The sequence below is a fragment of the Zalophus californianus genome, chromosome 2 (genome assembly GCF_009762305.2).
Source record: "Zalophus californianus isolate mZalCal1 chromosome 2, mZalCal1.pri.v2, whole genome shotgun sequence".
Classification (NCBI taxonomy): Eukaryota; Metazoa; Chordata; class Mammalia; order Carnivora; family Otariidae; genus Zalophus; species Zalophus californianus.
Window position 1 is genome coordinate 163,934,103 of NC_045596.1, and position 71,860 is coordinate 164,005,962.

Sequence of the window (71,860 nt, forward strand, 5' to 3'; positions counted from 1 at the left end):
GTAAACATAGGGCTGTCCAGGTGGCATCCTGTGTTCAGTACTCATCCCTCTGGTTCTCAGACAGCTAATCTCTGGCCCTGGATGGTGACTGCTGAGCTCAGAAAGACAAGACACCAGAAGCCCTGGAGTCAGATGAAACCAGATGAGTGCTGCTCGAGGCCACACTTATTAAGACAGGAAAGGAAACTCCTATTTTAGGAAGTTTTCTAATGACAAGGCTAAGCCTTGATAAACCAGAGAACTCAGTGAATCAGAACACACTGTCTGGCACCCAGCATCTGCTTCCCTTGGACTTGGGGCTCAGTCAGAGGGTGTTTCTTCCCCCCAAGGAGGACTGCTGAGACTGTGCTATGGAAAGCTTGAAGCCAGGCGATGTTTTCCATCCTCCGTCGGTCCTGCCTGCCCAGTGTTCCCTCGCTGCTTCTCTTCACTGGTCTCGCACGAAGAGAGATCTAGGGTGACAGGAAAGTGATTACTCAGCTGACATCAGATTGAGTCCTTTTTATTTGCCCTTTTGCTGGCCTCAGGCTCTGATATTGGGAACATCCGTATTGCGCTTGTGAATGTTTTTATTGCACCGAAGAAACACGTGGATTGCAGTGGGACTCTGATGATTTAAAGGTCTGATGCATGTGGCTGTCTGGTAGCTCTGTTTTCTACAGTCCTTTGACTAGAAAAAGAAATCAAAGTGTGTTTTAGTCATGCTGAGCAGCAAGGGCCAGGGACTCCTTCCCTTTGCTTTGTGTCTCTGGTTGTATATATTCATGCCTTGCTTGAAAGGTAGGTTTTATTTCTGCTTTATCTCATATCCTCTTTCCAGCTACATGTGTTTGCTCTTCTTTTCTAGTTGTGCTTGATTGAGCAGAGATGAGATATTCAATGTCTGAATATGCAGAGGGTCTGCAGAGGAATTACTGCAGTTATAACTGCTAATTAATCTATTTCTTACTGGGTAGGTTTAACATGTAACATGAGATTTAGGGGCTGGGGTGGGGAGGACAATGAAACCTTGTAAACCATACCTTATTTTCTTGTCCCACTAAAAATATGGTGATAATAATGATGCAGTTTTCTATCCATCTCTGCCATGGGTATATTCACCTGATTTATTTGTATTTGTATTTAATATATATATATATTTTACTTGTGATTTGTTTGTTAGCTGATACTATGACTTAGTCCGTGAACCCTTCCATTTTGAAGGTAATCATCATTGTTTTGGGAAGCATGTCATATTACTGTGCTGGAATGTGTCCTAAGAGTGAGATTATTCATTTTAAAGTTAAGCCTTGGAAACAGACAGCTGCTATTCTGTGGAAGAAAACCACATTTCCACGTGCTGTTGGCTTTGCAGGGGCTTGCTCTTCAAGACTCATGGAGGGCTTATCTACAGCGTCTGGGGGGGATGGGAATAGGGTAATGGAGAGAATTGTTTCTTGTCTGTTTTATGTAGAAATATTTCTACCATTATTGATTATAGTGGCAAGAGTGCTGTTTTACATTTAAAATTGTTCTTTCCTGCTGAAAGCTCAGAGTTTCAGTGGTTCCAAGTGCATTTGTCAAACTACTCTTTATTTAGTGATACAACAGCTATTCTTTTGTTCATTTTTGCGGAATGAGTTTTCAGTCCCTTTAATTTTCTTTCTTTCAGGGTATAAATCCCTCTGGGAAATTTGTAGAACAGTATGTCAGATGTCAAATTTGGCTTCTATAAGGGAAAATATAGAGGGGTATTAATGAAGTGAATTATGTCAAATGAAGGCAAGTAACCTACTTTTAATGCATTCTTGGAAAAATACAGACATACACATTAAGCTATTTAAAATTTAGTGACGAAAATGCTGTTATTTAAGAACTAATTTTGAATTCTTTTAAAACTATTTAAATAAGTTCGCCTCAAAAACCTTGCACTTACACAAATCTCCAAAATAATTGAATTCAAAGCTGACTTTAAAAAGGAGTATGGCTTGTTAAGATCTTAATAAGATTACTGGTTATTTCAGTTTGCTTCGTGAAGTTTCCCCAGCTAAGCACCTCACTGGTTGTAGAAACAGGTAGTTGGATCAGCGTTTTGACAAGAAAGGGCAGGACTCTTCCTTAATAACCAGAGCAGTGAGATCATGAGCTATCCTCAGTGACGTAAGCAAGAATTGGAGTTCATGCTATCCCCTTACGTGTGTGGGGCATTAGACTTTTAAAAGAGCTCTTGCCAATATTATTTTATTTGATATCACAGTAGTTCTGGGACATAGGCATTCCTCTTTTTATCTTCAGGGCAGAGGTGACCAACCGAGGCTCAGAGAGGCAAGGGACAATGGGTACAGGGGCAGTCTGTACGGGTGGACAGAACACAGGGGCAGGAGGGCTCCGTTGGCTTGGACACCCCACTGCCTGTGTCACCTGGTGATGGAAGCTGCCAGAACCTCCCCATCTGCGAGCACCCTGTCTGCTTCTCTAACTCTTCCCTCTGTTTGGCCATGCAGGCTCTGCAGCCTGTGCATCTGAAGAGAGACTCTTCCGCGAATTGTTTTCTCATTATAACCAGCTCATCAGGCCTGTAGAAAACGTGTCTGATCCCGTCACAGTGCGTTTTGAAGTGGCCATCACACAGCTGACCAATGTGGTAAGTGCCGCCGGGTCACCGCTCTTTCTCAAAGAAACCCTGACTCTGCGGTGGGGGTGGGGGTTGGGGTGGGGAGCAGAGCAATTCTCGACATTGTCCCAGTTACTGTATAGGGTAAATAGAGAAATTTTAAAAACACGAACAAACACACATCTACATGAGCGCAGGCCCTGCAAAGCCCTCAGGTTGGGAAGAAGACACTTCCCCATTGATGCTGTAATTACTCACATCAAGGCAGTGTCTTTCTGGAAGTGCTTTCAGAGCGAGTTTATGAAACAAAGAGGCGAAGGGGAAGTTGAAGGGAGAATACAGAGGGAGCTAACTTCATTGTGCACCTATTATGCACCAGTCACTGTGTCTACACTTAGTGGCTGTCATCTGCATTTTATAGCTGGAGGGAATCTCAGTTAAGCAAACTTCTTAAGGTCCTAGACTAAAACATGGTGGAACTGAGATCTTAATCAAACCTGTCTGACTCCAAAGCTTATGTTTTTTTCACTCCATAAAAAAAGAATGGCTTTAAGCCTTCTACATTATGCAAGAAAGGAAAAAAAATCACCTTCTTTCATACAGAATTCCATCCAGCCCTGAAAAAACAGATGGGAATTTGGAGTTCTTACTTTAATTTATTGCTACTATGTTCAAGGGCAAGTAGGACTGCAGTTCTTTTTGTTTTAAGATTTTATTTATTTATTTGACAGAGAGAGAGACAGCAAGAGCAGGAACACAAGCAGGGGGAGTGGGAGAGGGAGAAGCAGGCTTCCTGTGGAGCAGGGAGCCTGATGTGGGACTCGATCCTAGGACCCTGGGATCATGACCTGAGCCCAAGGCAGACGCTTAACTACTGAGCCACCCAGGCACCCGACTGCAGTTCATTTTGAATAATCTTCATGCCCTAGTTGGCAGAAGAGGAGGTAGTGAGACCTGATACTATAACCTAGAGCAGAGTTCTGGCTCCAAGGTATAGGATGGGGCTGAGCTGTCTTGGACCAAATTCCAGGAATAGGCAGGCTTAGGAAGTAGGGGGAGTGTAAGCATCTGCAGAGAGACAAGAGTGCACAACAAAGGGAGCCCCTTTCATCAGTCCCAGCCAATGGATAAGGAAGGAGCCCTCCGTCCTCCTAGGCTTTGCCCCTTGGGAAACAGTGGTGGCTCTCAAGGTTCACTGCGGAAAGATCTTCATTACAGATGTGAAGTCAGGGCCCGTGATATTTCTCCAGTCCATGCTTCCTGGTGGACGAGGCTGACCCTGGCCTGGTCCTCTGGCTTCTGGCCCAAGTTGGAAATATGTATATACTGGTACATATTGGTTTAAAAAAAGTCACATGTTTTCTTTTGCTTAGATGGGATCCACTCATTCATTTAAAAAATATTTATTTGGTACCTATTCTGATCCTCTCTACCCCCAAATAGTGTTACACTGGTTACTGGCCTCCTACTGGGCTGGGAGCCATAATTTGCTGTGGATTGGGTTGTTACAAAGTAAGTTTCACCTAAAGTCAGTACTTCAAATTCATGGTTGATATACCCTTTCAGGACATTGTTCTGAAGATGGTGGGTGGGGATGGCAGAATACAGATTTTGACATTTGCATTTGGCTGCTATCAGAGGTTTTAAAACATAACACAGCTTAAATAAAACAAGTTTATTTCTTTCTTATGTAACAGAAATCTAAAGGTTAACAGTTTAGGAGGTTAACACCAGGTGGCTTCATGGTGTTAGTGATTGCACCACTGTGTTCGGTTGCTCAGGTTAGGCACTGCACAACATCCAGGGGATGCCAGTCACATGGACCATGATGCTTAAAGCATAAACCGTGCATGGTGACAGTGAGCAAGGTTCCCATCTTTCTATTTCATCATGTGCTTTCTTTCCTCAGTGTTGCCAAGGTAACTGCTGATTTCACTCATCATATTCACACCCTTGGTAATAAGCAGGAGGAAGGGAGAAGGGCACATAACAGACATCTGTGACTTCCTTGAGTTTTCTTAGAAGTCCTACTAACATCCTTGGCTTCCTATCTCACTGACAACCTCTAGCTGTAAGGGAGGCTTGGGAAATTTAGTTTTTTAAGTTGAATTTTATTTACTGAAATAATTGTAGATTCATATGCAGTTGTAAGAAATAATAGAAAGAGGGCGCCTGGGTGGCTCGGATGGTTAGACGTCTGCTTTCGGCTCAGGTCATGATCCCAGGGTCCTGGGATCGAGTTCCGCATCGGGCTCCTTGCTCAGCGGGGAGTCTGCTTCTCCCTCTCCCTCTGCCTCTCCCCCTGCTTGTTCTCTCTCTGTCTCCCTCGCAAGTGAATAAATAAAATCTTAAAAAAAAAAAGAAAGAATAGAAAGATCCCTTGTACACTTTGCCCAGTTTTCCCAGTGGCACCCACTAATATGTCTTCCATTTCTAAAATTTTGTCATTTCGAGAAAGTTATATAAAAATGGAATAATATATTATGTAATCTTGTGGGATTGGTTTTTCCACTCAGTATAATTTTCTGGACACTCGTCCCAGTTGTTGATTGTATCAGTAGTCCATTTCTTCTTGGTGTGGAGTCTTCCGTGGTATTTATGCACTGCAGTTTATTTCACTTTTCGTTGGTTGAAGAACATTTGGGTTGATTCCAGTTTCGTTCTATTACAAATAAAAGTGCTATGTACATTCGGGTTAGGTTTTTGTGTGAATGTAAATCTTTATTTCTCTGGGATAAACCTCCAGGTGTGCAGTTGCTGGGTCATGTGGTAGTTGCATGTTTAGTTTTTTAAGAAACTGCCAAAATGCTTTCCAGAGTGGATCTATCCTTTTTCATTCCTACCAGCAATATATAAGTGATCCAGTTTATCCACATCTTCACCAATATTTGGTGTTGTCACTAATTTTTATTTTAACCATTCTAATAGGTATGTAATAATATCTCATTGTAGTTTTAATATGCATTTTCCTAATGACTAATGATATAGAACATCTTTTCTTGTGCTTATTTTCCATCTGTATATCCTCTTTGGTGAAATGTTTGTTCATGGTTTTTTGCCCATTTTCTAATTGGATTGTTTGACTTTTTTTTAACTCTTCAGTGTTGAGAGTTCTTGCTATATTCTAGATACTAATGCTTTGTCAGATATGTGGTTTGTAAATACAGTTGACCTTTGAATAATGCAGGGGTTAGGGGCGCCAGCCCCTACCATAGTCAAAATTCTTCATATAACTTTTGACTCCTCCAAAACCTAACTAGTAATGGTCTACTGTTGACCTGAAGCCTTACTGATTACATAAACACTTGATTAACACATATTTTATATGTTATGTGTGTTATATTCTGTATTCTTACAATAAAGGAAGAGAAAATAAAATCTTATTAAATCATAAAGAAGAGAAAACACATTTACAGCACTGTGCCATGCAAATTCTACGTGTAAGTGGGCCTGCACAGTTCAAACCTGTGTATTCAAGGGTCAGCTATATTTTACCCTAGTTTGTAGCTTCTCTTTTCATCTTTTTCATGTGGGCTTTCACTCAAACTTTTCCATTTTGATGAGGTCCAATTTATGAATTTTTCCTTTTATGTGTTGTGCTTTTGGTGTTAAGCCTAAGAATTCTTTGCCTTATTGCAGATCCAGAGATTTTCTTTTATTTTTTTCTTAAAGCTTTATTTATGTTTTACATTTAAGACTGTTATCCATTTTGAGTTAATTTTTAATTTTTGTATAAAATGTGAGGCTTGATTTTTTTGGGCAGGGGGTGGTCTGTGGTGTCTAATTGCTCCAGAATCATTTGTTGAAAAAGCTATCCCTTTTTCCATTGAGTTGGCTTTGCACCTTTGTGAAAAATCAGTTGAGTGTATTTGTGTGGGTCTATTGCAGGGTACTCTGTTCCATCCCATTGATTTCTGTGACTAGCCCTCCACCAATACCACCCAGTCTTGATTACTGTAGCTGTATAGTAAGTCTTTTTTTTATTTTTAAAAGATTTATTTATTTATTTGAGAGAAAGAGAGAGAGAGAGAGAGAGAGAGCAGAAGCATGGAGAGGGGCAGAGGGAGAGAGGGAGGCAGACTCCCCATTGAGAAGGGAGGCTGTGGAGGGCTTGATCCCAGGACCTGAGCTAATGGCTGACATTTACCAGCTAAGCCACCCAGGCACCCAGTAAGTCTTAATATTGGCTAGAGGGATCCCTGCCACCTTATTCTTCTTTGTTAAAATCATATTAGCTATTCTGGGGCCTAAGCCTTGGAATAAGCTGCCTATATATACAAAAAACCTTGCTGGGATTTTGAAAGGAATTGCATTACATCTATAGATTAATTTGGGGAGAAGTGACATTTTCACTGTTGTATAATCTTCCAACCCATGAATGCAAGATATTTCTCCATTTATTTAGCTCTTTTTTTCATCAGCATTCTGTAATTTTCAGCATACAGATCCTGTTTATGCATTATTATGTGTATATGTAAGTATTTTGTTTTATTTGAAGCAATTGAAAATAATGTGCTTTTAATTTTGGTTTCTCCATGTTCATTGTTAGTATATGGAAATTAAATTGATTTTTGTATATTGATCTTGTATCCTGAGATCTTGCTGAACTCACTTATTAGTTTCAGTATTTTTATAGATTCCATGGATTTTCTATGTAGGCAACCATGTCATATGCAAATAGAGATAGTTTTATTTCTTCCTTTTCAATCTGTGCCTTTTTTTCCCCCCTTTTTCTTGCCTTATTGCACTGACTAGAATTTCTAGTACTGTGTTGAATAAAAGTGGTGAGAGTGGACATCTTTGCCTTGTTCTCAATCTTAAGGAAAAAGCATTCAGTCCTTCACCATTTAGTATAATGATAGCTGTAGGCGTTGTATAGAGGTTTTCATTAAGTTGAGGAAGTTCTTTATTCCCAGTTTTCGGAGAGTTTTTATCATGAATTTATGTTGAATTTTTGTTAAATGCTTTTTCTGCATCAATGGATATGGTCACATAATTTTTCTTCTTTACTTTGTTGATATGGTAAATTACATTGATTGATTTTTGAATGTTGAACCAGTCTTACATCTCATCTAATCATGGTGTATAACTTTTTATATATTGTTGGATTCAGTTTGCTAATACTTTATTGATAGGTTCATGACAGATATTGATCTGTAGTTTTCTTTTTTTGTATTGTCTTTGGGTTTTGTGTCAGGATAATACTTCATAAAAAATATTTGGAATTGTTCCATCCTCTTCTATGTTCTGGAAGAGATTGTATAAAATTGATATTAGTTCTTCTTTACATAGTTGGTAGAATTCTCCAGGGGGAACTTACTAGGTCTAGAGGTTTCTTTTCCAGGAGTTTTTAACTATAAATTCAATTTTTAAAAATAGCTATAGGCTATTCAGACTATCAATTTCATCTTCTTTGAATTTGGATAATTTGTGGCTTTTGAGGTTTTAATCCACTTCTTTTAAATTTTCGAATGTATGATAAAGTTGTTTATAGTATTGTCTATTCTTTGTAATGGCTACAGGATCTGTGGTGCTCCTATTTCATTTCTGATGTTGGTGAGTTGTGTCTTTGTTTTTATTTTTGTCAATCTTGCTCAAGGTCATCAATTTTGTTTTTTTTCCCCCAAAGAATCAGCTTTTGTTTCACTGATTTTTCTCTATTGTTTTCCTTTTCAATTTTATTGATTTCTACTCTTTTTTTTAAAGTTTATGTATTTATTTAAGTAATCTCTACATCCACCTTGGAGCTTGAACTCACAACCCCAAGATCAAGACTTGCATGGTCCAATGATTGAGCCAGCCAGGTACCCCATAATTTCTACCCTTACCTTTATTTTTCCTTCCTTCAGCTAGCTTTGGGTTCATTTTGTGCTTCTTTTTCCAATTTCTGGAAGTAGAAACTTGGATTATTGATTTGAGACCTTTCCTTATTTATAATGTAAGCATATAATGTGACAATTTTATTTTCAGCACTGTTTTTTAGCTATGTCCTTCATGTTTTGATATGTTGTTCTAATTTTCATTTAGTTCTATGTATTTTTAAAAATCTCCTTTGCAGGGCACCTGGGCGGCTCAGTCGGTTAAGCATCTGACTCTTGATTTTGGTTCAAGTCATGATCTCAGGGTTGTAAAATCAAACCCTGCATGGGACTCCATGCTCAGTGCAGTCTGCTTGGGATTCTCTTTTTCCATCTCTTTCTGCCCCTTCCCCTGCTCATGTGCACGCACGTGTTCTTTCTCTCTCAAATAAATAAATAAAATCTTAAAAAAAAATCTCCTTTGAGACATCCTCTTTGACCCATGGATTATTTAGAAGAGTATTGTTTAGTTCCTGTGGGTTTAGAGATGTTCCTGTTGTCTTTTTGTTATTGATTTCTAGTTTGATTCCATTATGGTCAGAAAACACACTGTATGTTTTCAATTCTTTTATATTTTATGAGGTTTATTTTATGGCCCATGATAAAAATGTGGTTTATTATCTTGGTTAATATTCCATGCATGCTTGAAAAGTATGTGTATTCTGCCGTTTGAGTGAAGTGTTCTATATATGTCAGTTAGATACTGTTGATTGATTATGTTCTTCAGATCTTCTCTATTTTTGCTGATTTTCTGTCTAGTGGTTCTATTGGGTGCTGAGGGAGGTGGAATTGAAGTCTCCAACTATAAAAGGGGGTTTGTTTCTTCTTTCAGCTTTATCAATTTTTGTTTCATGTAATTGAAGACTATAGTTTGGTGTGTATACAGTTAGGATCATTGTCTTCCTGGTGAATTGATCCTTCTAGCATTATGTAATGTCCCTCTTTGCCTATACTAACTGTTTTTTCTGAAGTCTACTTTGTCAGATATTAATGTAGCCATTCTCATTGGTGTATTAGAGGCCACCTGTTCTCAGGTGGGGCACCAGAAGTTCCTGTGGATCATATTCATTGTTGTCCTTGAGCCATGGTGAGCTCTGGGGATGGCTCTGTGATGCAGGACAGCCAGGATGCACAACTACCAACTCCCTTCTCAAAGTCTCTAGGCCTCTTGCTGCTCTACTTAGAAGTGTTTTTGCTGCCATACAGAATGACTCTGGCCACAGAGTTTTCTGGGTGGATGATCTTTCAGTGTTAGAGCACATCTGCTATCCCCCCAACAGCGATTCAAGACAAAGCCCTTGTCTAGTGTTTTGATGGCCTCCCATATCTGAAATGACAAACTTAAAGGCCTTTAAAGTGTAGTCCACCTGGCCTTTCTGATCTCAGTCTCCGCTGCTCCGGAAGCTAATTAATTTGAAATTGTAACTCCAATCCTTTGATGCAGGCAGGGTTCCAACTAATTTATTTTCCCAAGAAAGAGATACAGGGCAATGGTCCCAGGAATGTGGAATGGTATTGTGGGTTTCTGGCCTCCTCCAGCTGGGCAGTCTGATGGTAGTGCCCATGACTATCATTGTGGTTTGGAATTGGGTGGAGAACAAGACTTGCCAGAACAAGTCCTGATCCATAAAGTTGGCTGACGCCCCTGAGGAGGTCCATACCACACGGAGCCTCACCAGCCTGCGGACGTGTTGGTGGGGAGACAAGGATATTGTTGGGATGATATTGCCAACAGATTTGAATGATTTGAACACAGTGTACTAGTTCACAGTGTACACTAGTTCTATCAACACAGTATACTAGTGTACAGAGAGGATGCAGTCTTTGGAAGATGTTTATGACATTTACCCCTGAGACCTTTCTGGACTGCATAGTTAGTCCATTCCTGATTGGCAGCCAATGGATTTATTGACATGGCCTCTGCTGGAATCTATAGGTCACAACATGACCTTCTTATAAGCAGAAGGCATCAGCCTTAGGCTTGGGTGATTATAAAGCCATGGGCTGCTTGGTCAAGGGATAAGTATAGCCTCTTTTTTTTTTTTTTCTTTTCCTGGCTAATAGGAAACCATGAATGTAACTCCTTTTGTTGACCTTTTAAAACCCTGGGGCTTACTATGACTTGACACAAACTCATGTGAAGGAGGAAGCTTGGCAGGGGCGTTTGTGAAGTACAGAGTAGCTCAGTGAAAAAGAGCAGGTTGGTGTCTGAGTCCTGGCCACAGCTCTGTCAACTACAGTTGAATTCATTTACTCTGAGGGTGTCCATGTGTCTTGTAAAGCAAGATTGGTAAGTTTTTTTTTAATTTTATTTATTTATTTGAGAGAGAGAACAAGAGGGAGAACACAAACGATGGGGAGGGACAGAGGGAGAAGGAGAAGGAGACTGCCCACTGAGCAGGGAGCCCAACATGGGGCTCGATCCCAGGACCCCGAGATCACGACCTGAGCCAAAGGCAGACACTTAACAACTGAGTCACCCAAGTGCCCCAGTTGGTAAGTTTTAGGAATGCACTGCTGGCCAATGGGAATACCCAATATCTTCCAAGCTGTTGTGCTGTAAGGTTGTTAAAAGTTCTGGATATGTCTTCAGTTTTCCCACTGAAGGCTGGTAGCTGCTTAGGAACACATTATATTTGGGATTTTGGCCTGAAATGTTTTCTTCCTGATAGCTCCATGACTCTTTTCAGGCCATTTAGGTACCGGCTTAAACTACCTCCTCAGAGAAGACTTCTTTGACCATTCTGTCTAAAACAGATGTGTGTGCATATATGTATGCACATATGTAAGCACACATACACACATGCACACACACACCACTCCATCCCTCTCTATTTTTCTTCACAGGACTTATAACTACCATACATTATATTATATATCTATTATTGATTTTTTTGTCTCCCCAATTAACAGTTTAGACACATGAAGGTAGGGAATTTTTCTACCTGTTTACTGCTGCAGTCCCAGCATTTATAGAGCACATGGTAGGTACTCAATAAATATTCAAGTAATGAATGATTGAAACAATCAGCATGGCTTGGATGAGAATTGGGATGTGTTGCAATGGAGTGGTAGGTCCCAGCTGGAAAACTCCATGGTGACCTGAAGCTGACTTTTCAAGGGGCAATTGGGCTCAGGACTCAGAGTCTAGAGAGTGCCGAGCACAGTTGAGGAAGGGAGGTTTTCAAGGACTGGGGACGAAGATGGTAAAATCAATGAACCAGGGTCTGATACCCATCACCATCTGCAGTTCCTCCTTCCCTCCTTCCCACTGCCCCTTCTCTTCCTCCTTTCATGGAATCAGAAACCTTTACAGGCTGTGGTGATCAGAAAGGCTTCACAAGGGGTGCTGGGTGGTTCAGTCAGTTAAGCAGCTGCCTTCAGCTCAGATCATGATCCTGGAGTCCCGGGATTGGGATTAAGCCCCTTGTCGGGCTCCCTGCTCAGCAGGGAGTCTGCTTCTCCCTCTCACTCTGCTCCTCCCCCTGCTCCTCCCCCTGTTTGTGCTCTCTCTCACTCTCTCTCAAATAAATAAATACAATCTTTAAAAAAAAAGAAAAAAGGAAGGTTTCACAGACAAGGTGAGACTTAAATCAGATTTAAAAGACAGTCTTTAAGCCACATTTTCTCTCAAAGTCAACAGGGTTGGAACCAGATGTGAAAATATCACATTTCTGGTTGTATTTTATAAGTTGCTTTTTTAGTCCTCTTTGTTTTTCTCTCTTAGTATAAATAACTCAAATTTGGCTCTCTCTTATTGTAATTCTTGTTCTAAGATCCACCTTAATTAGCAAGTACATTTAAGGCTAAAAAATATTATTTCTTTTTCCCAGGATGAAGTAAACCAGATCATGGAAACCAATCTGTGGCTACGTCACGTATGTGTCCTTCCTTTGGATGTGTCTTACTCATGTGCCAGGCTAACAATGTCTAATGGATAAATTTCACTAGCATTCCCTCTTTCCATCTCCAAATTATGACAGAGCATAAAATATTATCTGTCTCCAAACCCTAAAATTCAGCTCCGGTAACAGCTGCTTGATGCAAACTTCACAGGTGCAGAAACATGGTGATAAAGTTCTCTGGGATATAGAGACCTGTCCCTTCTGGTTTCTGCCCTCAAGTCTCCTATTTTTATCTGTAACTTGAACCCCAGAGTCAGATGCTTGCCCACTCTTTGATCCTGTTGCATCAGGCCTAGGGAAGTCAGGAACTGAGTATGAGAGTAACTGGGTTAGATTCCCACTAGTGGATTTTATCAGTTATACCATCTCATGCTTCCTTCTTGCCTTAATCTTTTACACAGACTTTGTAACAAACTCATCATTGTACACTTGAACTATCTTTTTAATATTAGAAATGAGTTGCTATTCCAGTGTGAATATAGTCTATGGAACATAGAAGTTGAGTTTATAAACTTGGCCCACTAATTAATAATCAATAGTTAATTATCTAAGTCATATTTGCCAAAATCAGCTCAGCTACCTAGCCCCCTATTCCACATGGATTTACTCTCTCAACTTTTGATAGAAACCAATGTATTCTTGGGCGCCTGGGTGTCTCAGTTGTTTAAACTTCTGCTCAGGTCATGATCCCAGGGTTGAGGGATCAAGTCGGCATTGCTCCCTGTTCAGCGAGGAGTCTGCCCTCTGCCCGTTCCCCTGTTTGTTCTCCCCTTCCCTCCCTCTCTCTCTCTTTCACACAAAAAAAGAAAGAAAGAAACTAATGTACTCTTTATTTACTTTTTTAAGTAGGCTCCGTGCCCAGTGTGGGGCTTGAACTCATGACCCTGAGATCAAGAGTTGCATGCTCTACTAACTGAGCCAGCCAGGTGCCCCTCTAATGTACTCTTTAAATCAGAACTTACTTTTTCCAAAAAACCCTGCTAAACCAACATAGAATTAACATTGGAAGAAAGTTACTAAGAATTTTTTATTGAACTGACTTCTTCTGCCTTTAGATCTGGAATGATTATAAATTGCGCTGGGACCCAGTGGAATATGATGGCATTGAGACTCTACGTGTTCCTGCAGATAAGATCTGGAAGCCTGACATTGTTCTCTACAACAAGTATGGGCTTTTGGCAGCAGTCGTCTCTTTCCAAAGTTGCCTTCGGTACAGCAAAGGGGGTGTTACTAATGGTGTCTAGTTTATTTTGCAGTGCTGTTGGCGATTTTCGAGTCGAAGGCAAGACAAAAGCTCTTCTTAAATATGATGGCATGATAACCTGGACTCCTCCAGCTATTTTCAAGAGTTCCTGTCCTATGGATATCACTTTTTTCCCTTTCGATCATCAAAATTGTTCCCTGAAATTTGGTTCCTGGACATATGACAAAGCTGAAATTGATCTTCTAATCATTGGATCTAAAGTGGATATGAATGATTTTTGGGAAAACAGTGAATGGGAAATTGTTGATGCTTCTGGCTATAAGCATGACATAAAATACAACTGTTGTGAGGAGATATATACAGATATAACCTATTCTTTTTACATTAGAAGATTGCCAATGTTTTATACCATTAATCTGATCATCCCCTGTCTCTTTATTTCATTTCTAACCGTGCTGGTCTTTTACCTTCCTTCTGATTGTGGAGAAAAAGTGACACTTTGTATTTCAGTTCTGCTTTCTCTGACTGTGTTTTTGCTGGTAATCACGGAAACCATTCCGTCCACGTCTCTTGTGATCCCACTGGTGGGTGAGTACCTACTGTTCACCATGATCTTTGTCACCCTGTCCATTGCGGTGACTGTGTTCGTGTTGAACATACATTATCGCACCCCAGCAACACACACCATGCCCAAGTGGGTGAAGACGGTTTTCCTCCAGCTGTTACCCCAGATCCTGATGATGAGGAGGCCTCTGGACAAGATGAGGGAGACAAGTTCTAATAAAAACTCCAAAGGCATTTCCAGTAGGTCCACCAAAATCAGTTTTGATCATTGCAGAGAGACCAAACTTCCTAAAGCATGCTGCCGCTGTCGTAAATCAAGTGAGCTTGCCGCCAGCAAGAGAAGATTAAGTCATCAGCCTTTACAATGGATGACTGAGAATTCAGAGCGCTCGCCTGATGTCGAAGATGTAATTAATAGTGTTCAATTCATAGCAGAAAACATGAAGAACCAAAATGAAACAAAGGAGGTAGGTATGTGGCTCCTCTGGCCTGTCCACCCGTAGCAGGCTTAGAGGCACTTTAGAGAGCAGGGCGGATCTTCAGCATGAGTTCTGTTTCTAAGGGAGCATTACTCTAAGACCGAGCTTGGTTATTATGCAGTTATGGGTGAAGTGGCCTGGGGGTTGGGTGGAGTAAACCATAGTCTCACTGCAAACCTCCACCTCTGGAAATGTTAACTCCAGTGAAATCTGGTTAAAATAAACATTCAGGACATCCTTGGTTAATGAAAGTGTTTCTTAAAAACAGTGGCAGAGGGAAGGGTGAATGGGGAGATCTGCCCCGACGAGCAGCCTGCAGTCTGAGAGTACTGGGGGAGGGGACTGAGTCCCCTCTTCTCAACCCCACTTCTTCTACTGGAGAGGGATTTAGGTGCGGATTGGATGAGCCTCAGGGATATTTTTAGCATCAACATAGTCTGCTTTTGTTGTCCAGAATAGCAGCAAGGACCTCCCCGAGCCTCCAAAGAGAGAGCTCAAGAAAATCATGCCAGTTTTCCATTTCATCAGGATGACTAGCTGAGGGCATCTGAAAACCTGTGTCAGGTGTCTGGGTTTGACCTCATACTGCAGCTGCCAGTATCCGTATCTCCTAGAGAAAGGATGTCTTGAGACCTGAAGTCTGCCCCATTGGTGCAGGGGACAATACTGTGATTGCGAGTCACAAGGCAGGGGTGGGGGATGTATCATGGGACAGGTGAGCCTAGACCTGTACCTTCATGGTGACAACTTCATAAAATGGTGGAGGGAAGAGTAGTTGACTTAAACACCATGGGGTAGGGCCCTCAAGACACCACCTGAGACGTAGGCCTCAGGCATAATTTGGAGGCATGATCAATTGGAAGCCAGAATCCGGAAGCGTTACAGGATTTTTTTCCTCCATCGGTGCCGGCGGTTCTTGGTCGCGTTGCTGTTCTAATCTGATTGACCATCCCCGTGCCTGTCATCCAATCAGGTTTCTGTCACATGGGAAAGGGTGGAGGGCTCCTTCCAGGGTGGGGTAAAATCCTTTTAAGGGTGGTTCCTTTTAGGGCGAAGCGGGGGGCTGGTCCCCGCCTGCCTGCCTTCCAACTATACTTCATCAGAAGGACATGAGAAATGCAATGAACTCCCCACAACCAGCATGACTTTGCAGCCTAGATGGCTGCCTATTCCCGAGAAGGGGGCCCTCCATCATTCCTCACGTCCTGCACCCCCTGCCCCAAACCCATTTCCCAGACTAGCCAAGAAGTCAAAATATCCAGTGGTGCCAATGGCAAAAGTTGAGCTATCTGAGCAAAAGTTGAGCTATCTCGGGAATGCTTTTTGCAGGAAAAGACCTTTGTGCTCACTCGGTAGCCATCTGCATGAGGCATGGAAGGGCGTATCCATGCTCTTCAGACAAAGTTCTGTGAGCTATACAGGCGACATGGCTTAACCAGGTTAAAACCAATATTTGCTTTAAAAATTGCCAGGGAAGTCTTCTTTGAAAAGGAAGCAGCTTATTTATGAGACAAAGCACATTTTCTATGGTTTCAATATATTTTTTAAATTTTTTTACTTTTTGTTTGCCTTTCAGGTAGAAGACGACTGGAAATACGTGGCCATGGTGGTGGACAGGGTATTTCTTTGGGTGTTTATAATCGTCTGTGTGTTTGGAACTGCGGGGCTATTTCTACAACCGCTGCTAGGGAACACAGGAAAGTCTTAAGGATGTATTTTCCTTTTAGCTTTTGAAACTTACAGATGCTGTATTTGTTCTTTGTTCCCAACCACCAGGAAAGGGACATAAAGCTTTCCATCCAACTCCCGCATATACTGAAGCTGATGGCTAGATGGAAAAAGAGGACTTTATTGCAAATCAGGAGGCTGAATGCCCTCCTTTGTAGCACGGAGGAGTACTTTAAGATGTTTTATAACACTGGAGCCCAGAGTTGGCAGCACCCACAAGCTTCTCTTCTCTGTACATGTCTGACTTCCAGGGACACGAATGACCCATAATACAGTGAACCATGTAATCAACATCAGGCCATGCTAAAAAGGGGTACCCTTGTACCTCCAGTTTCCACTGCTTATCATCCAGACAGGAAACTCCAGCTTGCACCTTGCAGCAGCGCTTGGGAACTATTACACGCTGGCTTTCTTAGGCATGCCTCTGGGCTGTAGTCAGACACGTCAGCATTATTTTATATATTAACTGGCAAAAAGTAATAGCAGGTCATCAGGGTGTATCTCAGCAGGCTGCGTCTAATTAGCATTCATCGGGCAAGAAACTGGAGTGGTAGCCCAGCACTGTGCTGGGCATTGTGAAGGCAACAAAATAGGTCCTGTCCCCAAGTGCTTGCAGCTTTTTAAGAAAAGTCATTAACACCAAGATCTCCAGGACCAGGTAGGGCGTGGGGAACGTGACTAGAACAGCTGGAGTAGGAAAGCTCGACGTGCTGTGGCCACGCAAACGTGAAGCAACTTCTACCGTGGGTGAAAGAGCTGGCTGTTCTTGTCAGCTGTTTCCATTTGTTCGTTGTAGCTGAGACTCCAGATAAAGTTATTTTTTCTGTAAGAAATTGTGTTCTGGTACCTTTTGGAGCAATACCTTTTCTGAGAGGGACACTTTGGGAATTCTGTTTCAGTCCACTCTAATTTATCTTCGTATTTGTTATATTTAAAAAATGTATTCCAAAGCAGAAAAAAATAAATCTACTTAACAAAGGCACTCCTTTTGTTCTTGCCTCTCCTCATCTTGTCCTCTTCTGGGCACGCACATTATTTTACACTTCAATTTTACCTTTCAACTTTGTATTTTGATGTTTTCTCAAAACATGTCAGCAGTATTTCTCCGTGATGTTACATAGGCTTGAATGTGGGGTGTCCCTCTCGCGTGGGGGCCGGCGGCGCATGGTGAGAGAATTCAAGGGAGGCAGAACAAGGGAGGTGGCAGTTTATTGAATACACCTCAAGGCAGCTGAGGGCAGGACAGCAGAGAGAGACTGTCTGCCATGAGGCGGTGCCGAGGGGCTCTAGGTATAGGGCGGAATGAGGGAGGCATGGAAACGAATAGGATTTTCCCTGTTTTGGTAACTGTGCCTGGGTGTAAGTAGCCCATTGGTCAACTAGGGCCTACGGCCATTTCGAGGTGGGTGGCTTCCCGAGCCTGCTTGCACTCAGCCCCGTGGTCACCGGGGGCCCTTGGGCCTTGCTCGGGTTTCCGTTGCTCAAGCCTGTGGCCTACCAGCGGCCTCTACACTGACCTATACTTTTTATGATTGCACAATCTCCGTTGTGTTGATACACCGAACTATTACCTCATGCTCTTTCTTCCTTGTCTATCTCAACCAGGAGCCTCAAGGCACTCTGTGGCACACCGGGCAGAGGTCATGAACTTGAATTTCTCTGTTTTGAAGTATTTTTACTGCCTTTCATATTTGTGATCATATCTTTATTTTTTATCTTTCTTATAATGGTTTGGTTTACTTGATACCTTTTTTTTTTTACTATTAAGCCAAATTGATATTTCATATTATTATTTAAAAAGTTTTATTTATTTTTTAAAAGACTTTATTTATTTGAGAGAGAGAGTACCAGCAGGGGAAGGGGTAGAGGGACAAATGGACTCCGCGCTGAGCACAGAGCCCAATGCAATGCAGCACAGAGCCCTGAGCTTCAACCCAGTGTAACAGGATTTTTTTCTCCATTGGTGCCCGCGGTTCTTGGTCACGCTGCTTTGAAGAATGAAAACGTAGACCAGACAGAGTGGTGAGCAGCAAAGTGAGGTTTATTGAGCGATAGAAAAGTGATAGTACAGAGCTCCAGAGGAGGGAGGGGACCCAAGAGGGTGGCCACCGGAATTTCTAGGTCTGGGGTTTTTAGGGCTTGTTGGTGGGCTGTTTTAATCTGACGAATCCCCCCTGTGCCTGTCATCCAATCAGGTTTCTGTCATATGGGAAAGGGTGGAGGGCTCCTTCCAGGGTGGTATAAAATCCTTTTAACGTGGTTTCTTCTTAGGGTGGGGGGGTAGCCCTTGTCCCCACCTGCCTGCCTTCCAACTATCCTTCATCACCAGGACCCTAAGATCATGAACTGAGTCGAAATCGGACACTTAACTGACTGAGCCACCCAGGCACCCCTAAAAAGTTTTCATAGTGGCAAAATGCACATAACAAAATTCACTGTCTTCACCATTTTAAGTATGCGGTTCAGTGGTATTCACCACCATCCATCCACAGAACTCTTTCATCTTGTAAAACTGAAACTCTGTAGCCATTAACAGCAGCTGATCCTATCCCTACCACTCTGTCTGCTCCTGGCAACCACCCTTCCACTTTGTCTCTATGAATCTGACTACTTTAGGGACCTTATATGAATGGAATCATATAGGATTTGTCTATTTCTAACTGGCTTACCTCACTAAGTATAGTTTTTAAGGTTCATCCATATTTTAGTATGTGTCAGCATGGTTTTGGTTTTAAAAAATAATTAATTTTAATTGAAGTACAGCTGACATAAGAATTTATTTGCTTCTTGAGGCTAAATAATATTCCATTGTATGTACTTACAACATTTTGTCTAACCATTCATCCATCAATGGACATTTGAGTTTCTTCTACCTTTCAGCTATCAGGAATGACGCTGTTATGAATAGGTGTGTACAAACATCTCTGAGTTTCCCATTTTTTGGAGTATATATCCAGAAGTAGAATTGTTGGGTTATATGGCAGTTCTATTTTTAATTTTTTGAAGAGCTGCCATGCTGTTTTTCCACAGTGGCTGCACCATTTTACATCCCCACCAATAGTGCACAAAGGTTCCATTTTCTCCACATCCTTGCCAACATTTGCTATTTTCTGCTCTTTTTGCCCCCTTATAGCAGCCATCCCAATGGGTGTGAAGTGATACCTCCTTGTGATTTTGATTTTCATTCCCCTAATCATTGGCATCTTTTCATGTGCTTACTGTACATTTGTATTTCTTCTTCTTCTTCTTTTTCTCCCCCCCCTTCTTCTTCTTCCTCCCTTCTTCTTCTCCTTCTTTGCATATCTTTTTTTGGAGAAATGTATATCAGGTCCTCTGCACTTTTAAAAATCAGGTTGTTCTCTGTTGTTATTGAGTTGTAGGAGATCTTACATATTCTGAACATTAACCCCTTATTAGATATAAAAACAAGACTTGTAAGAAATGCAAAGCAGGAAGATGGCAGGAAAATGCTCCCAGCCAGGAACAGGGAGACCCCAATCCTGACTTCTTTACACATCCTTTTATACATGAACATACCTCAGACTTTCCAGCCCAGCTTGCCAGAATTTGCTCAGTGATCCTCAGAGGAGAGAGGATCTTGTACTCACAGGTAAGCAAACCAGCAATATGGATTTAAAAGAAAGATAAGCATGTGAATAAAAGGGAAGTCACAGCATTTGTTCAGAAGAACAAGGGGAAGCATGAAGATAGTAAAACATAAAGAATTCTTTGTTAACTGACATTTTTAACTTTTAGAATTGACTTGAAATTACCCTGGTTATGGTTTCATTATCAATATCTGTGTGTGTGGGGGGAGGTGCATGTGCCCCTGTGCGCATGCACACACTCACACAAGTGCACATGCATGGGAGTGTCTGTGTACCTGAACTATAAGATCAGTGACTTTTTTTTTAAAGATTTTATTTATTTATTTGACAGAGAGAGTGAGAAAGCATAAGCAGGGGGAGCAGGAGGAGAGGGAGAAGCAGGCTCCCCACTGAGCAGGGAGCCCGATGTGGGGCTCGATCCCAGGACCCTGGGATCATGACCTGAGCCGAAGGCAGATGCTTAACGACTGAGCCACCCAGGCACCCAAGATCAGTGACTTTTAGGGATGGAATGGAACTCATAGACTGTTTAACCCAACTCTTTTTTTTTTTAATCTCAAAAGGTAGAGTGGCTTGCCCGTGATCACACAGCTAACAGATGCCACATCTCCAGATTCTTTCCTCATTTCCCTGACCCCAGTACAATTCAGTGGCTCTTGTGAGAAGAGAATCACCTGAACTTGTCCATCTTCTTCCCTCAACACCCCCACACTTGCCTTACAAGGTGGGGAGAGCCTCGCACTGGCAGGAAGGAAGACATGTAATGTAAGTGAGATGTCAACCAGGTTAGAGAGATGAAGCTGCACATACTCCCTTATTTGGGGAAGGTCGTATTAGTGTCAAAGTTTATTTTAACAGTGACAGGGGATACAGGTATGGGCATGGGTGCTTAAACTTCTGATTTTTTAAAGAAAAACTAAAAATCCAGCTTTTTATATAAAGTCTCCTAGTTTTAAGTTGTGGCAACTAAGTTAAGAAACAAGAATAAAATCTTTGTGTTAGCCAAATGAGCCCAGTGTGCTGGGCCAGGAGTTTGTAGCAGGGCCAGGAGTTTGCAGCGTTGACTGAACAAACCGGGGCTTGATTCCTTCCGTTGGGTGAGGTCCTACCAGAGGGGACCAAGTCTGGGTGGAGAGAAGTATGAGAAGTGGGAAGGGAGGAGGTGGACTCCGAGAACCAGGAAGCACCCTCTGAGGGCCTAGGGAGCATCTCCTTGGGATGCCTCCACCCAGCCCCTGCCCCTTGCAGGGCCTAGCGTGTGCCTCCTGTGTGCAGTGAGGGGACAGGGCAATAAGAACAGCGGAACAACATCTGAGCATCTCCCTTTGCCCATCCCCCCCCTTTTTAAAGATTCCATTTATTTAATTGACAGAGAGAGAGAGAAGGAACACAAGCAGGGAGAGTGGGAGAGGGAGAAGCAGGCTTCCTGCTGAGCAGGGAGCCTGATGCAGGGCTTGATCCCAGGACCCTAGGATCATGACCTGAGCCAAAGGCAGTCACTTAACCAACTGAGCCACCCAGGCGCCCCTGCCCATCCCCCTTTTGACTTTGAACTGTCATCTGGTCCCTTCAGCAGTATCCAGCCATTCTGAACCAGAAATGTTATTGTGCCTCCTTTACACACTCTCTCTCTCTCTCTCTCTTTCCAGTTGGTGTTGGAAAATGTCTAAAAGGACATTTTTGCTTGTCACAATGACTATTGTCACATAAGGCCTGGGGGCTAGGATGCGAAGCATCCTGCCATGTGTGGGACAGGCCAGTGTAGAATCATCAAAATATCCATGAACGCCTCTTACGAAAAAGCATAGGCCTCCTGAGGGTCCCCGTTTGGAGCGCAGGCCCGGACAGGCACACGCTAAGCTGGCTTGTTTAGGGGCAGTCAGACAGCACACCTCCCACCACGAGCACACCCTCACTGGGTACTTCTTGGTGATAAGAACATCCTTTCTGCAGGACAAACAGTAGGTTGATCTTTCCCGCTCATTTCCCCCGAGGGTTGACTTCTGCCCGGGAAGGAGACCTTTACCCGTGAGCAGGGATGATTATAGTGCTTTCCTCATCGGGCCATTTAGAAGGTTGCCTGAGTTAATCTTCATAATGTGTATTGTTTTTTGGTATGATTTCCCTTTTTATACTGCATTCTTCTGGCCTGGCTGGATCTCCTTTGGCTGCCCAAAGCTGGGACTACCCTTGAGCTCAGGGGTATATCTGATTTTACAACAGGCCAGGCTGCCCTGCCCCGACGACAGTCACTCTGGGGTGGATGATACACTAGTGGATGTATTGCTGCTCTCGGCTAGTTTTCCCAAACCTAAGATTGTCCAGGAACCAAAGAAGTAATGTTACTTTTATTTTCACTATTATTTTATTGACATACTGAACAGAAAGTCTTAATACAAAGGAGGAATTCATACCAGGTTAAACACAAATGGTAGTCACCAGGGCGTTCATTAAACGAATTCACTTTAATACATAATAGTAGGTGCTCTGAGAAAGAATTATGACACCACCAAAGGTCCAACCTAGCATAAAAAATGTTACTCTTTGGAAGTTGCAGTGTTCTAACGTAGCTGGTTAGAGACCATCTCTAAGGGATCTATGGTGATATGTAAGAGTCTTTATAACTTTGCTGTGTATTATAAGCTATACCACTATATTTACCCCTGGGTAGGGGGAGAGATCAGACGGTTATCATCTTGATCCAGGGATTAGTCTTAACACTGAGGATGACCTACAGTACAATATGAACCACACAGCACAATCTATGACATATTCTGCCAAAAATATTTAACCAGAATTATGTTGTAACTTCCAGTTTATAAGAAATAGAAGACAGAGAGGAATAAGCTAAATGACACCAAAAGCAAGTGACCAGATGAATCCCCAAAATGAGACATTCTTGGTGAAAATTGATCTGGTCCTTGCAACAAGTCAGAGACAAGAAAGAAATGAAAATACATTTAAGAGGCATAACACTATGTTTGAATCCTCTTTTAAACAAGCTGGCTACAAATTTAGGCTGTTCTCGAGATAGGCACTTGAATATGGAATCACTATTTTTTCTAAGTATGATAATAGTATTTTAGACACTTTTCAATGTAGGAAAATGTTTCTTTAAGGTGCATGCTGAAAATTACACCTGCATGAACACACACACAGAGCTGGAAATACTGAGAGAGGCTGAGCAAGAGTACAAATTTGTCCTCATTTTAAACAAATTAAACAATCAAATTTTCTGGTGTTGGTTTAACTCATCAACAAATATTAATTAGGCCTTGGCCATGTACTTAGCTCTATTAGATGCTGTTGGAGATATAATGGATGATATGCTATGATATAACTAAAGGAAATAAAATTCACTTAATAAAATAATAGGGGACAATTACTTTCTACACTATCTAGCAGAGACTGAAAACACCACAGGCTTTCAGAGACGGGGAGCTTAGGGCCACGTTCTGTGAAGGCTTCATGAGGTGGGTGTGAGCAGAGATCTAAAGGATGAGGCCAATTTAGGACAGCTCTCCGTGTGTCTGCACAGTTGTGTGGTCCATGTGCCCACACTTGTGATGGAGGGTTGTATGGGTTTCACACCATCCACTTGTTGGAAATCGTGAAAGAGGACTTCAACCACCTACCTCCATTCTGACCTCAGTCTGTACTTTCTGATTAAGTTCTTCTTTCCAGCATATCTTCTTAACTCAGGCAAAAGACCCAGCTGCGGGCAAAGCGTACGGTGATGGGGACCGAAACCACTACCCCTCAAGCAGCAATGGCGGCTGCTCTGACGTCAGCAAGACCCAGGGTGAGTGACCCCAAGATAGGGATCGACTTGACCTCTACTGGCCATTTGCACGTACCCACTGACATTTGTCCCACATTTTCCTTATATAAACCTGGAAGGATTTTCAGCACTTTGGAGACAAGTCTTTGAGACATACATTAGTCCACTGTCTTCCCAGTGTTGGCCTCACGGGAATGAATTCCTTTCTGGTTTTACCACCACCTGTCTCTCTACCTTTGTTTTATTTTGTTTTGTTTTTAAGATTTTATTTATTTATTTGACGGAGAGAGAGAGAGAGAGAGAGAACAAGCCGGGAGAGCAGCAGGCAGAGGGAGAAGCAGGTTCCCCAGGGAGCAAGGAGCCCAATGTGGGACTCAATCCCAAGGACCCTGGGATCATGACCTGAGCTAAAGGCAGATGCTTAACTGACTGAGCCACCCAGGCGCCCCGTTTCTCTGCCTTTGGATTTTGTCAGCGGAGAATGGCCAAACCCGGTCTGCTTGGGACCCCCGGAGCCAGGTGCTCTTGGACCCCTGCCCTCCAGTTGCAAAAGCAGGCAGGTTTTGCGCACAAAAGATTTTTCTTGTTATACATTTGAAATAAAAATTGATTTGCTTTAAAGTTCTGTTTCATAGTTACTATCTTGGGGTTATTGTGATGTATAAATATTTATGCTTTCCGGTATTTGAAACTGTTATTGTGTCCCACCTTAAGCTGTGTGTACACATACAAATGTTTGACCTTTGCTGTATTTGTGTCTGGTCAGAAAGAGGCTTGCTGTGGGAAGTGTTTCATGTGGTATTTTTCAAAATTAAAACTGAATTTGAATTTAAATGCATTTTTCTAAGATTAGTATTGTCATTTACCTAGCAAACTAATGAGTCAGATAAAGTTAAGTAATGAATTAAAGTCAATAGTGTTCTCAAAAAAAGGAAGAACAATGATTTGCCCTTTGAGTCCACAATCCGATCAGGGATTTAAGGCAGGGAATCCTTGATTTTCATCACAACGTATCCCTGCAAATCCCGTTCTGAAGCAGTGATAAAACAGATGACATTTCCCAAAGGAACAAAACTATGATTAGAAGTTGTGTGGTTTAAAAATTGTGAAAATCTCCAAAGTATAGCATTTTAGAGCAGGCAAGAACCATGAGTCATAACCTTTAATTAATTGACCAGGAAACCAGAGGGCAAATGACCCACACAAGGCCCCATAGCCCACACACGTAGGTAATGGCTGGTCTAGAGCCCAAGGTCCTAGTGCCCTATATTTCACTTCACCATGTTGTTTCCCTTTTAAAAATCCAGTAAAATGTGCAGAAAAGTAATAGATATGAAGATCATACAAGGAGCCCAATGTTCCACAATGTGTGTGCATAGCACATAAAAATATAATTCTATTGTATAAAATTCAGTATCTATTGAAAAATGTACCAATCATATTAAATATTCCTTTAACACTTAAAAATATATAAAGGTGATTTCTGTTTTTGAATTTATAACTGCTTTTGAGGATGATTTGAATGGCATGAATCTCTCTACGAAGGCAGTCCAGGCGGACGCCTGGGTGGCTCAGTTGGTTAAGTAACTGCCTTCGGCTCCGGTCATGGTCCTGGAGTCCCAGGATCGAGTCCCGCATTGAGTCCCGCATCGGGCTCCCTGCTCGGCGAGGAGCCTGCTTCTCCCTCTAACCCTCTCCCCTCTCATGTACTCTCTCTCTCTCTCTCTTTCATTCTCACTCTCTCAAAATAAATTAAAAAAATCTTAAAAAAAAAGCAGTCCAGGCTTTTTGAAAAAACTCTATTATTTCTGTTCACTATGGTCTGTGTTTGTTCTAAAACAAAAACAGATCTGGGCACTTTGTAGGCTTAGGACAGGGAGCCATACAAGACCGACAGGGTAATTAAAGAAGCCATTTCCAGGAAGAGAGATCAAGGGCACAAGAGAAGGAGAGATTAGGTATGAAAAGGACAAGGGGATAGTTGGTGTGAACAGGATGGAGCTCTGCCTGGAAGCAGGAGAAGCAGTTTGGAAACCAGTGCAGATGTCCAGGACACTGTAGACAGCCAGGTGTGAAGATTCCTATCAGTCCTCCTGCCAGATCTAACACCATATGTGTATCATTAACTTCAAGAAATGCTTCACTTTTGGGGGGTCAATAATTACTATTTTACTACTGATAATTTTATTTCCAACAGAATCATCTTTCCAGTCCCCATCAGGCCCAGCATCCACCCGTCTGTGAAGTCAAGATTAATCAGAGTCCTTAAAAATAGGTCCACGGCTTGTCATGGTATAATGATTTTACAGTGTCCTAGTTTCTATATACAATTTCCATAAGGATTGAGATTTAGAAAAGATCAGTATAAAATGGCTGGCTGATGTGTTTCCTTTTTTTTTTTTTTGTCCTCCAAATCCTACTGCTAGATCAAAAGAAATGTAAAATGAATACATCCATAATAGCCCTGGGAAGTTGGCCGAGGTACCTTCATAGACAGATTGGTGGGGAATGGCTGAAATATGTAGGACAGGAGGTCAGATTTATGATAAAACCTAACAGAACAGTGGAATTTTGGTCCCATGAAGGAAAGATGGGGCCACCAAAGAAATTATTTTCTTTCTAACAAAACCCCACAATAATTCTAAGATTATACACAGGGGAGACTTAAGATATAATTCCACTTTTCACTGTGGCTTCCGTGGTCTGTCCCAGCCGGTGGACACTCTGACACAGGAGAAACCAGAGTGGGCTTTGGAGTCAGAGAAACAGTTTAGTGCCCCCAGATTATTTATGGCTGCCAAGAAGAAAAGGGTTCCTTGAATGTAGAAGATGAGCTAGTCACACACCCTAGAGAAATGTTTCCTTGGACACAGACAGTAAAGGAAAGCACCTGGAGCCTGGTGTCCTGTAATTAGAAATGGTTTCCACTGTCAGGTAAAGAAACAATATCAAAAATCAACAAACACTGGAGTAAAACTACCACAAAAGGCATTTTAAAAATCAGTAGAAGAATTAACTGCTGAAGAAAAATTAATGCAGACAACAGAAGGAGACTTAAAAACAACCACAATTAGTATTCCTCCAAGTTATTGCAGAGCATCTGACATCCAAAAAGAAGAACTGAGTTCTTGGAAATCAAATACATGATTTTTTCACAAACAAATAAACCCTCACCTCAGTAGGTGGGCTGCATAGACAAAGACTGAATATCAAATTTGTTAGCGGTATTATCAAGCTCAAAATGTAAATAATTCAAAAAATAAAAAGTATGAAAGAAGAGTTAATAAGTTGATAAACATGGAAGACAGATCCAGGAATACTAGATCCTTCTAGAAATTTTAAAAAGAAGGGAGGGGGAGAATGGAGGATAGGAAATAATAAAAGAGATAAGAGAAGAAAATTTGCATGAGTTGAAGAAAGACATTAATTATCAAGTGCCAAGATAAAAACAGAGAGGGAGAAAGAGAGAGAAAACAAGCCCTACATTTAGACACCTACAGCATATTCAGGTGACATTTATAAAGCCCAAAGATAAAAAGAAAAGTCCAAGAGTTTCATAAAGGGAAAAACAGGAATCTGTAGGAACAAGGAATAAGAATCAATCCTCACCATACTTCTCATCTAGAACATGGGAAATTGAAAAGAAAAAAAAAGATCATGGGAAATTGTAGAATACTCTCTTCACAATTCTGAGGGAAAATGATTTTGAATTCAAAATTCCACGCTCAGCCAACCTACCCTATGAGGGCCAACCTATCCAGTTTCAGAAATGCAAGGATTCAGAAAGGTAACCCCACTCAAAACTTCTTTTTGCTTATTTTTATTTTTATTTTTTTATTTATTTTAATTTTTTAATTAACATATACTGTCCACTCAAAACTTTCTATAAGAATTGCTTGGAGATGTATTCCTCTGAGATAATGAAATGAATCAGGGAAAGGAAAATAGGAGAAAAAAGGTGGTGAACCAAGAAATGAGTAAAACAATTACTTGTTTATAATGTGATTGTGGACAGAAGAAGAAGAAAGAAAAGAAACAGAATGGAAAGCCTTGAGAGTACTGTTGAAGTGGATTCGATTGGATGCGGGGACATAAAAAGCCATCATCAGAGAATGTTGGGTACTTGTATTTTCTAGGAAAAGATGATGGGTATTAGTGACTGCACTCCCAGTAATAGATGACATTGTTTCTATTGTCAGTTATTTTGATATGGCCTTTTAAACAAGTCACAACTCACAGTAGGTTCTAGTTTCAGCATCAGAAAACCTTTATAATGTTATGAATAATCCATGAATACCACCTGCCTGAGAGGTCACCACATTCAAGAGAGACTATTTTCAAGAAATACCACATTTTTTGGGGGGGAAGGGGAGGGACTTCAGTTACCAGGCATCTTGGAATCTTCGTGAAAACAAGCGTGCGGTGCCAGATCTGTCCAACCAGGGCAATTCCCCAAATGGTTGCTGAGATTTGTTCAAGCACATTGTCCAGCGGCACGACACACAGCACCAGTCTGCAAACTCAGGCCAAACCACCAAGGACACCAGTAGACGCAGGAGGCCCAGGTCTGAGCACACAAATCTCTTGACTCGGAGATTGCCTGTCTTGAATTCCTGGTGTGCATCCTTGGCGGGGCCTCAGTCCAGCTTCCTGGGGGCCTCAGTCCGGCAGCCAGCAACAGTCCTAGTGCGTCTTGGCTGTGATGTCAGGCCTGGAACCTACGACTCCTTGAACATCTGGGGAGGCCAAGGTAGGGTCCTGAGGAGCTCCAGTGACAGTCATGAATTTACTGTGGGCCAATGTTCAGTTTCCCCGAGTCCCATACAGGCCCTTCCAAGAAGCTCATGCATTTGGATACTGTATGTACATGCTAGCTGGAGGTCAGTTCTAAGGCGTGATTTTGTCTTTATGGTATTTTAGATGGCTCTGGATTGCTAGTGGGAACTATGGAGCCACATCTTCAAAGCAGGAGTAAAAATCAGAACAGAGCCTGTAACTGACACTATCAGAAAGAGCCACAGAAAGATTCGGTCCAGAACTTGGGCTACGAATTTCCAGTCTTGTACCACCTGCAAAAGAGAAAAAGATGCCTTCCATTCAAGCTGCAGGGCAACTGCTCTGAATTCATTTCAAGGGATTGAAAAAGAGTAATATTCAGATGTACAGCACTTCAGTTTTCAAAATGCACCTAACACATCCCCTGCAGCGTAGGCTCAGATTCTCCCCGTGACTTTACTAGCCTGTGAACACTTTCGACATTGAAGATGTGAAATAGAAACAACAGAATCATGTATGTATTTGTAAACAATACTGATCAAAATGGGAAAAGCCTGATTTTTACACACATAAAAAGCCAGTATCTGTTACTATGATCTTCCTGATACTACATAAGAAATGAATCACAAACTTATAAATTAAGCATTTTCATGGCCCAATATAACAAGACTTCTCATCTTCCACTCTGCATGTGGGTTTGGCTGCTACATCTCTGGAATGCCGGGAAACTGCCGGGGAGGAGAAGTGATCAGGCCAGGACAGCAATCCGTAAGGGAGAGGGGAGACTGAGTCCCTTTGGAGGAAGGGAAGTTGAGGCACAGTGGGCAATACACTATAAGAACAAGGTCAGAGCAGGAACAAGGTGAGAGGTGTGAAGGACAGGGGTCAGTTCTCTTCCGAAGGAAAAGAAATGTCCTGTTTCTATTATATGGGGGTTTTATAAAGATGGAACCTAACAGGAGTTTTAGAGGGGACACAGGTATTGATGTGGAACCTGAATGCATTCTGCACACACAGAGGTTTAGGAGTAAAACTTTGGGGGAAGAACACAAAGAAGACACATTGAAATGTTTAAAGTGCCAACCTTAAGTAGTGGGATTATTAATGATTTTAATTTTCTTGTTTATACTTTTTGTATTTTCCAAATTCTTTACCCTGATAAGGTGTTACTTTTGTAATTTTTTAAAAGGCTCTCTGAATCTTTGAATTAGAATGTTTAAAGGATGTAAAGAAACAACAACAAACAGCCCTAAGAAGAGCCGAAATGTTTGTTCTATAGCAGCATTTTCCCTAATGCTTTAAAAATGTTTTTCAGTGGATGAAAAACACAACAAATAGTAAGAGAGAACATACTAGGTAGTGTCTAGATAAAATATAGAGGATATTTCTTTTAAAAAAATTCTTTCAGCATATGATGTGATGAGCACTGGGTGTTATATGCAACTGATGAATTATTGAACACTACATCTGAAACTAATGATGTACTCTATGTCAGCTAATTAAATTAAATTAATTAATTAATTAAAAATTCTTTCATAGGGGTGCCTGGGTGGCTGAGACAGTTAAGCGTCTGCCTTCGGCTCAGGTCATGATCCCAGGGTCCTGGGACTGAGCCTCACATCGGGCTCCCTGCTCGGCTGGGAGCCTGCTTCTCCCTCTCCCTTTGTCTGCTGCTTCCCCTGCTTGTAGGCTCTCTCTCTGTCAAAAATAATAAAATCTTTAAAAAAAATTCTTTCATAATTTTGTTTATGGGATCAGGCTCTTGGCACTAATTTTCACCGATTTTAGAGTAGAGTAATTGAACGCTGTAAATTGGCCTATAACTTGTTTTAAGCAGCAGGTACGATCTGAATCCATGACTGTCTTGGGTCTGAAATCCACACTCTCGCCACACTTTTTTTTTTAATCTGTAAGCTAAAAACTATGCCCTTTTCCCTCACCAAAATATCTGTTGGAACACTATATTTTTATATTAATCCCAAAATCTAATTCTGCTCTTTTATTTCCAAATACTACAGATAGAAATAACCATCATTGCACTAAAAATGAGAGATACATTACCAGAGACCAGGATAACCAACTTAAAATGTAGAATTAAATTATTTTAAATAGAATCAAGTCTAGTTATAAGGAATGGTGCTTAGTCTGCATTTGCTTTACTTTTGCTCCTTCTGTTTCTGTGAACTGCTTCCTAAAAATCCATACTAAAATTCTTTCTCATCTCAGGGCTTGCTTAACATTTTACACGTGAAAAACAGATAGCTAATAGTGTCACATTTAAACAATGCCAGCATTTGGCTGTAAAGAGATAAGAGAACGTTGGTTTTTGCATGCTTCGGTGGAGGCGTTGGGATGAACACCAGTGCACTCACCTGGTTGATGAAATGCTGCTTCTTCACGTGTCTTGAAATGTATCTGATGGAATCAGCTGCCTTTTCCAAGAAAGCAACAAGAACTGTTTCTCCATCACTCACCTGTCTTTGTTTCCTTTTTTCTAGAGCTTTACCTTTCACTACTGGTTGACTCTCATCCTTATCTGGGAAAGAGTAGCGATCCACGTGGTCCTTCATACAAAGCAATGTAGGAAGCTTTTGCAGAAAGAGTCTCTTCACCCAGGGGGCCATGGGGTGGTAAGTGGAAGAGGACCTGTGGTGAACGTTAATCACGAAAACTGTCACAATAATCGACAGGGTCACGAAAATCATAATGAACAACAGGTACTCCCCAATGAGAGGAATGACTTTGGAGGAAGAGGGGATTATTTCCTCAATGACTAAGAGAAACACGGTCAGGGAAACCAGCACCGAGGTGGACAGGGACAGCTTTTCCCCTTCGTCGGAAGGGAGATAGAACACAAGCACTGTCAGGAAAGACAGCCCTAGGCAGGGGATGATCAGGAAGAGGCTGTAGAAGAGGGGCAGGCGGCGCAGGACGAACGAGTACGTGATGAACGGGTAGGAGTAGACACCGTCTCTCCTGTTGCCCTTCATCCCTTTTGCATTGAGTATCTCCCATTCTCCGTTATCGAAGAAGTCCTTCCTGTCAACATTTTCATTGATCAGAACGAGGTCAACCATGGTTCCATCGTAAGTCCACGACCCGAACTTCATGGAGCAGTTCTGCCGGTCGAATGGGAAAAACGTGACGTCCATGGTGCACGAGCTTTTGTAGCTGGCGGGGGGCGTCCAAATGACGGTGCCGTTGGATCTCACGATGACTTTGGTCATGAGGGAGCCTTCGAAACGGCCATCAGCACTGCGGTAAAAGAGTCGAACACTCATGACTGGGGTCTTTGCCCACCCCTCCCTCTACTGTTTGCCTTTTATTACTTTCCTACCACAGAGTCAAACATTATTTCAGAAAGAAACGGTTCTCCTCTTACTCAAAGTTATACATTTCTCTTAATTCTTTTGCCAAAGTCAGGCTTTTCCATCGCTGGTCCTAATAGAACCAGGGTATATTTCTTCCGGGATACTTACTTTTCAAAGAGAACTATGTCGGGAAGCCAGAGAGATTCCGATGGAACTTTAATTGAACGAATTCCACCGTATTCATCAGGATTCCAGCGTAATTTGTGGTCTGTCCATTCCTGCACCAAATCAGCGTACTGTAATTTTATTCTGAAAAGTCAGTGTATTAGACTTTGGAATCTTCAAGTTTATGTTAACTTACTAATCAAGTGTTTTCTTTAAAAAGGGAAATCCATCCGTTTTAGATCTTATGACCTTACCTGTGGCTCGCTACCCTTCTCAGGATGCAGGCTGAGGCAGTCTGGCCTCTGATCTTGCCCAGGCCCACACAGCCATCCTACCTGGGATTTCCAAAATTGCCATAGATCTGCCTCCCAGTGAAGAGTCTCAGCAACAAACACCACTGATTTGTGATCTATTTTTTTTCAGCCTATTTTCTCTTAAGAAGTGAAAGAAAAGAAATGATAGATCTAACTCAGTTTATTCTAGGACAGTTGGTCCAGTGATATTTTAATGATAATGGGTACAAACAATTTTGAATATCACTCCAGAGTCTTGAACAAACATCCACCCACTGTTAATATGAAACATCCAGTATCCACTGACTGGTCTTGATGACATTATAACTTTAATCCAATGAAAAAATATTTTCCAAGAATTTCCTTTTAAGTTCTAATCTGAATTTATTTTGTGACCACCCAATTACAGTTTTAAATTATATTCCTAATATTGTTAGCCTCCAGATGCTCATGTATTTTTCCTCATAATAGAATGAAATCATTTAGCATGTTTTACAGGAGCTAATGGACCCCGATTAACAGACCTGACCACTAATTGATTGGATTATGAAGGGCAAGAGGATGATATATAGTTGATCCAATTACAGCAGAAGTGGACTTTCTTAAAAAGATTTGGGTCCAGAATCTTATGAAATCTGACCTGAAAATTAAATTCTTCTATCCCACTGTCCTCATGTAGACAGCTGAGTAATGATGTAGGATAATATTAAATGACATTTCAGAAAGTTTGAAGGGTGTGTGCAATGCAAGCCTTCCTGTCATTAAAAAATCAGGAGTCAGCAGATGGGTAACTTCACTAGATGGTAAAGTATTAAAATATGCATGATGCCTGAAAAAGTATGAGACCATACACCCCAGACGAGACGTTATCTATCCTAGACAATATTTGTGAGGCTTGATCCTTGAAAAACAAATTGAAAAGGATGTGGGTCATTAAAAAACTACAATCTAAAGGATAAAAGATTGCATGCTTATTTATGGAAAAGCATGCATATGAAGACTGACAGTTTAAGAGCCCAAACTAATAAAGTATTTACCGTGTTTACTTGGTACTCTCTTCCTCCTCCTCTGCCCATTTTGAAAAGCAAATATATTTTCCTTCCTATGAATAATTTGTTTCCTGCTAAGGAGACTTGTAGTACCAGCAGCAGGTCTGAATCTCAGAAATGTTAAAAGGAACTCAGAATAGCACCTTCTGTTTGTTTCACTTTCACTTCATTTACTTTCTTTAGAAATTGACATACAATAAAATTCACTCTTTGTGTATGGTTCTATATGCAAACAGTTTTATAATCACTAACACCATCAAGATACAAAAATAACTCTGTTGCCCAAAAAGTTTTCCCTGTGCTGCTCCTTTGTAATCAACTCCTCCCATCCCCCACCCCTTGGCAACCAGGATCCACCTTCTGATCCTATAATGTTGCCTTTGGTCATATCGATAGAACTGATCGCAGGGTAGAGAGCCTTTCGATCTTGATTTCTTTTACTTACCATAATGCATTTTAGATTCTTCTATATTAGTGATTTGTTCATTTTTATTAGTGAGTAGTATTCCCTTGTATGAATATACCACAGTTTATTTATCCATTCTCCAGGTAGGATATTTGGATTCTTCTAGTTTTTAATGATTACAAGTAAAACCACTATAAACATTTTCTACAGCTTTTTGAGTGAAAAGCATTCTTTTCTTCTCTTGGATAAATACCCAGGAGTGGGATGGCTGGGCAATATCATAAGTGTACGTTCAACTTCATATGAAACTGCCAAACTGTGTCCCCGAGTGTCTGTCTCATTTTGCATTCCCACTAGCAATGTATGAGAGTTCCAGTTCTTTAGTGTCTTCTCCAGTACTTGGTATTGTCTTATTTTTTATTTTAATTATAAGAGTTGTGACATGGTATCTCATTACGGTTTTTTAATATGAGTTTTCCTAATGACAAATGATGTTGAGCATCTCTTTATGTGCTTATTTGCCACCCATACATCTTATTTGGCTAAGTGGCTGTTAAATCTTTTGCATATTTTTATTACCGAGTTTTTAGACTTCTTTATATATTCTGGATAAAAGCCCTTTGTCAAATATTTGATTTGCAAATAGTTTCCCACAGTCTGTGGTTTCTTAATTCTCTATAAACAATGTCTTTAACGAGACAGAAGTTCTACACTCGGATGAAGTTTATTTTACCATTTTTATCTTTTAGGAATTATGTCATATCTAAGAAGTATTTGCCTAACTCAAGGTCACAAAGATTTTCTCCCATGTTTTCTTTTAGAGATTTTATAGTTTTGGGTTGTACATTTAGATCTAAAGTCCATTTTGAGTTAATTTTTTAATTACGGTGTGAATAGAGGTTGAGTTTTTTGGATTTTGTCGCATATGGATGTCCGATCATTCCTGCACCTTTTGTAGAAAAGACTAAACATTTTCCATTGAATTACCTATACATGTTTGTCAAAAATCAACTAACCGTAAACTGTGTGGGTCTATTTATGGGCTCTTTGTTCTGTTTCATTAATCTGTGTCCCTCCTTTCCCCAGTACCACACTCTCTTAACCTTCATCACTTTCTGGTCAATTTTGAAGTCCCGTAATGTGAGTCCTCCAACTGTATTCTCCTTTTCCAAATCATTTCGGCTATTCTAGTTCCTTTGCTTTTCTGTATAAATTTTTAAATCAGTTTGTGGTTATCCACAAGAAAAATCCTTCTGAAATTTTAATTGTGATTGCCTCAAATCTATAGGTTGGTCTGGGGAGAACTGACATCACAATATTGAAATTTCTGACCCAGGAAAATCATTTCTCGATCCATGTATTTAGGTCTTTGATGTTTTTTAATCAGTGTTTTGTAGTTTCAGCTTATAGACCCTGCACATATTTAGTTGGATTTATACCTAAGTATTTCCTGTTGTTGTTGTTTTTTTTTAAAGATTTTATTTATTTATTTGACAGAGAGAGACACAGCAAGAGAGGGAACACAAGCAGGGGGAGTGGGAGAGGGAGAAGCAGGCCCCCTGCCGAGCAGGGAGCCCGATGCAGGGCTCGATTCCAGGACCCTGGGACCATGACCTGAGCCGAAGGCAGACACTTAACCGACTGAGCCACCCAGGCGCCCCCCCCTTTTTAAAGATTTTATTTATTTGACAGAGAGAGACACAGCGAGAGAGAGAGAGATCCTGTTGTTTTGATGTTATTGTAAATGGTACTTTGAAATTAAGGAAAAAAATCCAATTGTTCATTGCTCGAATATGAATAAACAATTGATTTTTGTATATTGACCTTGTGTATATCCTGTGAACTTATTTAAGCTCATTTAATTTTAGGAACTTTTTTGGTAGATTTTCTACATAGACAATTACATCATTTACAAATAAAAACTTCTATTTCTTTTTTCCCAATCCGAATGCCTTTTATTGTTTTTTTCTTTTCCTCTTGCTTTAAGTCACTGGCTAGGACCTTTAGTATGACATTAAATAGGAGTGGGAGAGTAGATATCCTTGCATTGTTCCTGATGTCAGGTGGAAAGTATTTGGTTATTCACCATTAAGTATTATGTTAGCTGCTGGGTTTCATAAATGCCCTTTATTTGATTAAGGAAGATTCTTCCTGGGGCGCCTGGGTGGCTCAGTTGGTTAAGCATCTGCCTTTGGCTCAGGTCACGAACCTGGGGTCCTGGGATCCGGCCCCATGTCAGGCTCCCTGCTCAGCGGGGAGCCTGCTTCTCCTTCTCCCACTCCCCCTGCTTGTGTTCCCCCCCTCAAATAAATAAATAAGATCTTAAAAAAAAAAAAGAAAGCGTCTTCCTATTTCTAGTTTGCTGAGATTGTTTTTTTTTAAGTTTATTTATTTAATTATGTATTTGAGAGAAATAGCGAAAGAGAAAGAGCGTGAGCGGGGCGGCGGGGGTGGGGGAGGAGCAGAGGGAGAGGGAGAAGGAGAGAATACTAAGCAGACTCCCCATCAAGTGTGGAGTCCTATGCTGGTCTGGATCTCACGACCCTGAGATCACGACCTGAGCTGAAATCAAGAGTTGGTTTCAACAACCATGTCACCCAGACTCCCCGAGATTTTTTTTCTTAATCACGAATGGATCTTGAGTTGTATAAAAAGCTTTTCAGCTTCTATAGAGATGATTACATGATTATTTTTTAATCTCTTCATAAGATGAATTATATTGACTGATTTTTTTCCTTTTTCTTTTTAAGTAGGCTGCACATCCAACATGGGGCTCGAACTCAAGATCCCAAGATCAAGAGTCACATGCTCTACCGTCTGAGCCAGCTAGGTACCCCTATACTGATTGATTCTCAAATTTTTTTTTTAAAGATTTTATTCATTTATTTGACAGAGAGAGACACAGCGAGAGAGGGAACACAAGCAGGGGGAGTGGGAGAGGAAGAAGCAGGCTTCCCGCGGAGCAGGGAGCCCGAGGTGGGGCTCGATCCCAGGACCCTGGGACCATGACCTGAGCCGAAGGCAGATGCTTAACGACTGAGCCACCCAGGCGCCCCTGATTTTCAAATGTTGAACCAGCCTTGCATTCTTGGGATCCACCCCACATAGTCTTGATGTATTAGTTTTATATAATACTTTTTCTTCTTATACAAGGAAAAATAGGTAGACCGCTGCCTTACAAAAATAAGGATGCACTGGCAAGTGTTGCTCTAACCGTTTTCCTGATGTTTGAATTCAAATAAAAACACAGTGAGGTTTCCTTGAGAAAAGATGAAGACAGTGAAATAGGTGACATGTACATTTGTGCTTTTGCTACTGAAGCATTTTTAAAACAATATTTGTTGGTGTAGATGTAAAAAACACATTCCAATAATTCACCAGATATCAAACGCAGGTCTGGGCTAATTACAAGAGAGGAAACAACCCATATATTTCCCTCTTAGCAGTGGGAATGCTTTTGTTTGGGAATGTTTATATGATTATTTTATACAACTGTAGCATACATTAAAAACCTACTATTTTGTAGCTATGCTGATAATAAGATAAAAATAGAAAAGTATAAAAGTTAGTGCTGATGATGTGCCAGGCATTGGCCTAAGTGCTTTATATTTATTAATGCTAATTTCTTCAATAACCTACAAATGACCTATTATTAGTGCTTTACTAGATGAGGCACCTGTGGCTCAGAGGGTTCAAGTGACTTGTCCCAGGCCACACAGCTGGTCAGCAGAGAAAACAGGATCAAGTCGGCTGCATATGACTGGGTATGCCTGGCATCACAACTCTAGGAGGTGCCTTCCACATTGACCAGGATGTGAAGGGCACCCCCTGGAGGTGTGCCATGGTACCCTGAAAGCCACACCCTGCGCTCTTTCCCCTCTTCCCATGCTACCTTACAGTGGAAGAACTTGTGTCAACTGTTTGATCAGGCTTCCTATGGCTCAGCTTTCAACGATGTTTCCAGTGCTGATCTCACTATAAGGCTTACTGACTCTGTACTCAGGCTAAAACAGTAGCTTATTCCATCTTTTCCTCTGTTAAAAAAAGAAAATGAAGACAATAACAACAGGAAATCTGTCTGGTCTTAATGGTGAAATATCTGTCCAAAAGTGGAGGAATTATACAAATAAGCATGTTACACTGTGTCCAAGTTCATGGACAAACAAGGGGAGAGAAATTATGGGATAAAGATGAACTGTTAATAACAGGAGACTTCGGCTGACTTCCGCTTAGGCAAGGCTTTGTTGGAGAAGGGTGTGGCATGTCAAGAGCTGTTTATAGAAAGAGGAGAAAAATGAATTCGGGAATAAAGTGGACACATACTGCCTGTTGCCTCAAGTTCACCTGCCTTTCTCCTGGTAAGAGCACCCCAGTTTCCTCTTGGGGAACCCCCTTACTGCACTGTCACCCACCAGCTGTGGGTGGATCTGGCTCTTCCTTCTGCTGCAGAAGTGGGGCTGCACCTCATACCTGCCCACTGTGATCTTCAGAGATAGCAGGTAACCAAATGGGAAACAGTGAGATAGCATGAAGCTTCTGGAACCACTGGAAAAAAGGCTGGCCATTCTCTCTCCTGCTGAATCTGAACATAGGAAGCACTTTGAGGCTGAAGCTGATACAGCCACCTTGCTGCCACTGGAGACGGGCTAACATGAGAATGGGGTCACCCAGAGGACGAGGACCCCAGAGACACTCAGAGGGAAGACCATCCCTGGGAATATTGCTTGAGCCCCTGGGTCAAGCTGCATTTAATGCTGGCCTTGTCCTGGGACTTTCCAGACTGTGTAAGCCAATACATTCTATTTTTGCTGAAGCCAGTCTGGGTTCGGTTCTCTCTCATGTACAACTAAAAGGTTCTCAGCTGATCCTGGGAGAATCTGAGCAGCTCTCTGGCCGGCAGGCAGGCAGTGAGCCCTGGGGCAGACACAGACTCAGGCAGGTTGGCTGGAACTGTGCTGTTATGAGCTGGCTCTGTCTTGAGTGGACAATGTTGGTGAGCTCAGCCACAGAGTCCAATCTCACACTTCCTCCATCTGGAACGTAAAGATTGCTGCGAACAAAATTGCCTGCTTCCTGGATCCAGTTTCCTCTCTGCTCTAGGCATAGCCATCTTTTCCTGTGCCTTGTTCTACCCTGCAGAGAAGGTAGACAGCTATGATGCTGGGACCCCCTGGCTTCTTGCAAATCCCAGCCAACACATACCTGATTTTAGAAACTGTTCTAAGGGGACTAGGGCAAGCCCTAGGGTGTGGGATTTTTGTGTCAGAAAGATTTGCCTTGCTTACCAGGTCTCCAACCACAGGATGGACAGCTGCAGCCAGAGAGAACAGAGTGGTGGTGGTATATTGGGCTCACAGTTCGGGGGGAATAATGCATTCCACAAGTATGCAAGGCTTGTGCTCACACGGAGCACACCGCTGCTGCCCTGGACTCCCAGCCTAGGGCCGCCTCAGACAATGAGAAACAAATGAGCACGTTTTGTGGTCATTGCTCTGAAGGGAGTGCAGTTTGGGTATAATGGCAGGGAACAGCAGGGTGGACAGGGAAGGTAGTTCTCAGGAGACAACGTTCAAAAGAGGAGACCTGAAGGGTAGGGAGGAGCGGTGAGTGGTGGTGTGGGGCAGGGAGAAGAAGGGGGCTCGGGAAGGCGCTGGAGCAGAAATGAGTGAACGGTGAAGGAGGGGTGCATTGAATCCTCAAGGAGGACATAAAGAGATCTAAAGTGATTGAAGTTTCATTCCTTTTTTTGTTGTTGTTTTAAGAGTTTATTTATTTATTTATTTGACACAGAGAGAGAGAGAGAGAGAGAGAGAGAGAGAGAGCACAAGCAGGGGGAGCGGCAGGCAGAGGGAGAAGCAGACTCCCAGGACCCTGGGACAATGAACTGAGCCCAAGACAGACGCTTAACCAACTGAGTCACCCAGGTGTCCCCTAGGTTTCATTCCTGACCAGTAAAGAGAAAGGGGACAGGTGGGACTTTTGGTCAATACTGCTTACTTTGGAGTACCCAGAAGAGCAAGAGCACCGAATTAGAGTCAGAAGCCCTGAGTTCCCCACCTGTATGGTCCTCTACCGGTTGTACTCCTTTGCGAGTTGTCCTTCTGTAACCAGACCTGGGGAATCAGAGATGTTCTCCCTGACACGTCTGCCCAGAGGGCTTCCCTGAATTTCTATCAACATATGCATCCATCACGGTGTGGACAGAGCCCCATGCCCCAGGACGACAATGTGTGCTAGGTCAGAGTGTCAGGGTAAGGATTCAGAGCCCCCATCCTCTAGCTTGCTAAGCAGCTCTGAGACCTTCTGTTACTTCCTGTTCTCCCTGAAACCCTAAGGGCATCTGGAGACTAATCTCCTATCTCTCCCTTTTTCAAGTAAGAGATTAGAAATAATATCCTGTGTTCATATAGCATGTTCCAGCCAAGATTCTCAAAGCCCTTTACAAACACCAGCTCTACCTTGAAGCAGTTCCTGGGTGGAGAGCTGAGTCATTGCAGGAAACGGGAGAGCACAGGATATGTCAGGGCCAAAGGGCAAAGTTAATCTGTGACTAAGAAAAAATATGGAAAAATAGATTTCTTAATTCTGAAAAGTGCAATTTCAAATCCATATCATATATATTCCCTTAAAATTGTCTTTTCTTACATATGTTATCTGAAATACCACTCTTAAATGTCTAGCTATTTTCCAGAACCAAATTTCTTTTAAACCTAAATCAAAGACTTTTTTACCACAAAAAAGTTCTCCTAAATATTCTTAGTTTAATACTAAGACCAAAAGATAGTAAGGAACAAGTAGTGCCTTGACTTGTAGCCTCTGGGGCATCCCCGGGATCCTCAGTTATCTTAAAATCAAGTGTAAAATTCTTTTTTTTTTAAGATTTTACTTATTTATTTGAGAGGGAGAGAGAGAGAGAGCACAGGAGCAGGGGGAGGGAGAAGCAGGCTTCCCTGCTGAGCAGGGAGCCCAACGCAGGGCTCGAGCCCAGAACCCAGGATCATGACCTGAGCTGAAGGCAGATGCCTAACAACTGAGCCACCCAGGTGCCCTCAAGTGTGAAATTCTTTTTTTTTTAAAGATTTTATTTATTTATTTAACAGAGAGAGACACAGCGAAAGAGGGAACACAGGCAGGGGGAGTGGGAGAGGGAGAAGCAGACTCACCGCTGACCAGGGAGCCCGATGCGGGGCTCGATCCCAGGACCCTGGGATCATGACCTGAGCCAAAGGCAGATGCTTAACGACTGAGCCACCCAGGCGCCCTCAAGCGTGAAATTCATAAAACAAGTTAATGTTCATACATTTTAATCTTAAAGGCAACAACATGACATATGATATGTCTCATATTCCCATTATAACCATGAGTTGTCAGGGCCAAGAAATGGGATTTGTCATTAAGGATGAAAAAGCCTCCAAAGGAGGCGGCAGGAAATGACATTGATTGAGTCCCCACTGCGCCCCAGATAAGGTACCAGTTGCATTCACACACATGATCGCATTTCACCTGTTAACACTGTGAGCTAGGCATCGCCTCTATTTTGTAGATGAAGAGACTGAGAGTCCGAGAGGCAAAATGACTTGCCCAAGTTTACGTAGCAGGATTTCTGATTCCTAACTCCTAATTCCTGCTCAATTCTCACTCAGCATCCACCAAACTGGCCTCCTGTGCTAAGGTCCGAGTGTGGCTGGGAGAAGAAAGGAAACTAAGGTGTTGAGTAAAGGTCGGAGATACATTCACAGACTTGTAGGTGCCATTGCAGGTTGTGGAAGGTAATTAGACTTTGGGAAGATCCCCCAGACCTTTACAGCAAGGCTGAGCCTTCCATGGCAGGTTTGTTTCTGATTTCTCCTCTGAGACCAGCGCCAGGGATCTAGCCTCTGAGGCCTGCATATGTTTGCTGAACTTTTTGTTGGTCTAAAACGGGAATCAGCTGTTGGAGAGACAAGGCTACTTTGTGATGTTGGCCTTGGCAGACATTCAGGCAGTTTTATTTTCCTTGGGAAAATGAAGGGGGTAGAACAGCAAAGTGCTCTCAGCTACAGTGAAGCCGGATCACTCAGAATCTTACTGTCTTATTGGTGTTTACACCCGACGGTCCAGCATCTTACAAAGTGCCCGGTGCATAGTAGGTGCTCAGTAAATGCTTGTTGAGTGAGTAATTTTGACATCTGTTGTCTTAGTGATTACTCACATGATCGCGTCTAGGCCAAGCTTTCAACACTTTATCATTAAAGAAAAGGTGGTTTCATTTCCCATTTGCCTTTAAGGTGCTTGCGATGGAGTTTTCCTAACCTTGAATATGATGGAGCAGAATCTGAGTGGCGAAGCATTAAGTACTTTCTCATGTAGTTTTAGTGAGTCAGTGTTAATAATCTATTTATGATTTATAGGGTTTTGATTACTTTCTGGAAGTAGGAAGGAGGAAGACAAATGAGTTTCCAAAATAAAATCAATAAAATAAAAATAGCTCCACAGAGAGGACTTTCTCAGGATGTCACTAAATTTGTGCTTGATAAAGGTCTTTGGTTAAGAGGATGGAGGAAGAGTGTCTAAATATACCCAAGGGGAACTATGGAAATAGAGGGTAAGACAGAAGAATTGGAATTAAATACCAAGCATCTCAGTTGTGGAAACTACATGGAACATGTTTTTGTTTTAAGTACGAAGAGTTTTATTCTCTCCGTGATATGAGTCAGGGAGCATTTTTCAGTGTCCAGAAAAGAACAGGGGTTTATCGTTTCCATCTTTATTCTGACTGAGGCATACAGGGGTGGCTGGGGAGTTTCCCGTAGGTTTGCTCTGGCATGAGAGCTTTGGGAAGTTATGCGATTGGGAAGAGTATACAGGGCTTCATAACTTCTCTACCTTTTTGGCTTGCAGAACTTCTATTGATCCTGGAGGACCTAACTTAAATATCCCCTCCCTTGGAAGCATTCCCTGATGTTCTCCCTGTCTCGTTGTCATTTTTGTAGTGACACAGTACTCATGCAGATTTTCCTTATGGTGTTTATCATATGACAGTCATTATTTTCTACACAAGTAATGCTCTATCCTCTCCTTGAAGGCAGGGCTGTATTTTACTCCTCATATACCCGGGATGTAGCAGAGTGGCTGACACTTAGTAGGCTCTCCATAAACCCCATGGAATGAATGCAAGATGGAGGGAATCCTTACTTCATTCTCTCCTAAATGCCTTTCTAGACCATCAGATGTCCCAGAAGCTGAGGCACCAAAACCTTAGAAGACAAGGACTAGGAAGGAACTAGTCTCCACAGGGACAGCACTGAGTGGAGCACTGGACATCTTCCATCCGCTCCCTTGTCCAAGGCAACGGAAGGATTTCTTCATGTGACCTGACTTCAGTTAACAGTGCCCAACCTCGGACAAGTCACTCCAATTCTCTAACGCTCAGTTTTCTCATCTGCAGAGTGGGGATCCTAATAGAACCTACCTCATAATGTGGCTGTGAGAATGAACTGAGTTCATTCCTATGACACACCCATGCAGAGCACCTCAACACTTAGTATGTGCTCAATTAACTCTTAGGTGTTATTATTAGCTACTCTAAAACTGAGATGTGTATAAAACACCCATGGTTTTTAACATCAATCTTATCTTGTTTTTAGCATCTCTTTTCTTTTAGCCTTTATCATCTCTTTTCTTTTACCCTTTGCCTTTCTTTTAGCTTTGTAGTTTTAAAAAGCTAGGGGCACCTGGCTGGCTCAGTCAGTGGAACATGGATCATCTTGACCCTGGGGTTATGGGTTCAAGCCCTGTGTTGGGTGTAAAGATTACTTAAAAATAAAATCTTAAAAAGAAATAAAAAGATACATATACATCATATGATGGAGCTCAAACACCTCTTATCCCATGCAGCCTTCCCTGACTGCCACCATGCTAACAGAATCATCTTTTTTTTTTTTTTGCTTCCACATTTTTTTGTGTCCTGTGCTTGCTTCAGCAGCACATACACCTCATTGGTTGTGCCATAACATAGCACAACCAATTGTGGCTGTGTTGTTGACTAATATTTATCATGATATTTGCACTCCAAATCCAATCTGTGTGTGTAGAATAGCTTTGATAGCATTCTCTGTGGTTCTATGAAATGTACAGAGGTTTCTTCTACTTTGGCTCTTTCAGTGCTTTAGAAGCAGGGCTTGATGGTTAGTGCAGAGACTGGATATGGCAGAGAAGGCCCTAACTGGGGAAATCCAGATTCTAGCCAGATGAATTCCTGGACCCCCTCTGTCTCTGTAAACTGGGGTAGTGTGATACCTGCTGTGCGAATTCAGAGTTGAGAAATGTAAATGAGAGAAGAGAGATGACAACCCTTTTCAAATGAAAGTCTATTATTCTCTGGCTAATATAAAAAAGACAAGAAATAACAAGTGATGGCGAGGATGTGGAGAAAAAGGAACCCTCGTGCACTGTGGGTGGGAATGCAAACTGATGCAGCCAATGTGGAAAACAGCATGGCGGTTCCTTGAAATATTAAAAATAGAGTACCATATGATCAGTAATACCACTGCTGGGTATTTACCTAAAGAAAATGAAAACACCAATTTAAAAAGATACATGTACCCCTATGCTTATTGCAGCATTATTTACAAGGGCCAAGATATGGAAGCAACCCAAATATCCATTGATAAATGAATGGATAAAGAAGATGTGGTGTATATATAGAATGAAATATTACTCAGCCGTAAAAAAGAATGAGATCTTGGCGTTTGTGACAACATGGATGGACCTGGAGGGTATTACACTAAGTGAGACAAATCAGACAGAGAAACACAAATAACATATGATTTCACTTATATGTGGAATCTAAAAAACAAAACAAATGAACAAACAAACAAAGAGGCAAAAACAGATCCAGATAAAGAGAACAAAGTGATGGTTGCCTGAGGGGAGGTTGGAGGGGGATGGGCAAAATGGGTGAAGAGGGATAGGAGGTACAGACTTTCAGTTCTGGAATGAAGAAGTCACAGCATAGGGAATGTAGTCAATGGCATTGGAATAGCATGTATGGCGACCGATGGGAGGGCCAGTTGTGGTGAGCACAGCATAAGGTACAGACTTGTTAGATCACCATGTTGCACACCTGAAAACTAATGTAACATTGTGTGCCAACCAGACTTTAATGAAAAAAAAAAGTTTATTATTATCCTCATTACTTCTAAAAAATGGGAACCTAAGTCATCAGGCTGGCTTTTCCAAGCATCAGCTTGCCCCATCCCTTTGGATTTCTCTTGCTCTGTTTTGGGTTCTGGAGATGTTTAGGTTTTGACTCTGGCTTGACCTGGAGGCATTCACCAGGCCACAGTGATTCTGGTGGCACAACTTTGCTGGAAGTCACTTCCTCAGTTGTAGTTAAGGTCTGAGGAGCTGTGGCTTCTCATTCACTTCTACTGAAATGACCTCGTGTTTTCAAAATCTCAAGCAAAGTGAAAAGTGCCAAATATTAAAGGCCAGGAGTCTCTGGACCACTGTTTTATGTGAGAGATTAATAAAAGCTTAATCTCAAGGAGCAGTGTGTGTGAGGCAGTGAGAGGTTTTTTGTTTTATTTTTGTTAACTTCCTAAACCCATTTGAACTTTAAAAGTTTTTATTCTCTCCCCTGCAAGCTCAAATACAGCACTTCTTACTGATTTTTATTAACTCAAAATACTTCTGAATTCCACAGTCTCTAAGTTGGAAAAGTGGGATACATCACTGAGGAAGGAGATGGGTATACAGAAAAATATGTTTATTTGAATTGTATTTTTCTATCTACATTACCAGCTTATTATTTTCTCCTGGACATCTTTATTTGCAAGTAAAATAATGCACAGATCTATTTCATAACTTGCTAACATACCTACCAATTAAAGAATCAGAGGAATAGAGAGTAGTAAAAATGAGAATAATTCAGTAACTCTGACCAAAGTTTTTGGGTGGGACAAATATGACAGAAAGGAAGCCCAGGGAATCTCCCTACGATCTTGGTCCACTGTTCCTATAAACCCTTAGCAGTACTGAACGATGTCTCCTGAACCTGAATAGGTAATTAACTTATTTCAATATAAGCGAACAAAAATATTATGTACGTATGTTAAAATTCAGTGAGATATTTAAGATTCCTCATCGGGAAGATTTTAAGTCTATGGGAGATTAGGCAATATCTGGACATTCAGGAGAAAACAAGTAATTGCTGACAATAACAACAGCAAGGAAAAACAAACAGGGGGACCAAATTCTCACCTCCTATCAAAGAAGTGTCAATATTTTCTCCTTTCCATCACACATGCAAAATTGGGCTTTGAAAGATAGTTATTTCCTGAACATTATAGGACAAGCTCCTCTGAACGGACACCTCGGTTTTAGGAAACAGGCTCCAGTCGAGCTAAAAGCAATCATCTAAGCAGAGAGCTGAACCCATTCAAAATGCCTTTTTAGTTATACCAGGAAAACGTGTATTCCTTATTTTGTTTGGGGCTTCACTTTGTTCTGAAACTGCTGATGAGAGGCCCTCTGTCCTCCCTGTTTTCTCTTTCTAGGGAGGAACGGGAAACACTAGGGGCGGGTTCCTCCCACGGAGGACCAGTGGGGATGAGGGAGAGTTTAGGATTGATGATTGCCTGCTCCAGTTGTGGTATCCTAGTGGGGGGAAAGTGGCACTCTGGAGCTTTCCCCCCCTTCTCCAAGTAGCCAGGGAGCAGCACCCAGGCCTGGGTGTCAGAGAGTCCCCTCCAGGCATGCCTCCGAGCTTCCAGAAGCTGCTCTCCACCTCCCGCAAAAGAAAATTAAATAATAAATCCTTCCCAACCATTCCCACATATCTCCCCAAGGAAACCAATATGCTCTGTAAAATAATTGTTTTTCAAATGGGTGTCTTTCTAAACAGAAAAGCATGGAAATAATTAGGTTAGTAGACCCAATGCTTGGATTGACAGTTACCTGTTTGAGCCACACATTTGTTGTCATCAGCTGATTCTTTTCATCCTAAGAAAGTGATAATTAGGAAGATGTAAATTCAAATTAAGTGAAGTTGTCTTTTAGAATTTTTTTTTTTGTCAGAAAGAGCTCTCTGACACATACATTTGAGGCATTCAAAGTGTAAAGGAGTCTCAATTTAAGCACAGTTAAATGGCATGGGATCCTAAAATATTACACATATTTTGCTTAAAATAAAAAATAATAATTAAAGCAAGTAGCAGTTACTTGTGGTGATATTTATCTAAAATTGCATAGCCCAGAAAGGTGGCGAAGTAGGATGAACATTAGCTAAATAAGAGATTGGTTTTGCGTGATTTTCTAGAAGGATTCCTTGGGCATCGAGTTAGCTGGGGTGGGTGAGTGTGCCAGTGGTGGGGCAGGGGATTGGGGCAATATGGGGGGATTATTCTGGAACTTTGTGGAGCACAGCAGGATGAGTTTGCAGAATGGGCTTCTTAAAATTCACTGATTTCCTGGGATCGCAATCATGGCAGAAGTGGGAGCCCAACAGGAACATTAGCAGAGAATGCTAAGGTATGGGTGGGGCCAGAGGAATTTGCGGGGTCCTGGGGGGATTCAGGAGGGTGATGGGGTTGCCAGGCACTGGGGTGCCAGCATCATCTGCCTTCTCTCCCTGTCAATACCCCTGGCAGCCCTCACCCAATCTGCAGTCCAGGTGACACCGAATCAGCCAGGGGGACCCTGACGAGCCCTCGGCTCAGTTCTGCCTTCTCTCCCACCCCTTGCTTCTCCCTGGGTGCTCGTCCTGGTGCTCAGCCAACCCGCCAGGGGCAATGCCTGTCCCAGCCACCACATCCGCCCCCCAGCCAAAGGTCCCACACAAATAGTGCCGCAATGAAAATTTACTCCATGACACTTCTCATTCCTCCCTCGGGTCATTTCACTGGCCTCTTGGGGCAGCTTTTCTCTCACAGTAAGCTATTTTTAAAATGGAAATGGCAGACATGGGGAAAGAAAACAAAATAAAATCTTAGACTCACAAACAGGTTAAGAAATACATGTTCTTTTCAGCTTTGTGCCAAGGATTACTCACCACATCTACGAGCTGAGATATTTTCAATCCGAAATATACTTTTATGGTGTCATTAGAATTTAATACAGGGCGAACCCATTTCTGATAACCTCGGAATAAGTGTCTGAGGAGGGCATCTTCACTTTCAGCTATTGAGCTGAATCCTGCAGCGGCTGTAAGAATCATGAGGGAAACCCGAATTAATGGGAAAGGCGTAATGGCTGGTTTAGCATTCTAAAGCCTGAACCTTCGTATAGTCTACACGGCCTAGTGCAGCAAAGGCAGCTTTGAGTGTACAAGGGTTCTTGAACCATTCTCCATGCCCACAACACACGGCTGAAAGCAGACTCTATGCTTCACCCAGAGCTTCGCACTCTCGCGGGATTTTCCCACCGTGAGGTCAGCACTTTGACCCCCAAAGAATTCCCTACAGCCACCCGTTTACCGTCTACCTCACATCTCACCTGAGATGCCACCTCCTCACAGACATGGTCTCTGCCCACGTGTGATTTGTCCACCACTGTACCCTATTTGACTCCATGATGTCCCTTGCTGCAATGTGTTGTGAATTTGTCATTGTTCATCCTTCCCTTGATCTCCATGATGGCAGGCACTGTATCCATTTTACTTGATGATGTTTATCCAGTGCCTAGAACAGTGCCTGCCCATAGCACATACGCATGTTATATCTATTTAATGAATGAACCAATGAAAGGAATATGTTGGGGCCATTTTCCACGCATTTGGCACATATCCACTGAACACCTACCACATCCCTTGGGCTTTTTGTTCCCTTGCCTTCTTCCTGAGGAAGTCTTCCCTTATAAAGACCTTCCCTGGTCATCAACCAGGTTTTAACACCTTTCTCCACCCCTATGTCTGAGAGCCTACGAAACACCCTAATTTCAAGCTTTGACCCTCAGGCTGAAGAAATGGTCTAGAGTCTAGAGATAAGTTTTGTTTCTTTTCAAAAGTGTTATGCTATGAAATTTAAAGCAAGGAGGCTTTGTTGCTGTTGTTTTGAATATAGCCCCTCTCTTGGGGCGCCTGGGTGGCTCAGTCATTAGGCGTCTGCCTTCGGTTCAGGTCATGATCCCGGGGTCCTGGGATCAAGCCCCGCATCGGGCTCCCTGCTCAGTGGGAAGCCTGCTTCTCCCTCTCCCACTCCCCCTGCTTGTGTTTCCTCTCGCTGTGTCTCCCTCTGTCAAATAAATAAATAAAATCTTTAAAAAAATGGATATAGCCCCTCTTGTGGTATATTCAGCACCTTATTATATCTCCTAAACAACTCATTCTGCACTGTGTGATTTACCAAAGAAAACTTTTTTTCCCACTGAGAGACACATGATGGGCAATGATCACATGCAAGACACACCCCAAAGTTTACCCAATCAAGACCCAAAGATTATTAGTAGGAAGAAGAGCAAACATTCCCTGTATGTGCATAGGCCTTTGCTTTACTAAGGGAGTAGAAATTAAAAATCCACTCTGTTTTTAAATGCAAGTATAATTAACGTGCGGTGCTATATTAGTTTCAGGTGTACAACATAATGACTCAACAATTCTATACATTACTCAGTGCTCATCACCATAAGTGTAGTGACCATCCCGTCACCAAACAACATTATTACCACCTTATTGATTATATTCCCTATGCCATACTTTTCATCTCTGTGACCTATTTATTATGTCACTGGAAATCTGTCCCTCCAGTTACAAAATAAGTAAATTGAAACCCACTCAATGCTCCTAGGGGTGAACAGAGGTGTCCCTAAGATGGGTTACATACTCAGGTTGCCCGCACCCCGTTCTCTGTCTAAAAAGCGTATTAAAATGCAAATGAGTGATGGAGCGAGCTGTGACTTCCGTTTGTGCTCATTTATTTAAAGAGCTAACTGTTCTGAAACTCTGCTACTTCAGCTGTTTTCAGCGAGCAGAGCTACGCTAAGGAGCAGGTCAGCTGGGTGGCCGCCAGGGCAGCACTCTGTAAATGTCCTAAAACCTTACTGGAAGTGTAGGGGAGGGTGGCAGTTGAAATTCCCCGAAGCTTTCTGAGGGACAGGCTGTTCACTTGCTCAGGCTGCACTTCACGAATTTCCTACCCCACATCCGGTCTTCACTTCCTTCAAAATCCATCGTTACTCTGATTATTTTCCACCATCCCCGTTTGTCCTGCCCAAGTTACAGACTCCATCAACTTTCGGATTGGTGCGCTGCTTTCCACATCGCTTCCACCCGTGCCCCCTTTATAGTTCATTTTCTGCTCCGCTCTAGAGCCATCTCTTACAAGCTGAAGAGGATTATGTCAGTTCCTGCTCAAACCCTCCAAATGGCTTCCCATCAAACCTAGAAGAGACATCTCATGTTCTTACCATGGTTTCTCTGGCTGTGTAGGGCCCCTACGCTCTCCCACTCCTCCCTCAGCCCACCTCCTCAGGTCCTTGGGCCCATCTGCTCTTTCCAGAACATGCCCGTGTGCTTCTGTTTGGGGCAGGCTCTTGCCCTGTAGAGACCCCATAACCCGACGCTCATTCCTTCATTTTGTCCCATCTTTGCTCACATGTCACATCTCCTTGAAGAGGTCATTCTGTGTTACACAGTCTAAACATCCCTCCTCACACTTTATCCCCTTGATGGTACTTTATCCTGCATCGGAGCCCTTGCACATATTATACGTGTCTTTGCTTATTGTCTGTCTGCCCCATGGGAAAATGGCGCTCCCAGAAACCTTCCTGACCACCGCCTCCCAACTCTGTGGGGTCTGGCACATCGTGGCTGCTGAGCCAACACTTGTGTGGCAATGCAGTGAGCTACTTGAGTTCTGTTTGCTGAGTGGTGTTTGGAAAGTTTGGGCCAGAGCTGAATTGCTTGGGAGAAGAGAGAGGCAGGAAGGCCACAGCGGTCCCCCCTCGGCCTTCCCCCTTGCGAGCAGCCCTCCCATAAGGAGAATATTGTTTCATGGTCACCATGGCAACGACTGCTGGTTCCCTGCTCAACAGCCCGTTTGTCCTTTCTTTTTTGGTAACAGATGCTAAATTTATTCAGGATTGCATGGTGCCAGCTTAAGATGTTCCCTTCTCAGGCTCCCTCACAGCTAGGGATGGCCATGTGCCCTATGCGTCGGCCCCTTCAGATACAAACAGAAGCCGGTGGGCGAGGTTTGTAGGAAATACTGTTGAAGAGGACAGACTCCGTCCGACCTGCCCCTTTCACCTTTCATCCTTCGCCCTTTGCTCTCTATCCTTCCGGCCTGGAGCTGGAACACGGTGTCTAGGGATTTGGCCCCACAGGTACCTCACACAGCCTGATGAAAGCTCCACACATAAGAAAGACAGACGGATCCTGGGTCCCTGAGAGCACTATAGGACCGCCAACCAGCCCAGGACTGCCTGCCTCCAAATTTTTTGGTGTGTGAGAAAAGCACACCTTTGGGGTAAGCTGTTAGACCCATTGCTACACGCGTCTGAGTGTGGTCCTAGCACCAGAGTTCTGCCCTCCCCGACAACCCGTGTTCCAGTTCAGGCCAGTGAGAACTAATTACTTACGACACCATCTCACAATGGATGGAGATGCTCCAGGAAGCCTGAGAACACCTGCATGATGTCTGAACCAACACAAGCGTGTGTGTGCACGCACGCGCACACACACACACACACAGACTTCTTAGCTTGGACAACCCTGCCATTATAATTCTGGACTTGAGAGAAGAATCCTGAGAACAGAAACTGTACTTTTGAGCTTCCTTTCCTGGCAGGACAATTTGACTATCAATTTGCAGGAAGGTGGAGTTGCCCGTTGGGAGGGATCTTCTAAAATGATGACCTTGACAATCCCCAGCACTTGCCACCTTCAAAGCTACACCCTCCATGAGAATGGCTGGATCCCTGCTCTTTCCCCGGCTCCAAAGGGAAATAAGCAGATCTGTTCTTTCAGAGACCTTTGTATGTTTTACCCACTTCGGCCAATGTCAGAAGGTGAGCTGCTGTCTGAATCGAGGAGCAAAAAGGGTAAATCTGCACAGGCTGTTATGGACTGAATACTTGTGTCCCTTCAAATCCCTGTGTTGAAGCCCTCCCCTCCTCCCCCCTAGTGTGACTATCTTTGGAGATAGAACCTATAAGGACATAATTTAGGCTAAATGAAGTCATCAGTGTGGGGCCCTAATCCAATCGGCCTGGTGTCCTTAGAAGAAGTGGAGGAGACACGAAAGAGCTCTCTCTCCATGCAGGCATGAGGAAAAGCCAGGTGAAGACACTGCCAGAAGGCAGCGGTTTCCAAGCCAGGAAGAGAGTTCTCACCGGAAACCAAACTTGCTGACACCTTGATCATGGACTTCTAGGTTCCAAATTGTGGGAAAATAAATTTCTGGTAAGCCACACAGTCTGTGGTGTGTTGTTATGGCAGCCCGAGCTGTCTAAGACAGCACAAATCTGTATTGACCAAAACAGATCTGACCAAAAAAAAAAAAAAAAAAAAAAAGGCCAAAGGTTCAATGCTTTCTGCTCAACATCTTCAACCTGCCTCAGCTTCCCCAAATAAAAGTTGAAGTCATTGATGTTATTGGAGCAGATGCAGAGATGCCCTAGAAATGTCTCTGGTTGGTCCTTCCTGTAAAATAGAACATGATAAGAAAGGGAAAGTGCTCCCACTGTTGATTCTTTGAGGCTAGGGCCTCAGTAAATACTCGATGACGTTTGGTGAGTGAACCAAATGCAAAGAGGCTCTAACAGCACTTTCCATGCACAGGGGAAGGAGGCAGAGTGAGTTCAGCTCACTGCTCCAGAGGGGGTAGAATCACAGATGTTGTCCAGGATTTCCAGGACAAGTGGTCTCTGTTTTAAGGAATAAATGGATTCCTGAAACGTGTGTAAACCAAATTTTTGCAAATGGACTTGTATTTTAAACAAATTTGACAAGACTGGTATTCTAAGATATATCTCAGCAATACACGGACAAGTTGGGAAGCTGATGTCAGAAGATAAGTGACTCCCTGAGTGGGTGCTTACATTTCCCAAAGTCAGCTTCTGGATGGGGAGGGATGGGAGAGCATCTGTATTCATAAATAATTTCAGCATGAAAGAGGAAGGACAAGTGAAATGATGAAGAAGTGAAGGCAGTGGAGCTGGAAAGGACTTCTAAGATGATCTAAGCCCCTCCTTTTACAGACGAAGATCCTGGGGTGCAGAGAGAGGGAGTGACTTACCCAGGGTCAACCCAGCTAATATGTGGTGGGTGTGGTTTTCTGACTCCCAGGTTGTCGATCTTTCCACCAGCTCATCCTTGGAGGACTGAGGAGGCAAAAAGACTGTTCCCTATGCTGTGGTCTCCTTACTTTATGGCCACATAAAACCTGTCAACAATTCATGTCTGTGGACACATTATTTATTGTTTTTGCTTTTTTTGTTGCTGTGTTGTTGTTAGCACTGTATTTACCAAAAATACTTTACTGTTGTTGAAAGCAATCTATCGCCAGGAAGAATGATATTCTAAAGCCAGGTCACAGATAATGTTTGGTGATAGGGAGATGCTCAACACTGGTGGTGGTGTCCCATAATCCTACTCAGTCCCCCTCTGCTGCAGTTGAACTTGGCCCTGGGTACCTCTTGGATGGGCACTGTGGTCACTCTCCTTGGAGGTGGACACCCAAGGCTTTATAGTAGGAGCAGTCCTGCTTCAGACTTGACCATCTTCTTCTCACATCTCCTTGCATTAGGTCCTGCTTTGCAACCCCCGTCACCCCCTCCACACACACACGTAGTCTAATGCACATCTCCAGAGGATATGTGCTTGTTGTTAAAGCTTGTCACCATTGTTCCCCCAAATCCCAATTCTCCCCCTTTCTTCTCTCCCTCTCTCTACTTAATCTTTGTCTTATTTTTTTCTTTGTCAAAATATTTCTCTTGGGACTATATAAGCAACTCCGCAGGTGGAGGACAAGAAGAGGGAGAACGAGAGGGAGAGCACATGCAAGTGATCAGACGGAGGGAGAGCTCTCTGCCTGATTCTAGCAATTTCTTCCATGTGGAACTCAGGCTGGGAAAGTGCTCTAGGAGGGCACTCTGCTCTTGGCTCTGGATGCTGAGTCTCTTGCCAAACTCGTTACTGTTAAAACGAGAACCCAACAAATATTTATTTAACATTGAGAGCCACTGGACTCAGATTTAGAGACATGAGTTCTGGTCTTGTTTCCAAACCAGGCGATCTTAATTAAGCAAGGCATTTAACCTCTCCCAGTAAAAACAGAATGTGGATGATTGGTAAGCCCTTACCAACGCACACACCCTATGCTTCTAGGATTTCATGCCCATGAAACAGCCACAAAATGTGATCTATTATGCCCAATACTTGCTATTCTGAAGACACAAAAAAGAGGTCATGTTTAAGATGTACCATTAATTGGAGAACTTTGCTCCTGGCTGCCATTTACTGCAACAGAGGAGACATCAGGTAACAAGTTCATGCACGCTGAGGTATAAATAACTGATGACAACTCACACGCTTATTTATGGTTTTATTGAAGAAAACATCATTGCTTATCCTTCGCTAAGAGAGTAAAGAAGTAATTGAAGACTTTTAAACCTCAGCAAACATGGTTGGGAGAGACACATTTTTTTTGTTTAGACACCTTCTGGTATATTTTGGTTTTGTCCTTCCATTATCACTACCTTGTCAAAAAGAAATCATGCCACAAATATGTTAGCCTCTGCTGTCAACACTCAGAACTAGCCCTCGGGGTGAAATAAATAATAAATATTGGATGGATCCTTGCTAGTGTGAGAGTTTATTTGAATGACTTTGTTTTTTCCCTCTTGCATCCCCCATGCTGGACTCGTTCCTAGGATACAGTAGATCCTCAGTAAATATTTATTGAACGAGTAAATACATGTCATCGTGGGTAAGAGTGATGGGAAGAGGAGTAAGATACAGTCCTTATTTCTGGGAGCAGACCCAAACACACAAAGCATGAATTTGCAACACAAGAAATGTCACATGGCCAGACACAGTCATCCTTTCCGCCAAAGCCAGAAATCTAAAAATGAGGGGTTGCCCCTTGTAATTTGGAAAAGGTAGTTCTGGGCAACAAAAAGAAACTATTTCCTTTGCAAGGAGTATCAAAGTTAAAGAACTTAAGGAAAGGTGGTACAGATCTGCAAACAGAAATAGACTCCGAGGGATCTAGAAATGTTCACAAATGTGAGAGTGACTACAGGTTATTGATTTATTATAGATCTGTGATAGATGTACCCAGCACAGTATACATTCCCAAGCCCTTGCCCTACTTGATGGAGAACGAGTACCAGGCTCCCTTCCATTCCCAATTTTCTTATGTAACCATTACCGTGCAAGGAAGGGGGTACACAGGTGAATGGAGAGGGTTTATGCAACCACCCCTGCGAGTGAGATGTTTTCCCTGGGCAAAGGATGGTAAGAATCAATTATTTCATAGTAAATGGAACAGTAAATAAAGGCAGAAAAACATTAGACTTGTGGATATTAATTGTATGCTAAAACACACAGAAGTTGATTATCATTTTTATGATTGACAAATTTCATTTCAGACTCCAGGGATCAAATTTAGTGATACTTGAAAGTGGGTCCGATGCCCTCGGTACTTAGAAAGGACTCCTTTTGGGTCCTCAGTATGAAGAAAGGCTACGTTTTTAAAGATATGATACTGTTCAGGTGTGTGTGCCTAGATTTGAAATCTAGAATTTATTAAATCTAGGATTTATTTCAGGACGTGGGCGAATCTCACTCGGTGCTTCTGGTTCCCCATCTGAAAGTAGCAATAGTCAAACATGGCAAAAATCCTAGTGAGAAATAAATGCAAACTGCTAATGGGACAGCCATCTGGCCCCTGGCTCTAAACGGTTTCCACTGTGATGGGAAGGGCTTTGTGTTCTAAAGTTACATAAAAAGTGAAGCGTTTCCCAAACCCAGAGAGCTGGCAGGTGCAAATGACCATTTCCCCCTAAACTTTGCAGTTATTTTCTCCCTCTTTCCATTTCTCTTTTGGCTGTCTGTCCATCTGTCTCTCCCTCTCTCCTTTTCTTTGCCCTCTTTCTTTATTAAGAATTCTCCAAATTTCAGGTGGATAATAGTCACAGAAAACTCACACATGTTCATAGATATGTAATGTCTATTTTGGTTTAATTGTGATATACAAACATACTAAATATACTTACACACACATTTATTAAGGTTTGTATATAAGTCTATAGAATATATTGGATAAAATTAAGTACCTACACACAGATATAGTGATTATTAGTAGACATGATATAAAAATGTTGACAGAGTAAATTTCTGTGCCAAATATTTTAACGATTCTGAGAAGCATTCAGTGCATTCAGTAACATTTTTCCTCCTTTTATATCTTCCTACCAAGTTCATGATTCAAAAGGAATAGCCCAGAAAAATGACAACAGCATAAATCTGATGGAATCCATAGGTATGATTTCTTTAGCAACATGCAGATTTCCTAGAATTACTCATTAGAGCCGCATCCTAAAGATACCTGTACATTACATTTTCTAATTCTAACATTATCAACACCATATTTCTGCCTCCCTTGCTTAAATCATTCTACAATGATGAAGGTTTAATTTACTTTAACTTGAACTTACCTGAGGGAGTGACACCAAGGACGATGAACACGACGAGAAAGGCTGCCAGTCTCATGATGTCAGTTTAGGAAAGATAACCCCTTCCTTTTGAACAGTACAGTATTTCCATCAGAAGGGGAGGTTTTGAAAAGAAAACGCAGTGGTTCCAAATCTGAAGCGGACCCCAAGGGGAGAGTAGACACCTGACTGAAGTGGGATAAGAGAGTCTCAAACCACCTCACATCAGTGTGATGTTTCTTCAACTACACTTCATTGATTTCCACTCAGCTGTCAGATCGTGTAAGTCTAAAACATAGCTCTGGGTCCTAACTCCTGACTTATTAATTTGCTCTCTCACAAAGAGATGCAGGGCAGAAGGGAAAAGATGAAGCTAGACAACTTCTGAACGCCCTGTGGTATTTTTCTCCCGGGTGGAGATCTGAGCAAAGGAGAAAAACTGCATTTTATCACAGGCATCATGGAAGTTAGTGAGAAGTTTCCCACACATACTATTCCTTCAATTTGGACTTGGAGCTTAAGAATAATGAATATGAGGGGGGTCAATAGGCACAAAATTCCTGTTATAAAATAAGTCATGGAGATGTAACGTGCAACATGGCAACTATAGTTAATAATGCCGTTGCATATTTGAAAGTTGCTAGAAGAGTAGATCTTAAAAGTTCTCATCACAAGAAAAAAAAGTCTAACTACGTGTGCTGATGGACGGTAACCAAACTTATTGCAACCATTTTGCAATATATCCAAACATTGAATCATTATGTTGTACACCTGAAATTAATATAATGTTGGATGTCTGTTACATGGCAATTAAAAAAAAAAGAATAATGATTTGGCCTTTAGCTCCCACGTCTAATGGTTCTTGCATGTTCTAATGTCAGAGCATCGTCTGTGCTTCCCTTGAGCCCACCAGATCCACCTATCCTTCTACAGGAAAAAGTATGATCAGAGCTTGGTCTTGTTTTGTTTCCCTTATAGGACTTGGAGGCTGATAATGCCACTCTTGCTCTGATGCACCTTCTTCACAGTGGATCAGATTTTCATCGAGGTCAGTGCGTGTTCCTCATAAATGCAAATCTAATGAATGAATGAGTGTAAGTGAAGGCTGGATGCAGGAGAGGGTCAGGTGGGAACAGGCACATAGATGGGGACTGAGCACTGGAGCAACATGTTCCAGGGCCCTGAGGAACTCCACCTGGACAACACTGACTCCATCTTTGGTCCTCCATCTGGGGCGCAGGTGGTGCCATCTTAGATAACTATCCTGTGACCACAAACCCCCTGCCCTTCACTCCATAAAATCTGGGGATTAAGGTCTGGATAGCTGCAGAGAACAGGCTGAGAGTAGGGGTAAAGAATTACTGTGTAGAGCCCTGGATGGTTGGTCCATTTGCCCCTCTGATTGTCCGTCAGTAAGTGACACTGAACAAAACTCTGTACACAGTGTTTTGTTTTTCAGTACTAAAGTGCCTTCTCAGTCTGGAGGATACATTACTGACTCTCCTCCCCCTTTTAACACTGTCTTAATCCAATTTAAAATTCGCTTGATGTTATCTTATTAGGCTCCCACTATGTGTCATTAACAATTTTCAAACACCAGGCACTGCTCAATAAGGTACCAATATATAATCAAAACAGCCCTGGCTGAGGAGGCGGGACTCTGTCCCCTCCTCATGCTCACCTCTCTGATCCTCTCTGAGAACTCCCAAGGACGGGGCTGTGTTCTTTTATCTCTGTATCTCCACTTTCTCTCCTGTGCCTATCACATGAAATGCTTATGAGTGTTGCTTGGAAGGAAGGAAGAAGGAAACAATAGGACATTGATTTCCTATGCATCTGAATCGTGTTCCGGGCCTGCTGTGAATTTACAACTATCTCAGGAATAAATTAGCCACTAACCCAGAGGTGCAGGATGTATCACCATTCTTTATTTCGATAAATCAAATAAAATGAAGCTCACCGTTCCACGGAGCAAGCAGAAAAACCAGTCTCAATCCTCTTGCCTGGGGTAGCACAAGAACTGGGAAGGCTTCTGTGGTGCCCACAATACAGGGCAGGCCCTGTAGGCTCCAGTCCATCTTGACCAGAGCAGATGGATCAGTGGCCAGCCCACATGGTCCTTTGGAAGTGGCACTTGTGCTACCCTTTGCTTGGTTGAATGCCCAGGATTCTGCGAGGACTGGAAGTCTGGGTGATAGAATGCCCCCCTTTCTGAGTGTCCACACAGCCATTGCCTCCTGAGGATGGCCACCTCCACTGGGTGCCACCCTTGTAATGGTCCTGGCTGCTGGAGGGACCAGCCAGCCTCTGGCTCCGTCTGCACTTTTGCAAAGTTCTCACCTATCTCTCCTTGCAGCTTCTTTTCTCCCTGAAAAGTCACTCATCTCGTCTCCATCCCACTCTAGAAACCTCAAATAATCTCTTCGGTGAGTTTAGACTTTCAGTGCGGCAGACATCAAATAAATAGGTAGAGAAGCTGTCTTTAAGCAGCTTCTGTTTTGGGTCCCTGTAAACATAAGGGGCCCGGAGCCCAGCTCCTTTCTTGGAAAATGTAGGAATAAGACATACAGAGAACAAAACACAAATCCTTACCTCAAAAAATCATCCTGTTTTGAACCAGTGTGCCCATATTTCCTCACCCATTCTATAACCAATAATAAACATGAGCTGGGCAGCTGCCCGGGCTGTGGTGTTGGGTCTATCAAAGCAGAAATAATCAGAGGTCTCCATTAACCATGGAGGATAAGTTTGCATTCTAGGACCCCAAGCAAAACCTCTGCTCACCCATCACTGACCAAATGCTCTCCATGTGAAGAGTGAGCTCACTCATTCTGAGGCTCTGGAATGCGCTCCAGACACATACTTATGAGAGTCACAAAACCAAAACTGAAGATGAGAGTTCAACTGAAGATTTGGAAAGTTACAATCAGTATTTTTTATTATTTATTTATTATTTTTAAAGATGTTATTTCTTTAAGTAATCTCTACACCCAACGTGGGGCTTGAACTTACAACCCCGAGATCAAGAGTTGCGTGCTCTACCAACTGAGCCGGGCGCCTCTGATGAGTATTTTTTTTTTTTAATTGTGAAAGTAGTATAATCCTAACTATAAATTTTATTTTTTTAAAAGATTTTATTTATTAGAGAAAGAATGAGAGAGAGACAGTGAACATGAGAGGGGGGAGGGTCAGAGGGAGAAGCAGACTCCCTGCTGAGCAAGGAGCCCGATTTGGGACTCGATCCTGGGACTCCAGGATCATGACCTGAGCTGAAGGCAGTCGCTTAACCAACTGAGCCACCCAGGCGCCCCTAACTGTAAATTTTAAAAACACTTATGATTCATCTTCCTAATCTAACCACCATCAAGATCTTGGTCTACACACACACACACACACACACACCACAACCTTCAGCAGAACTGTTACTATTTGTAATATAAAACTTGATACATTAAAAAGGAGAATGTGTTAACATCAACTTTGAGGAAAAAAAGAAACTTTTAGGAATGATTTCATGACTTGTAGGAAGACAAAAGGGAGAATTGTAGATGGCTCCAGAGTATAGTTAAGTGGATTCAGAGCTAGCTGAGCAACCACAGACAGGGTGTTGATTAACAAGTGGATGCCAACCTAAAAGAAGGTCTCTCGTGACATCTTCCCTTGTGGCAACATGGCTCTGACACATTCAACACCTTTAAGTGCTTTCTTAAAGACATGGAAGATATTCTGTCAGATTTGCAAATAACACAAAAATAAGAGGATCAACTTGACTGCCAAGGTCCCTTGCAATACCAAACTATACAACCTTGTCATCCACTGTTGTGACAGAATCAAGATCCAGAGCAACCTCAAAAAACTGGGATGCTGAGCCCATACCGACAAGGTAGGATAGCTCTGAATGACATTTGTGTGAATTGGGACAAAATATGTCCATTTCTACAAAAAGATTTTTGAACACTTAGAAACACTAAATATATTGCGGTATTCATTAATGAATTGCTTTTATTGCAATTATATAATACAGACAGCATTTTGGTTGCCATGAGAATGGCATCCAGAGCAGCAGCTCTCCCTTGCCAGAGGCACCTCAAACCATCTCACCGAGAGCCACATGCTTTAAGAAAGGTCATCTAGGGGAGTCAAGAGACCCAGGGTCTAGAAAGTAGGCCTTGTGAGAAATGGTTAAAGAGCAAGGAGTTTTGATTAGAGAAAAAGAAGTCCTAGGGAACTGTCTTTTAGCTGTGAAAAGTTTTGCTATGTGACAGAAACCCCAGGACACCAACATCATTTTACAAGCAAGGAAAGGGAAGCCCAAAGAGGTGGAGTCATGGTCCTGAAGCACACAGCACGATGATGGTAGAAGCAGGGTCAGAATCATGTACCATGCCACTTACTAAGATACCCATTAACCAGGCTGTATATAGAGAAATGAGCGTGGAGAGAACACACCCCCTGCCTTTGCAGGTTCATCACCTCTGACTCGCCCCAGTTATTCGTCCCACTCTCTTCTTTGGGCCCCTCCCTCGGTCTTACCTCAGGCATTCCTGTTGCTGCCTGTCTGCCTTTCCATCTAGCCAGCATTACTAGAACTTCAAATACTCTTCTTACCACCAGTGGGATGTTTTGTGGGAGGGATTCAGGACCCGGTGTTGGTATTCATAGGAGTCAAAGGTCTAGAATTTCATAGTATATGACTTCGAAAGTCTCACTGCCCTCCCAAATAATCTCCCATCCTTTTATGGCTCACTTTTCACTCTAAACATAATTCTCTGGGTTTCAAACTTATTAAATTCAAAGAGCCTGGGAGGGAGCCCTTTAATACAAAGAGTTTCAACCCTTTTCCTTTCTTTGCACTGCTCGCTTATGTGACATCCTCCCAATAGGAACATTGCTCATCATCTGCAGAGATTTGAAATTCACGGCTTTTAAATACGTGTCAAATTATTTCCTGAGATCAAGCAGGAGCCAAGGGGCTCCTGGGAAATGCTTTGCATTTCCCCAGGTTTGGCGTTGGCGGCGACTAGGACCCGGAGACTTAGCGACGCCAGAGGTGCGGTACAGGACTTGGGGGCCCTCTGGTGGACCATGGAGCATACTGCAGGCTTAGGCCGACCGTGGAGCTACTGCTCCCTTTTAAAGGACGTGTGCTTTAGATATTCGTTCCTTAAATTTTAAATTAACAAACAAACTAAAATAAAAGCGGGCTGCCTAAATCCAAACCTAAGTACCAGAAGGCAATGGGTTGTTGGTCTAACAGCTCCACGCATCGTCACACAGCTCTCAGGCAAGGGGTGCAGGCCGCCAAGAGCTGCTGGAACGAGCTGAGGGCCGCCCCTGAGCGGGGGAGGAGGGAGGGAGGGGGGACCGGGGGGGACCGGGCGGGGGGGGACGGGGCGGGGTTCAGGCGTAGCAGCGCTGGAGCGCCCACCACCCGGAACCTTGGCGGTCACTGTGGGAAGGACGGCTTGAACCGAGAAACCATCTCTAAACTTCCCCCACACAGCAGTGTTTCCCAGACCTATCCGTGCTTCTGAGAAACACATTCCTGGATGCTTTCCCCAGGAATTCTCGATCCGGGGGTCTGGAATGGGGCCCACGTGGTTTTGAAGAGAAGCCAGGTTTTACTGCCGCAGACCACCGACTTGTATGGTCTTCCAAGTTAAGCCCCCACAAGGACTCGGAGGAAACACTCGATGACAGTGGGCCCAACCATATGAAACCACCCCGCGGGGAGGAGAACCGCGGGGTGCCCAGGGCAGGGGTGGGGGGGCAGCCCCAGGAGGTCCCAGGGTCCCCGCCCCCCTCCTCCCCAGGACGACTGCCCAGGTCCAGGGAGGGCCCCGGCAGAATAGGGGCTGCTCCTGTTCTCTTACAAAGAGGATTAAAGAAGACACTTTGGGTGACACACACTCCATGTCACATTTCACGAAGTGGACAGTCTCCTGTCCGAGCAAAATGGGGCAGAAGGTAGGAAGCTTTATTGGGTAAAGAAAAAAGATCAAGGATGAGACAAATAGGAAATATCGGCTGGGCCGTCTTGTTGGGGTGAGGAGGCCCACAGGTGGTTGGGCGTGTGGGGACCAGCTGGCTGGGTCCGTGCGTGGCATGTCTGGCCACGCAGAGCATTTGCAGGGACCCCAAAGTCATCCAGGTCTCCGTTTGCCCCTGTGGCTCCATGGTTCCATCTTGAGCCTAGAAACTTATTTCAGCACTTTCAATTTCATTCTTGTTCCTTTTCCGAGACTTGACTGTTTCCTATGTGAATGATGGAGTCTTCCTTCACTATGGTCACCTCACCACCATCATTTTTCAGTACTTTTTCCTGGTCAGGGAAACAGTCCAGCCATTCCTCCTCTGAATGAACAAGCCTGAGGTTTGGGTTTCCAACCCTAACCTTTGAGAGGCATTTAATTTCATTCTGGACTCATCTTCAGCATTGGTGCTTGTTTAGTGCTAGATGGCCAGTGGTCAGGCAGCCAGGCTCACCCCTCCCCTAGCAAATACGGAGGAGGGTTTACATCGCAGGCTGCTGTGGATTTAGCTTGTTCTACAGAATAAGCTCTGTGATTAAGGGAGCTTCATCTTAGCCCCTCCTGGTGGGAGTGCTGCTCAAGCAGGCTGCTGCCAGGGCGGGCTTCTGGACCCAGGTGAGTGATCCTGGGTGCCCACCACACATGCACGAAGGGGCTGCCAGAACATGAAGTGAGAGGGTGCTGGGGTCAAAACAGTTGAGGCCAAATTGGTAAACGGGAGCAAAGGGGATCCCCGGGGCAAGGAATCCGAGCTGTGTCTTTCAGGAGTCAGAGGGACTTAGGAAGGGAGCAGGCGGTAGAGAAGGAAGTTGGAAGGGAGCAAGAAAGGAGAGTCTTGGATTTCAGCCGATAGTGCACCCAGCTGGAAGCTCAAAGGTCTGTTTTATCGAGAGCCAGACAGGTGGTGTGTGTGCGTGCGTTGCCCTATCAGCACTGGGCAGGGGCTTGGTTACCAGTAATTAATCAGTAATTATCTATAAAAGGATTGTGTGTGGGAAGATCACTGGCCTAAGAGTCAGGAACCTTGAGTTTTGCTACTAATTAATAGTGTGACCTTGGATAAATAACTTTTAGTGGCGTTGGATTCCTCATCTATCCAGTAAACAAAAGTTGGATTAGATCAATCCTCAATGCTCCCTTGGGGAGCTTTTAAAAATATTGATGCCTGGGAATGGCATCCAGAGATACTGATTTTATTTTATTTTTCATTAATCTCTACACCCAACGTGGGGCTTGAACTCAAAACCCCGAGATCAGAGTCTTGTGCTCCACTGACTGAGCCAGCCAGGCGCCCCTGAGATACTGATTTTAACTGGTCCACTGTGAAGCCCAGCAATCGTGTATTTTCTAAGCTCTCTAGGTAATTCCAATCTGTAGCCCAAGTGTCAAACCATAGACCAGATGAACTCTGCTTGCCTTAAATTTGAAAATTCTATGAGTCTGTGTCATAAGCAGGGTGATCAACCATCTGACTTGCCCAGGACTGTCCCAGTTTTAAAACTGAAAGTCCCCTGTCCCAGAAAATCCCAGGTTTGAGCCCCCATTCCTCCCTCTGACATCAGTACAAAAGGAAAGAAGAGAGGTGTGCTCACAGCTCTGGGGTGGGTGGGGGTGGGGGGCCGAGGGGGGGAGGGGCAGGTGTGGTGTGTGACTTTACAGCCCTAAGATTTATGACTCCACCATTCACCTGCTACCTAACTGCCATGTGTATAGTTAAGTACACATTTGGGTAAAACCTACCTTGCATGGATTTCTAAAGACTATAGGTCAACCATCCTGGCCTATTTCCTGTTCTCCAGCCTGATGTTTTAAGAAAGCATGCTTTTTTTTTTTCCCCTTTCTGACTCTAGTAAAACAAAGACAAATTAAGGGCAGACAGTTTTTAAAAATGTTCATTCATCCAACAGGTATCCATTTAATCTTTACCTCCTGATTATTCTCCCTTTCTACTCTGTATCCAGTCCCCCACAAAATCCTATTTTCTCTATCTTCAAAACATATTCTGAATCTCAAAACATCTCCCTTCTAGCTCTACTTCAATGACCCTAGTGCAGTGGTTTTCAGACTTGAGGGATGTTAGAATCACCTGGTAGGATTGTTAAGACTATAATTCCAGAGCCCAGAGTTTCTGATTCAAGAGATCTGAGGTGGGACCCATGGTACACATTTCCGACAAGGTCCCAGGTGTTACCCACTGCATTCCAGGGCAACGAATGGAGATTGGGCAGGGTAGGATGCTGGACTCCAGGAGAAGAACATGACTCTTGGGCTCTGGGCTTTAAAAAAAAAAGAAGGTGTTAGTATACACATAACATAAATTTACATAAAATCCTAAACATTTGTAAGCGTACAGTTTGGTAGTGTTAAGCACATTCACACTGTTATGCAACCATCACCAGCATCCATCTCCAGAACTCTTCTAATCTTGCAGAACTGAAGTTCTGTACCCATGAAACACTAACTCCCCATTGTCTCCTCCTCCTCCTAGCCTTTGGCAACCACCATTTTACTTTCTCTCTCTGAATTTGATTACTCATATAGGTGGAATCATACTGCTGTATTTGTATTTGTCTTTTTGTGACTAGCTTATTTTACTTAACACAACGTCCTCAAGATTCATCTATGTTGGAGCATGGGTCAGAATTGCCTTCCTTTTTAAAGCTGAATAATATTCCATTGTATATATGTATATGCACCACATTTTGTTTATCCACTCATCTGTCAATGGCCACTTGAGTTGCTTCCACCTTCTGGGAAAATGTGGCTGTGACCATGGGTGTACAAATATCTCTTTGAGTCTCGGCTTTCAGTTATTTGGGGTATACACCCAGAAGAGGAACTCCTGGATCATATGGTAATTCTATTTTTAATTTTTCAAGGAAGCGTCACACTGTTTTCCACAGCTGCTGTACCATGTCACATCCCCACCTGCGGTGCACACAGGTCCCAATGTCTCTGTGTCCCCACTGGAGCTTTCTCTCTCCAGGTATTGCTTTAGTGTCTCCTGGTGTAGATGGGTTTTTCCACATGGTGCCTGCTTCATCTGGCCTCACTTGTACCTTTCACCTCGTCCTTGACCAGAGAGGCAAGGGAGCTTCTCTCCCAACTTTGAAAATGTCAAAAAAAGAATGTTGGCCACTATTCACTGTGGCCAGAGATGAAGTATTATGATGGACCCATCCTGGATCCTGTGTTCCCTCTGTAGCTAAGGAACATAGGTAGGGTCCTTTATGAGAAGGAGAGAGGATAGGGCGTCAGACAAAATCAAGTCACCACACAGTCCTTGTGGCAAGACGAGACTCATGGACATAAAGCAGCCATGAAAGTATGTAATAATGGGCCAAGGAAATGTGCGATCGATACAGGTTGGGACCATCTCCTGGCCTGCGTGTGCCTGCTCACTGCCACCACAACCCACTATGGCTCTTTGGCTATGCAGGCCTGGCAGAAACACTGGGTAGTCTTTGAAGTCCAAGGATGGAATCACAGAAAACATTTAATGAGCGAATTCCCAGGCTCCCCCTTCTTTCTATAACACAGGAACCACCAAGGAAATGTTCTAGCTCTTAGATTTGATTCAGAAGGTTTTTTGTGAAACATACTCCTTAATCTCACCAACTCTGCAATCCTTTGTGAGTTCTCTGTGGCCTGCCTGCAGGCAGAAGATGTCCTGGACACCAGAAATATTATCATAACATTTGCATTTTGTTATCTTCTTTTCTTATATCTGATAGTTTCTAGCTACACTGCACCCAGTGGCTATCACCATCATGGAGTTAAATGTTTTCCTGTTCCCTTCTCAGTTGCTATCAGTAGGGTGGTGTTGGAAGTTGTGTGGGGTGGAAACAAGTGGGAGCTGGGTCCCTGAGTTTTGAGTATTGGCCCTCATATCTGATCAGTTAATTCAGTGGTTCTCAACCGGAGGCCTTTTTGTCCCCCATGGGACATTTGGCAATGTCTGAAGACATTTTGGTTGTCACACTGGGAGGATGCTATTGGCATTCAGTGGGTAGAGGTCAGGGATGCTACTGAATACCCTACTAACACAGGAGAGCCCCACAACAAAGAACTATCTGCCCACAATGTCAACGTGCCAAGGTTAGGTTCTGGTTCTAATCCAACAAACAGCAGGAGTCCGATTCTCTGAAGGGTTAAGGATGGGTGTAGGATAAAGTGGAAAGAATGTTCTAGATGTTCTAAGAAGTGGCAAAGAGGGGGAGCCTGGGCGGCTCAGTTGGTTAAACGTCTGCCTTCGGCTCAAGTTATGATCCCAGAGTCCCGGGATCAAGACCTGCAGTGGGCTTCCTGCTCAGTGGGGAGTCTGCTTCTCCCTCTGCCCCTCACTCCCTCATGCTCTCTCTCTTTCAAATAAATAAATAAAATCTTAAAATAAAAAGAAAATGGCAAAAAGAAGGCACCCATGGATCTTTCTTCCTCAACCTGCAACCTAAGGACGTTGGCAGCATTTAGGTGGAAACAGAAGGGTGTCTTCACATCACAAATACTCCTGTTCTAACAAACTCTAGAAACACAGCAGCAACCTTGAACCAAACAATTCCCTTCTATAGTCCAGAAGAGCCTCACCGCCCCAGAAAGAAATCCCAGTTAGCCCACAGCCCTTCCCTGGGTGGACCGCTGCCCTGGGCCCAGGCTGGTGGGACTGGCTCTCAATGAGAAATTTACTCTTTTCCGGGGGGAGTGCTAGACAGTTTCATTTTTACATTAAGCCTTTGCTGAGAAATCCCAGTATTCATATATTTTGTGTATTTTAAACTAACGACTCTAATTGTTAAGGTTGCCAGTTCCCATGGAAAGAAAATGTGAGATTATAACCAGTTCTTATCACTGGAAAATTTCACCATGGGACACAAATCATGAGAACAGGACATATTTCAACAAAGAACACTGAGAAAAATACCACTTAGATATAATTATATTTCATCAAAGACACAATAAAATTGAAGGGGAAGAGATGAGGGAAGCTTGTTATAATCATGTAGCCTTGAGGAGGACTTACCACAAAGAAAATATGCATTTAGGAGTGATAATTAAACTGTTGTACTGAGGACATAAGTTTCCATCCGTCCATCCATCCATCCATCCATCCATTTATTAATCCATTCTGATTTTCTACTCTGTTCCAGAAAGGCACAGTAGTGGGGCGCCTGGGTGGCTCAATCAGTTAAGCGTCTGCCTTCGGCTCAGGTCATGATCCCAGGGTCCTGGGATTGAGTCCGCATCGGGCTCCTTGCTCCGCGGGGAGCCTGCTTCTCCCTCTCCCTCTGCCTGCTGCTCCCCCGGCTTGTGCTCTCTCTCTGTCAAATAAATAAATAAAATCTTAAAAAAAAAAAAAAAAGGAAAGGCACAGTACTAATGGCTCAAAGGACAAGCTAATGGTTAGGGTGATGATCCCCCGCCCTCAGGGAATTTACAATTGCGTGTAAAGCTAGCTGTGTGCCTGCCATGAGAACTTCTATTGTCCTGTATGGGAGTTCCAACCTCATCTTATCGTGTTCCTGATTCATAAATTGAGCCAGGTTTCCCTCGTGCACATGGTGATTGGCATAAATGGGGAATAAAAGGCTGAGAAATTCCATTTTAACCAGAATGTAAACTGTACATTTTTTTTATGCTTCAGGGAGCACCATTACATAGAATACACTTGGAGCTGTGACTCCTGGTGGTGTGTGTAAGAACATGGATTTTCCTGTCCCAGATATTTGGGGACCAAGGGATTTTAGAGAAGTTTGCTATCTTTGGGGACTTGGGAGGGGAGGTTCTCTAAGATATATTTATTTTTTTATTGAAGTATAACCTACATCAAAGAAAGTACACAAATGTTAAATATACAACCCGGGGAATTTCTGCATAACCAAACACTAGCTAACTACCACCCAGCTGGAGATACAGACTTCTCCACCTGCCCTCCACCCACAAAGTTTCCACTTCCCAGACTATACTCCCTCTCAGAACCAGTATTCTGATTTGTCTTCATAGGTTGGTTTTACTTGTCTTGAACTTCACATAAATGGAACTAGGTAATATGTACTCTTTTTTTATTGTCTGCTCCTTTGCCCCCAGGCTTATTATGCCTGTAGGTCCTCCATATTGATGCCTTTAGCAGTAGTCCTCTCTCTTTATTGACATGTAACATTCCATCGAAGGAAAATACTCCAACTTATTTGTGTGTTCTCTTGATGATGGACATTTGGGTTGTTTGCCCTTTGGAGTTATTATGGCTAAAGCTGCTGTGAGGGGCGCCTGGGTGGCTCAGTCGGTTAAGCATCTGCTTTTGGCTCAGGTCATGATCCCAGGGTCCTGGTGTCAGGTTCCCCGCTGAGCCTGCTTCTTCCTCTCCTGCTCCCCCCAACTTGCGTGCTCTCTCTCTCTGTGTCAAACAAATATATAAAATCTTTAAAAAAATAAAGCTGCTGTGAACAGTCTTGTACATGTCTTTTGGTGGGTAAGTGTGCTTTATGACTCTTGCTACACATCTAAGAGTCGAATCTGATGGTATTTTTCGATTCTAAAAATATTCCTAGATAAAACACACTAGGTTTTTTAATCTGAATATGTGTACAGATATTTATTAAAGAGAGATCTGTCTGCAGCCCATAGAAAATGGATTTTTAATTGTGATGGGTCCCAGTCTGGAGAAGGCATAATGTTTTGTTTTTGTTTTTTTTTTAAAGATTTTTTTTAAGAATTTTTTTTTTTTTAATTTGACAGAGAGAGACACAGCGAGAGAGGGAACACAAGCAGAGGGAGTGGGAGAGGGAGAAGCAGGCTTCCCTCATACAAGGAACAACATCACCATTGATGCTGCACAGAGAAAGAGATGAAACCATGATGGGGGTTTGGTGTGTTTTGTTCATCAAAGTTAATTGGCTAAAATTAATTGGTTAGAAGAATGCATACGTATGTATTCTTAGAATTGACCCTGGAAAGAATATTTCTTTTGAAAATGACAGCTGGGTGCCAATGGGACAACACGGTTGAGAGCCTTGAGGTCCTGCTGACCTGCTATCTGGGAAAGCACAGAGACACTGTGAAGGTGGAAATGACAGGCCTTGGTGGCTGATCGGATGAGGAGTGTGAAGGAGAGGCTCAAAGATCACCCAGAGGTTTCCATCAGATGAGAATGGTTATGCTAAGAGAAATAAGAAAATCAAGAGAAAGAGCAGCATCGCATGTTTACTCACACTTCTGGGCTGATATGTAAAGAAAATATATCTTCTTTATTTTTCCATAAGCAATCTGAATTTTCATTTGAGACCTCACCTTCAGGGTAACAGGAAAGTTCGCTTGAGTTTTAAGCTTGTCGGAGAGTGGCATCTCCGTCTCTTTGGGATGATTTGATCTCTTGAACAAATGCTCAGCTTCCATCCTCCACCCGCTAGCTGGCTTTTCTCCAGGAGGCATCTAGATACGGGGTAATGGAATTGGTGGGATTATCAGAGGTCATGGTGCTCTCATGGAGGTAAAGTTGATTATAAAGTGTATAATCATATAAATTATAGAAGGAATGGTTTGTTTATTTAAAAAGAACAAAAAGGCAAAGATAGGCAGGAAACCCCTGAAAAAGAACAATAGGAGAGGGTAAAACAGGAAAATGCTATAAAACCTCCATAAATAAACCAGTGTGGTATTGGCAAATCAGTAGACACACAGACGGAGGAACAGACTAGAAAATCTAGAGAAAGATCCAATTGCAAATGGAAACTTGGTGTATAATAAAGGAGGCATCTCAAATCAGTGGGGGAAAGCCAGGCATTTTAATAAGTGGTTTTAAGATACTAGGATAGCCTTGTGGAAAAAATAAAAGTAGATTCATTCTCCACATGGTACACATAAATTCCAAATGGATAAGAGACTTCAATGTGAAAAACTGAGCCCCACAACTGCTAGAAGAAAATGTGGGTGAATTCCTGTGTAATGGATGCACTGAGCAAACTTTCCTAAAGTTTCAAATCCAGAAGCAATGAGAGAAGAGATTAATAAATCTGACTACATAAAAAAAAAAAAGCTCACACGGCAAGAAATTCCATAAGCAAAGTATAACGGCCTGGGGGAAAAATTATAGACAAAATGTTATTTTTCCTAATATATAAATAGTTTCTAAATTAAAGAAGAAAAAGACCACAAATCTATAGAAACAAGGACTAGAAAAATGAATAGACAAGTCACAGAAAATGAAATCCAAACAGCCCTTAACTGTATTCTCAAGCTTGCCTACAATAAGAAGAATGCAAAATAAGGCTCATGGAGATACCATGCCTCTCACTTAGCAGGTTGACAAAAGCCAAAACGTTTGACCACACATTCTGTTGGCCTCGCTGTGGGAAAATGGGCATTCCTATACATTGCTGCTGGGAATGCAAAATGGTGTAATACCTATGGAGGGAAATTTGGCAATATCTAGCATAATTACGTATGCATCTATTCACTGGCCTGGACTTCCCACTTCTGGTAGCTAGTCCAAAGATAGTGTAGCAAAAATAAGAAAAGATGCATGTACAAGGAGGGCTATTCTTGTAGCACCATGTAACAAAGGATTGGCAACAAACCAACTGTCCCTCAATAGGGGCAGCTTGAATTACTCACATTTTCAAAGTGGAGAGGTATGTAACAGAAAATAAAAGGAACAATAAATATTTCCATATACTAGTACTGTATAGTTATTTCCAGATTATATCAATAAGTGGAAAGTACAAGTGAAGAAATGTTAATAGACTATTTATTTGATAAAGGGGAGGAATATGAATCTATCTATATCTATATCTATATATACACACATACACACACATACTTTTCTATAGATGTATATAAACTTGTATTTTTAAAAATGGAACAAGAAACCATAAATGAGGAAAGAGATTACCAACAGGGAAAAAAGAGAATAGGGTTGAGAAAATAGGTATAGAAAGCTAGACCTCTCTGACTATAACTTGTCTGGTAGATTTGATTTTGAAACCAGGTAAGTATATATTTTTTAACCTTATTTGTCTTTCTTAGTAATCTCTACACCCAATGTGGGGCTCGAACCCACAACCAAGAGTCGCATGCTCTACTGACTGAGCCAGCCAGGTGCCCCTGAAACCAAGTAAATATTTTGTACAATTATAAAAAAGTTAAATTTACAAAGGAAAAAAATCCCTAAAAGTGGAAAGCAACTACACAAACAGACCGAACAGTATATTGAGCTGTGGCATAATGCACAGAAGTGAGATATTTCAAGGGACTTTAATTCAGAGTAATTTGATTATATATCCAGAGTCAGATAGATCCTAAGACAAAGAGAAGTACTCCCCCCAACACACACACAAAACACAAAAAGCAGAAACAAAACCTGTTTTCAGTAATCCTATCGACGATGGTGTCGGTATTATTAGAGATTGTTGTATGTGGATTGTGAGATGAAGCAAACCAATAATTATAGTGGGATCATTGAGAAGAAGAGATACAGATGTTAA

General features: G+C 42.6%; 2 protein-coding genes across 4 annotated transcripts; one reads left to right on the top strand and one right to left on the bottom strand.

Moving 5' to 3' along the window:
• The first annotated feature begins 302 nt into the window (after positions 1–302).
• Positions 303–17,313, top strand: CHRNA6 (cholinergic receptor nicotinic alpha 6 subunit). Of its 3 annotated transcripts, none has more exons than XM_027597356.1 (6): positions 303–780; positions 2,484–2,623; positions 12,285–12,329; positions 13,412–13,521; positions 13,601–14,591; positions 16,180–17,313. In XM_027597356.1, the coding sequence occupies exons 1-6, from the start codon at positions 702–704 to the stop codon at positions 16,309–16,311; spliced, it is 1,497 nt and encodes a 498-aa protein (XP_027453157.1). In that variant the 5' UTR covers positions 303–701; the 3' UTR covers positions 16,312–17,313. The 3 variants fall into 3 exon arrangements, with proteins under 3 accessions (XP_027453157.1, XP_027453158.1, XP_027453159.1); XM_027597357.1 differs by having other exon boundaries at positions 13,613–14,591; XM_027597358.1 differs by having other exon boundaries at positions 303–621.
• An 11,297-nt stretch (positions 17,314–28,610) lies between these two features.
• On the bottom strand, positions 28,611–56,494 carry CHRNB3 (cholinergic receptor nicotinic beta 3 subunit). The gene is made up of 6 exons (XM_027599459.1): positions 56,359–56,494; positions 47,753–47,904; positions 46,660–46,704; positions 31,976–32,085; positions 30,869–31,751; positions 28,611–28,789 (listed from the first exon to the last, which is right to left on the bottom strand). Exons 1-6 carry the CDS (start codon positions 56,411–56,413, stop codon positions 28,655–28,657), a joined length of 1,380 nt encoding a protein of 459 aa, XP_027455260.1. The 5' UTR covers positions 56,414–56,494; the 3' UTR covers positions 28,611–28,654.
• Between the last annotated feature and the right edge of the window lie 15,366 nt (positions 56,495–71,860).

Excerpts from the sequence above, each read along its gene's own strand:
- CHRNA6 (XM_027597356.1), top strand. The coding sequence starts at position 702 with ATGCTGAGCAGCAAGGGCCAGGGACTCCTTCCCTTTGCTTTGTGTCTC. Across the intron at positions 781-2,483 it reads ATTCATGCCTTGCTTGAAAG|GCTCTGCAGCCTGTGCATCT; the intron begins GTAGGTTTTATT and ends TTGGCCATGCAG. Across the intron at positions 12,330-13,411 it reads CCAATCTGTGGCTACGTCAC|ATCTGGAATGATTATAAATT; the intron begins GTATGTGTCCTT and ends TTCTGCCTTTAG.
- CHRNB3 (XM_027599459.1), bottom strand. The coding sequence starts at position 56,413 with ATGAGACTGGCAGCCTTTCTCGTCGTGTTCATCGTCCTTGGTGTCACT. Across the intron at positions 46,705-47,752 it reads TATCTCAGCTCGTAGATGTG|GATGAAAAGAATCAGCTGAT; the intron begins GTGAGTAATCCT and ends TCACTTTCTTAG. Across the intron at positions 28,790-30,868 it reads AGCAGCATTTCATCAACCAG|GTGGTACAAGACTGGAAATT; the intron begins GTGAGTGCACTG and ends TCTCTTTTGCAG.